At 34.2% G+C, this 72,089-nt stretch overlaps 2 protein-coding genes across 2 annotated transcripts; one reads left to right on the top strand and one right to left on the bottom strand.

Annotated features, from left to right (window-relative positions):
- Positions 1 to 29,990: 29,990 nt before the first annotated feature.
- LOC129225906 (charged multivesicular body protein 2a-like) lies at positions 29,991 to 42,572 on the top strand. The gene is made up of 5 exons (XM_054860439.1): positions 29,991 to 30,218; positions 34,470 to 34,648; positions 38,022 to 38,201; positions 41,999 to 42,129; positions 42,233 to 42,572. Exons 2-5 carry the CDS (start codon positions 34,475 to 34,477, stop codon positions 42,408 to 42,410), a joined length of 663 nt encoding a protein of 220 aa, XP_054716414.1. The 5' UTR covers positions 29,991 to 30,218; positions 34,470 to 34,474; the 3' UTR covers positions 42,411 to 42,572.
- An 8,037-nt stretch (positions 42,573 to 50,609) lies between these two features.
- On the bottom strand, positions 50,610 to 68,669 carry LOC129226822 (leucine-rich repeat and transmembrane domain-containing protein 2-like). Its single transcript, XM_054861450.1, has 4 exons — positions 68,502 to 68,669; positions 65,354 to 65,658; positions 55,350 to 55,498; positions 50,610 to 50,770 (listed from the first exon to the last, which is right to left on the bottom strand). The coding sequence occupies exons 1-4, from the start codon at positions 68,634 to 68,636 to the stop codon at positions 50,610 to 50,612; spliced, it is 750 nt and encodes a 249-aa protein (XP_054717425.1). The 5' UTR covers positions 68,637 to 68,669.
- Between the last annotated feature and the right edge of the window lie 3,420 nt (positions 68,670 to 72,089).

Genomic DNA, 72,089 nt, shown 5'->3' with positions numbered 1-72,089 from the left:
AGCCGCGCGCCCGGATCCCCTCAAACTTGCTTAAGTTATTTTGGAAACTTTGAATTATTGTGGGTTCTTGGTGCGATTTAAAATGTTACCGAATTTTCGGGAATCGTTTTGGGATACCTTGGATAATGCTTCCCCTCCTTACTTTGTAAAACGGTATGTTACTAATTTTTGTTAAAGAGATATTGTCGCCATATTCTAAGATACTTATGGTCACCATAAAATGGCGCTAAACAATTTCACCCGAAATGTTTCTAAAATAAGTAGTAAAATTTGGCGATGGTTTGAATTTGTGCACAAAGTCACATTAATGGAAGTTTTTGTGCTGTTTATGGATTTGCCTAATTTAGTTGCTGGATTATTTTACAGTAAAAAAAGTTTTTAAAGATTCTTTGATTGAAGATATTTTGTTTACATGGTGAAAGCTGACAAACATTATTACGTAGTCTTTGACTTCAAAAACCGCGACAGTTGAAAAAACTGCCAAATGCATCCGCTACTGAAATCTTTCTGCATAAATTTTGGCGAGGTTTCTGCTGTTAGATTGGATAATGATTAAAAAATCCAATCAGTAGAAATAATTAAAAAAAAACCATTAATTACACTAAAGTTCCGTTTAAATGGAAAAGAATCAACCAAATCTAGTTATTATTAGCCAATCTTGGGGAAAAAACGTTACTTTAAGATTTGACTTGAGAAAAGCCTCAAACAGTCAGACGAAACACAAAACATTCAACAATTCTAACTATGAACTGGGAGTTGAGATGATATACTAAATAATGAATTGGGTTGAGGAAAGCCTTCGAGCGTGGAAAAAAAAAGCTCATAACTCGTTTTTCATACAACTTAGAACTTTTTAACAGATGCCATCTTCAGCAGAAAAAAAAAAGCGCTTTCGATGGACACATAATTTTAATATGTGCAAGTTTTTTTCACCGTCATATTGGAGCATTTATGCGAAAATTTGGACAAATTAGAATAAAAAAGGAACTATCAATCGGATTTTTTTCGAACTGATCTACAAACCTCCCCAGTACCAAAAAGAACAAACGGTGAAAGTTTCAGCCAAATCTGCCGGGTAGTTTCTGAGATCTTAGGGAACAAATTTACCAAACTCCATTTTTATATATATAGAATATAGAAGAAAGTAAAAAGGAGGTTATGATTTCGTCTTACGGCTTTTTGTGTATGTTTTCGTATTACTCCAAGAATACTGGACCAATTTGAAAAATTCTTTTATTGTTTGGAAGGGTATACTTTCCAGATGGTCCCATGTTAATTTTGTCTCGATCTGATAAGGGTTCCTGGAGAAATCTAAGAAACTTTAAATTCATGCGCGTTTTTTGGCTACGTAGACCAGCTTCGTCAGCTGCGCGAAACGTCACCACAGGTCACGTGGTTTTGGCGTGAAAGGTGCATTTTTCCACGGTGAATTCCTGTTAATGTCATATAATCAGTGGCGCACACAAGGGAGGGGTCCAGGGGGTCCGGACCCCTCCCATAGGTCTTGCTTTTTTCCCCGATTGATTATGATTCTATGTATTTTGTGCCTAAAATAATTTCAAACAAAAGGTAACAATAATTTCAGTTCTAATAAGTGAAAAAATAAAATCCTCCTGTTAAAAGATTTAAAAAAACTATTGAGCACTTTTCCTATAACAAATTGCCTATAACAAGTAGAATGGTGATTATAAATGAATACACTATAATAACCATGTTTTCAGTTTTGTAATAACAGATCACATCAAGTGACATTTTATGAACTTCTTTAATCATATGGTGCTTCTGCAACGATGAATTTGCTTTGCTGAATCCATTTTTACTTTCTTCTATATCTAATATATAGAAAAAAGTATTGGATTCGTGCAAATTTTCGAATTTCGAATTTTGACGGATTCGAACGTTTTGAGGTGTGCTGAGTCCATTTTGACTATTTTTGGAAAATGTCTGTCTGTCTGTGTGTGTGTGTGTGTGTGTGTGTGTGTGTGTGTGTATGTGTGTGTGTGTGTGTATGTGTGTCACGTCTGTGTGTGACCAGTTTTTTGTGGCCGCTCTACAGCAAAAACTACCGCATGAAATCGAACGAAACTTGGTACACATATGTGCCCCTATGTGAACTTGTGCCCATTGGTTTTTGGCGCGAATTCCTCCAAGGGGGGTGGAGCAATAGGACGTTTTTTGAGTTTCGCGTGATTTCTATTCCTCAGGAAGTAACTGGCGGAATCAAACAAAATTTGGTCCATATGTTGCCATTAACAGGAACAGCTGCTGATTCAATTTTAGTGTCAATAACTCAAACAAGGGTTGAGCTATAGAACGTTTTTTGTCGTCAATTGTGACTGCTGTATCTCAAGAAATAAGGAACGGAATGAAAGAAAAATTTATCGGCAAGTAGCCCTTAGTGGGTATAAGATCTGATTTTATTTTGGTGTCAACAGCTAAAAAGGGGGTAGCGCAATCGCCCGTTCTTTTTTTCCATTGTGAGTGCCCTATCTCAAGAAGTAATGCTACGTTCTGGTTGAAATTTGGAATATATGTGAATCCATATGTAAACAGGCTTTGGTTCAATTTTGGCGCCAATCGCGCCAAGAGGTGCTGATTTATTTTTATTATCATTATTTTTTAGCGAATAAAAATAGTTTTATTAATGCAACAATAAGAAAGATAAATCGTAATAGATTGTCGTCTGCGTATTTCTCGTGATTTTAATTGTATGGAAATGATCGGAAATATTATCTCAATGATTTAAAATTTTTAACTGTTGCCATCTTATATTTGTTAACAAATAAAATATTTGTAATTAATTCAAGCAAGGCTTTTAAAATAACTTTCAATTTTCGCTCTTTGCTTTGCTTTTGCAATAATTCAGACATTGGGATGGTCGTCACGTTTTTGCATGTGTAATTTTGTTTTTGTTGGGAATTCGCAACTCCAACGAACTGTAGGGGGCACTGAAGTCACTGTCTAATGGCGGAATTGAAAACTAAAACAAACGCACATGGTAACGAAGAAAATGCTAAAAGTGTTGTGATTTTTGTTCGTACGTATGATTTTTTCGCTTTATTCTTTTTAAATTAATTTTCAAAGTCTTGTGGATATTCTGGCCCACGTAGAAAGAAATGAGAATTCAAGAAGCATTACTAAACGTCAAAGATTAATGCAAACTACGTAGTTCGTAGTTCTAAGCAGCTATTTCCATGATGTTGAATTCGATATTTATCAATTCTTGATAAAACTAAATAATAATTGTGGCCTGACAAGAACAACAATTAATGCTAGAAAATTCAATATGACATTACAAATTATTATCGAAAGAAGATGATACTTCTTTGCCTTGCTTGGCTAGCGCTTATTTTTTTTCCATTTGTAGCTGAGTTATTTCTCTCGAATTCCCGAATCGGTTCATTTAAAAATTTTCTGTTTCGATTTTTCTAATTTCTGAGTTACGATTTAATTGTGTCATGTTATGCAAATCATCAACAAAATTCTCACGGATATATGGTGGTAGTTTTCTTTTTAGTTGATTGACCATTATTTCTTTTCACTTATCGAATTCTGTAATCTTACAACCATTTTATTCCACTCATGATAAAAATTAAAAATGGTTTAACTATAAAAACGCGAAATCTCGCCAAGGCTACTTTGCTCGCACAATACCAAAATTATAACCCTAAACAAATTTGGCGAAACCTTTCAGCTGAGAATAAAAGGAATAAAGTAAATTCTTTCTAGGTTAAACATTTTTCATTTTGTTCTACGATAATAAATCCAAGAAAATATTTTGCATACTGTCCATTCCAACTAAATGCTGCTGTAAAATATGATTAGTTAAATTAATTTAAGATTAAAAAAAACTCATATTGTTACAAATTCATACAAAACAATAAAAAATTTTACCTGGTATAACGTTATCCAATTTTGTTAATCCAGAGTTTTCTTGTTTACGCGTCCACCATTTAATACTTTTTTGAAAGAAATAAGGAAAACTAACATTATTTTGAGAAGCTCGAGAATACTCTTAGGGGACGAATTAATTTCTGTAGCTGAAAGCAAACTAAGACACATCGATTGCGTTAATAAATACTCAGAACAAACTGCCTGTGTTTACGTCAACAGACACACATGGAACTAAAACGTGGCAATGTTTTAGTTCCATCGGCAGTTTTGTAAATCACCGCAAGGTAGCGTATTCGAGCGCTGGAGTTCCGAATATTGCTTCTCGTCAAGCATGGGGAGGGATCAGAAAAAAAAAAAAAAGAAAAATATAGAAGAAAGTTTCGTAATGGCCACAACATACTAGTTTTTTTTAATTATGAGAAAAGTTAATGCGTATATTATTTTGCTTTCTGGTAATATATTTAAGTATAGTTCATTAATTAATGCTAATTATTTGCTCAATAGTTTATTTTTTACTGTTTTTCGTTCTCGAGAAACGATAAAATCAAGTCAATATGTTTGACGGCGTATTGGGGGTATGATATGAGAATGAGAATTTCGATCTTGGACCCTCCCCTTGCAAAATTCCTGTGTGCGCCACTGCATATAATAATTCATTAGTTCATTATTCTTAATTTATTATTCGTTATTCATAATTTATTCATTACTATTTAAAAAAAAATTTTTTTGGCGCAAATTAGGTCAAGAATATGGTTGTTTCCTAAATCATGAGGACTTTCCCATGGCACAGCAAGGTATGTCCCAAGATACAATAGGATGTTGTATCTTGGGACACCTGGGAACTCTTACTTTAAATGTCTGGCAACATTTTATTTTCAAACTGTTTGAATTTTAACAAAATACTTCGCTTAGAAATGTGTTGGGGTATTTTAATAAGACTTTTAGATTTTTAATTTTATTTAAATAATTGACGTTAAAAATTAAAATATGAAAAGTGTCCCAAGGTACAACACTCACCCTTATAGATTGATTTTCAATTTATTCATTTATTTGAAAAATATCTGTTCTAAAGACATCAATTATTTCCGTGCCAAATTTCATAACGATGCCTCATGTTTCAAAAAAAGTGTTCCCACAGAATAGAAAGAAAACCTCTAGGTATTTCTTTCGTTTCACTGTTTTTCTTTTCTTTTTTTACTTCTTTTTCTCTTTTTTTTTTTTTTTTTGTTTACAAAAAATGTTTTGTACTTATTAATCTGACTTGTACCCTAGTTAAACGATAATTATCAGTTTATGATGCGTAAGTTTTAGATCATTTGTTGGTTTGTTGTCGAGTGATTCATGTTGCTTCTTACCATAACAATTACCTATAAGACATAGAGAAAAGGGGAATGAATTATCTATAAAATGTTTAAAAGTTGGTAAAATGTCAAGAAGTATCGAGAATATATTTCGATGACAAATGTATATCCACATTTTAATTCGTCTTAGCTTTAAGTTTTTAGCATAAGTCAAAGAGAAGGCTAAGTACCAGCAATTAGCTGATGTATGAGTTTAAAAATGAAAGGAAAAAAATATTTAGCATAGACATGATAGCTAATGACGAATACAGTCCGACCACGAACAAATTACCCTTAGCAATCATTTAAGAAAACGAGTCCATTCGTTAAAATAGGTAGAGGACTACTGGGTAGAGGTTCAGGCTGATTTAAAATGAGATCGCGCAAACGATAAATTTTCGACATAAAATTTCTATTCCAATAGTAGTCCAGTCATATTAGACATTTAAATCGCAAAACGCGATGTATCTGATTTTTTAATATGTTGTTTGGGTCGGTTAGGGTAGTGTAAATCTAAGTTTGCAGTTTTTAAAAACCTGTGCTCGCTGCGTAATTCGCGAAAAATTGCGAAAATTTCGGATTTTTTAAAAGTTTTTCCTTGTTAACTTCTAAAAACTATGCAACTTTAGATGCTTAATGTGACTAGCCGTTTTAAAGTACATTAAATTTTGAATAAGTTGAGCTCAAATGGTGCTCTGTGCGATGCATAGTTTGAGAGATATTGTGCTTCAAAAACTGGCCAGTTTTTGCGAAATATGAAAAAATAATGCTTTGATCACGTTTCAGGTCAAATATTGACATAAATTCCTACTCCACAAGAAACAAACTGGAAATGCTGTTTCAGTAAATTTAATTTACTTTCATTTAAGCGCAAAACAAAGTCTGTAGATTCAATAGTCTTTTACAATCGCAAAACAAATAAATAATTAGAAAATTTGATTTTTGAAAAAATGAGACAAAACACTTCTAAAGATAATATGGAAGACCCTATTCTAAGAAAGAGGGCAAAGAATGATATAAGAAGACTCTAATGTGTGTTTCTATCTGCGTTAGAAAGACACGCCGGTTATGAAAAAAATAAATAAATAAATAAAATAGGCCAATAGTTGACAGCCCTATGAAGGTAACGCTATCATTGCTTCCCCTACGTATCAATACCTTTCACATTGATCAAGTTTCGGCTGCATTTCGTTTTTCGACTGAAATGTTATCTACCGATTTTATTTTGAATATAGAATATTTTTGATATCAGACGAATGTGTAATGTAATTCAACTATCCGAAGGCGGACGAAAAGAGAAACAAAAAACATAAAATGAAAATTATAGTTCACTCATTCTTTTTGCAAAAGAAAATGAAACGGTCCTGGTTCATCATATCAAACGTAAAGCTTCAGTGGGAAACCTAGAATGAAAAGGGCCTCCCTGTACACTTTGGGTGCAGTATTATCGAATGACTGTATTTATTGAAAAAGCATTTTCAAGCAGAAATAAAGGAAAATAGGGATGCACCTGGAAACTGGAAACATTAACCAAAATGCTTCCATTTTTTAACCGACTTCAAAAAGGAGGCGGTTATCAGTTCATACCGTATGTATGTTTTTTTTTTTTTGTTTGTCCACTCATAGCGTCTCACCTAGTGAACCGATTTTGATGATTCTTTTTTTAATGGATAGGGGATGGCTCAACTTAGGTCCCATTACTTTGTTTGACCATATTTGTTCTTTAGAAAAAAAGTTATGGGCAAAAAACAGTAAATTTTATGCAATTTCCAAATGATATCGTAGCGAAGTTCGCACTTTTCATCCGTGGATAACGGCGGCTCAGTGGTAGAATTCTCGCCTCCAACACGAGCGACCCGAGTTCAAATCCCGACTAAGACGAAGTGAATTTTACTAAAATTTCCTTTCTACTGTTTCCCCTATTTTCTCGAATGTTCTATTAATTTCTGCATCTTTCCGAGTCTGGAAAGTTCCAGCACTTTCTCAAGTTGTATATAAGCAGATGTAACGTTCTTCGTGGTTCTGAATAAAGATCTCGAGTTGAGACTAACGAGTATTCGCTTCATTTGGCTTTCACATTGTCTTCGCTATCTTCATCTACGCGACAATATGAAACTCATTGTTATAAAAGTTTGGTGCCATATAACAGTAATTGTAATGATAATTTTGAATAAAGGCTTTTCTAAAGCAATACAGTGATATAGAGCCGAACTTCTTAATTTTACTGAAATATCTACATTTACACTAAAAAGAATGAAATAAAAAAATTTTGAAAAAAAAATAGAACCGACTTCAAAATTGCTCTAAAAAGTGAAAATAATTTTATTTTTTAAACACCATCGATAATACTTTTAAACATAATTTTTGAAGTTGGCGCAAAAACAAAAAGTAAAATCCATTGTAACCATGCTTCGTTCATATTTTTATCAAAAAATCATCCAAAGTTAGGAACGAAATATTTATATCGTTACTCAAATATGCTGTCATCAATGCGTAATGCATGTGGTAGTGAAGAAACTGGACCTGGTTAAATTGATACTTGTAGTTGAGTTATGGCTGTGAATGATTTTATCGATCGTTTTTGCGCCAACTTCAAAAATTATGTTTAAAAGTATTATCGATGGTGTTTAAAGAATAAAATTATTTTTCACTTTTTAGAGCAATTTTGAAGTCGGTTCTATTTTTTTTTTCAAAATTTTTTCACTTAACAGGTCTCGTTTTCAACGCAAAAAATGCTCGCCTATATTTACAAGAGATCTGAGAAAAGGAATGGATTCAAAGAATTTTTTATGTACACAGAAATAAACTTCACTGTCTTTTCAAATCAACAAATTTTTGACTAATTTGTAAGCGTACTTGTATAATGAACAGGTTCTAATGAAACTAATGGAGAGCCTGAAAGAACTTATCCTTACTTGTAACATATTAAACAATTCAACTTGTGAGCTTTTCCGGTGATTTTAATGAACAACGTTCATGTTAATCGTTATTGGAGAACCGGAATGATTCAGGAACATTTGTACTCTCTTTGGATACATGCTTTTTTTTAATTATTTGTAAAGGAATTAGTGTTATATAAAAAATAAATAAATAATAAATAATTTATAGCAATAGTAAAAACGTATTACAATTCACCTTAAAACATTAATTGCAACATACTGGCCAAATTTTCGATCAAATCGGTTAAGTATTAATAAAGATACGAGCATTTATGAGAGCGGACTGGAGATATCTTTGATGACATTAGTCTAGAAAATTTACCAGATGGCAGATGTCTACCCACAGCTCAAAATACTTTCTAGGACACCTACTAAACTTTTCTGATAAAACATCCTCCCTGCTCAAACTTTCTACAGAAGTGATTAAGGTGAAAAAACAACGTAAATAAAGCACACAATTTACGTTGTTTTTTCACCTTAATCATATTGTAGCACAAAGCTTATATGATAATTTTTCATTTTTCTACAGAAGTGTTGAGCATTTATAAGAGCTACCGGCCGCCACCTTTGATGACGCCATAGCAGGAAAATGTACGAGGTGGAGGATGTCAAACCAAGTCCAAAATACTTTCTAATTACACCAATTAAAAAAACAATCTCCCTACTCGAATTTTCCTACACGTGTGCTATCAGAGATCCTGGACTAAGGGGCGAAAACTAGAAGATTTTAGAAGTAAATAAGGACCCGTATCTGAATAGTGAACTCGTTTTCGAAAAAAAAGGAGAGAGGGATTTGAATTGCAATTTGTTTTACGGTATATCTCCGTTTAAAAAAAATAAAAAATAAAAAAAAAATCAAAGAGACATGCTTAGTATAAAGTGAATTTTTAATCAAACCCTTTCGGATTTTGCAGTTTATTAAAAATGCTAAAATACAACTTGATAGAAAAATTTAAACCAAGATGGATGTGTGCGTGTGTAGGGGGCGGCATTTTGAAGTTTTGCCCCACCGCGGAAACTTTCTAGATCCGGCACTGGTCCTCCCCTCTCCCCCCCCCCCTTTTGCGTCAGGGGTTAAAAACTAATGAGTGCGTGGTTGCAACATTTCAATAACTATTTGTCCCAGTTATTAATTAAGTTTGACACTGTAACAATCATTAGCGCAGACAAAATTTATCTCCAGGAATGAGGGGGAGGGGTCCTAACAGTTCTTGCATATATTTGAACAACATAATTAGAATTGGCACGTGTGTTAAAGCTAAAAGCTTTGTGGAATCAGGGGAGCCCCGATGGGACTTTCCAAAGATTTCCTTATTCGGCAAATTTTGTTTGACGATTCGGCAAAATTTAAATTCTATTTGGCAAAGTCATCATTCAGGAAAATTAGGAGTTCTATTCGGCAAAATTACAGTCATTCGGCACAGGGTTTGCCGATAGATATCACTTGATATATATATCATGATGTATATCACGATATATATCCGATATTTATTTTGAAAATATTATGATATTTTGATATTTTCGAAATTTATTTTTTCAACTACGGTATTTTCAGTATAAAAATTATATTAACTGTAGTAATATTATTCATTTATTATAAAAAATAACCAAAAAAATTATGTACTATATTTTTATGATGTATTGATACATCACTAATATAACGAAGTAATATAATATTCCTTTTTCTTTTTATATTCATAAAAATTTTAGTAATGCAACAATTCTAATACAGATCAAAAGTGACTAGTTAAACATTAAATGAACCAGTGAGATGCAAAGGGATGCAAGTGGCAAAATTAAAAATTTGGAGATAACCAGTACAAATGGTAGGTGAATCTCTCCTCTGTCTTTTGGGGTAAGAGATTGTACTAGTAGCCCTGGTAGGTGCTGCTGTATAGCATGATTTAGAAAAAAAGTCAACGAAATCCTACCTAGGATCTGATCTTTAAACGCGCCTTTCTCGAAATTTAAAATAGTCCACTTGCATCCCTTTGCTTCTCACTGCCTCAAATGTTGCTCAGAAGAAAAAAAAAATGTGTTATGACTGTGCACCGATTAATGCATACTTTTTATGGATGAAATATATAACTGTATAAGTAAGGAAAACTGAGTAAAACACCTAATACTAAAATATACTACTCCATTAAAATCGATAAAAATGTAAAATAAAATATTAGATATAAATATTGAAAGAAACATTACTTTCAAGCCTATATATTGCAAAAATAATATAAGAAAATAAATAATGATTAAAAATTCATTAACTATTTTAAAGACTGTAGTTTGCTGATTGAAAGCATCGGATACATATCAAAATATCGGATATTTTCCATATTTTCGAAAATATCATGTTTTCGAACCCTGATTCAGCAAGATTTAGAGTTCTTTTCCGTGAATTGAGAATTTCCCTTCTCCCAAAAATTAAAAATCGAGGCGTTGCTGCGTGGGGTTTGACCCCCAAAACCGCTTCCATCTCTGCATCACCTGGTGGAAATCATCTTTAGTGACTTCTTCAAACTTCAAATGCTCGGCAGTTAACTTAAATCCCTAAATCTCATTTTTAAGAATGTCTTCCATAAAGATGAGTCGCTCGAAAAGAGCGGGAAAAATGCGACGAGCAAATTTATGCAACTGATCAAACTGTGCGAGAGGACGATTCTTATCGAATTCTTGCTATGATGAGTTAAGTGGAATTTATTGATTCTCTACAAAGAAGAGCAATTTATGTGGGGACACGAATTTATGCGCACAATGGCACAATGTGTGTAGAATGTGCTTTGTGTGTGTGGAAGCACGAATTTATATAGGGGGGAAGCATTGCCCCCCCCCCCCTGAAGTGCGAATCTAGAAATGTTTCTTCAAGGAGGGGGTGGTTGATTTGCTTATCTTTTACTACGAATCCAATTACACATGCATGGGGCTGTCGCAGCATTTTAATCTAAAACAACTAAAAGATATAGATTTAGCCCAGGAGGCCTCCAAACCTATTTCATTCCTTTTCCGTTCAAAGAGGTATTCTAAAATTGTGCTTTAGAACTCCAATTTCGTGATAATTCCGGGGCACCGTTTCGAAATTCCCTCCCCCTAACTTCATCAAAGGTCGTCTAAAATTGCACTTTTTGAAACTTCAGTTTCGAAAAATTACCGGAGGAATTCAGAGCCGATCTTTTCTATGATCGCGTCTTTATGACTTAAATTTTGCGAAATACCCTCGAGGAGAGCTCCAAATGCCTTCTCCTAAACATCGCCAAAGATCGTCTAAAATTGCTTTTTTGAGACTGTTACTCCAAAAAGTTCTCAGGAGCGAGATTTGAATCGCATTCCTTTCATTAACATTATCAAAAATAATCTACACTTGCGTGTTAGAAAAATTCCAACTCCCGAATTCAGATGAGCTAGGAACTCTTTTAGAACCCAAATTTATGATAATTTGACTTTTAAGCAAGATACGATTTTTATCACAAAGCTATTTTTTTTAAACTTTGTAAAAAATAAATTGCTCTTGGTCACATTTATAGCGGAAAGTATTAATGAAATGCTGTTTGACTATTGTTGGTACTTGTGAAAGTTAAATCATTTATTATTTGTTGACATAAAAGAGATGGACGAGATATAATCACCTTATGCGCAAAATAGCGATGGCAAATCCAGAAAATTTTAAAGGAGGGGCGATTGATTTCAGATACTTACTCTTCAATAAATTACCAAACTTCCATCTTCTAACATCATGGAAGATCGACTCAAATTAATTTTTTTTCTATCAATGTATACTGAACGCCGTCCTTTACCTTAATTTTATTAAAGGTGCCCTATAATTGCCTTTTATTGAACTTCATTTCAAAAAACTTCCCAGGGGAGAGCCCCCGAAGCCCATCTAATATGATCTAAGATCACCTAAAATTGAATTTTTGGAATTTCTAAAAACTTCCTGAAGAAAGTTCCACTCCCAATCACTCAAGTGTTAAGAGATGTGTTACAATAATTGTGTTTTCAAGACAACAACTCAAAAAATTCTGGGGGGAAACATTAATCCTCGTTCTTGTAACATTATTGAAGACCATCTAAAAAATTACGTTTTTGGAACTTCAGTATCGAACATATACCGAGGGAAAATTTCCGCTTCTCGGCTCAAGGAGGGATCGAGATCATCCCTCCCTTGTATCCGTCCTTGCAAAGTAGTCATTTCTTTCCGCGCAATAGAACAAAGTTACCGAAGATACTTGCCCTTAAGCCTTTTTTTTTCTTTTTTTTTTCTGGAAAATCGTTGCAGTAGTTGCCCCCACATTGACTTTAGGAGCACAAAGTCATAATATAGTCCCAGTGCATTGGCGAATATCTTTAAAATGTCAAATATTAATGTGCAAAACTGCTGTTGAGATTACCAATTACCTAAAAAGAGTTTTTTGCTGGGAGGCATTAAAAATCTAGTAAAAATCTATTTGAGGAAGCTTCTTTCAAATGTGATCCAAGCTTTTGCCCCTAATGCCCCAGAAATGACAATGAGACCAAAAGCCCTACTGATTGATCAAAAGCCCTACCGACTGGTCGAATTCTCGCAAAGTCGCTCTAGCCTTCAAGGGTGCCCATATGGGGGGGGGGCAAGTGGGGGCTCAAGCCCAACCCCTCTTTGAAATTAGAACTTCCTTGCTTTTAGTACTTTTTTTTTTTTTTTTTTGAAAAAATGTAAAAACATTTCTTCTCTAGCAACTAATGAATAAATTATTAAAAATGTCAAATTTTAATCACTCTAACCTGTACTGAAATCGGTTTCTATCGGGAAAATATCCTGCTAAGCCATGGGGAAAATATATCTGAGCCTCCCCCCCCCCTTAAAATTTTGCATATGTGAGCGCCTTTGCTAGTCTTCATCTCTAAAGACGTTAAGAGGCCTTCCCCAAACACCTATGGTTGCGATTACGATCAGGATTGTATTATGTGATACGCCAAGCTTCTGCGCTCTAATGAGAAAAATTAAGATTTAAAATCTACCTGAAAATTGATTTTTCTCACAAAAGTTATATCTGAAAAAGACAAAAAAAGTTTAAATGGATTTTTTTTCCTTGCATCGTGGGGCCATAGCAATTAATACTGCTGCTCTATGGCTAATCCGGCCTTGATTTAAGAATGTTTGTAATTAAAGATTTCTAATACATATAGAACTAGACAGCGGTTTTCGGCTAATTTTGCAAAGCAATTTGCTATTTTCCTACAATTTCACCTGATTCAAACAACTAAGACATTTAGTGCTGTCATCTATCGACGCAATAACAAGTTAATTTCTATACGCGCAAGTTTATACAAAATCATCAGAAATTATAAAACTGAAAATGGAAAGAAAAATAACGATTTTAAATTTAATCCAAAAACTTTCTCTCTTAATTTTTAAAACACAATTATTGATACTTGCTGCAGAATTTATTTCGAAAATAAAACATTTTAAATTAAACCATATTAGGTAAACACACCGGTAGTGGCCAGTGCTTCAGTAGTGACCACTTCAAGGTTTATATTTGAAAAAAATAGGACTCCAGGTCTCCTAATGGATTCAAAAGTGTATCAAACGTGCGTTTGAATCCATTGGCAATCCTGGAATCCTATATTTTAAAATATAAACCTTGAAGTGGGTACAACTGAAGCACCTGAAGCATTGGCCACTACCGGTATGTTTACCTCATAGCATAATCAAATTGTTCAAAAACTATCATACAGACTCTTCATCAGAAAAATATTTGATACATAGTAGTTGAATTGCCCGGCGTTGCACGGTCTACCTCAAAAAAAAGTCATGTCCAGTGCCTCATGTTCAGTAATTAGGTTTTTCTAAAAATGTTCCATCAATTTTTAGACAAGATAATTTTATGATCCAAAATTTAAATTAAGACCTCTTTGGATTTCTTTAAAATCCCAAAATTTCGTCTTTACATCAACCAGCATTAGGCGCAATCTTTCCCCGTTGACAGCCTTATGTATTAATGAATTAAACTTTGAAAATTTTATAAAAATCTTTCAAAACTTAGACTAAAAGTAATTCTAAAACAAACGTAAATCAACTTTAAACATAATTTAGCCTATCTACCATGTTCCACAAAGGCATTTCGCACTTCCCGTGCTCGAATACGCTACTTTGCGCCCTTGCGGTGATTTACAAAATTAAAGAAAAAGGTAAAACATTGCGTTCCACGTGTGTCTGTTGGTAAACATAGGCAGTTTGTTATGAGTATTAACGCATTCGATGTATCTTAGATTGCCTTCAGCAACAGAAATAGTTTCGTCCCTCAATGGCATTCTCGAGCTTCTCAAAATAATAATAGTTTTCATTATTTTCCTCTAAAACGTGAGTTGACTGTCGTAAATGGCGAAAGCGTAAACAAAAGAAAACTCTGGATTAACAAACTTCGCATTTGCATGAAATGGGGTCGTTTCCTTCAGTCAAAAGTAGTACTTTTAGTCACTGAAATTGATAGAATAAGCAAAAAAAAAAAAAAAAACATGGACCTAGAAAATTCTTTCATTTTCCCAACAGTTATTTTTTAATTAATTTTTTTAAATGTCCGATTTTGCAAACAAGGCGTGGTGTAGATGACGTCACAAATTATGCTTTTTGGCGCATCTTTGTACTGCGTTTCCCCGCTATGATAATCAAGAAGCGAATTAAAATTGCGCTCTACCCTTGCTATCAACCATATCGTTGCCAATACACGTGAGTAAAGATGCGAATTAAATATTTTGCAATGTGAATGGCATTTTATCATTTGTGATGTCATCGGCAAGAAATGTAAACAATGAAAGTGTAACGATTTAAGTATTTGTTTTTTAATATTAAACTTAAACAAATTATTTAGAAAATGGTTAGATCCTATGTTTTTAAGCATGTTCTTTCAGAAAAAATACTTTTAAAATTTTGGAAACGATCCCACATTATCAACGAATATGCTCGTCTGCTCGATTAACTTTTTTTTTTCGAAAGAGGATAACGCTATTCGCAACTCCAGCGCTCGAATACGCTACCTTGCGGTGATTTACAAAACTGCCGATAAAACTAAAACATTGCCACGTTGCGTTCCACGTATATCTGTTGACATAAACACAGGCAGTTTGTTCTGAGTATTTATTAACGCAATCGATGTCTCTTAGTTTGCTTTCAGCTACAGAAATTAATTCGTCCTTTAGTAGTATTCTCGAGCTTCTCAAAATAATGTTAGTTTTCCTTATTTCATTCTAAAATATGAGTTGATTGAGAAATAGTGAAAGCGAAAACTCTGGATTAACAAACTTGGATAACGTTATACAAGGTAAAAATTTTTATTGTTTTGTAGGAATTTGTAAGAATGTGGGTTTTTTTTAATCTTAAATTAATTTAACTAACCATATTTTACAGCAGCATTTAGTTGGAATGGACAGTATGCAAAATATTTTCTTGAATATATTATCGTAGAACAAAATGAAAAATGTTTAACCGAGAAAGAATTTACTTTATTCCTTTTATTCTCAACTGAAAGGTTACGTCAAATTTGTTTAAGGTTATAGTTTTAGTATTGTGCGAGCAAAGTAGCTTTGGCGAGATTTAACGTTTTTATTTAAACCATTTTTAGTTTTTATCATGAGTGGAATAAAATGGTAGTAAGATTACAGAATTCGATAAGTAAAAAGAAATAATGGTCAATCAACTGAAAAGAAAACTACCACCAAATATCCGTGAGAATTTTGTTGATGATTTGCATAACATGACATAATTAAATCGTAACTCAGAAATTAGAAACATCGAAACAGAAAAATTTTAAATTAACCAATTCGGGAATTCGAGAGAAATAACTCAGCTACAAATGCAAAACCATAAGCGCTAGCCAAGCAAGGCAAAGAAGTATCATATTTTTTTGATAATAATTTGTAATGTCATATGAAATTTTCTAGCATTAATTGTTATTCTTGTCAGGCCACAATTATTATTTAGTTTTATCAAGAATTGATAAACATCGTGGAAATGGCTGCTTAGAACTACGAACTACGTAGTTTGCATTAATGTTTGACGTTTAGTAATGCTTCCTGAATTCTAATCTCTTTCTACGTGGGCCAAAATATCCTCAGGACTTAAAATATTGATTTAAAAAGGATAAAACAAAATAATCATACATACGAACAAAAATCACAACACTTTTAGCATTTTCTTCGTTACCACGTGCGTTTGTTTTAGTTTTTTCGTCCGCCATTAGACAGTGACTGCAGTGCCCCCTATAGTTCGTTGGAGTTGCGAATACCAGGTACATTTTTTTATTGTTTTATGTGAATTGCTTACATTATCAGCTGAAAAGTTTCACCAAAAATTTGTTTAGGGTTATAGTTTTAGTAGTGTGCGAGCAAAGAACCATTGGCGAGATTTCGCATGTCAGTTATACAATTTTAATTTTTTATCATGAGTGTATTAAAATGGTAGAAAGATTATAGAATTCGAAAGGTTTAAAGAACAATGGAAGATCATTTAAAAAGAAAACTACCACCATATATCCGTGAGAATTTTATTGATGATTTGCATAGAATGAAAGAATTAAATCATAATTCAGAAATTAGAAGCATACGAAACAGAAAAAATTAAAATTAACCGATTCGGCTACTTGAGAAATAACTCAGCTACAAATGTAAAACAATTAGCGCTAGCCAAACATGACAAAGAAACATCATCTTCTTTTGATAATCAATCGTAATGTCATATAATTAAATTATCTAGCATTGAATTTTATTCTTGTCAGTCCTATGGCCACAATGAAAATGTAATTCCATCAAGAATTGATAAACATCGAATTCAACATCGTGGAAATGGCTGCTTAGTACTACGAACTTCGTAATTTGCATTAATTTCTGACGTTTAGTAATGCTTCTTGAATTCTCATTTCTTCCTACGTGGGCCAGAGTATCCAAAAGGCTTAAAAATTAATTTTGAAAGAATAAAACAAGAAAAACATACATTCAAACAAAAATTCCTAGGCTTATTAGCACTTTATACACTACGACATGCGTTTGTTTTACCTTTTTCATCCGCCATTAGACGATGGCCGCAGTGCCCCCTATAGTTTGTTGGAATTGCGAATTCAACCTCTGGAACTGCGAATAGCACCTGGATAAAGTGCACGATGTAATTGTACACATGAATGCATATACTGATTACATATTGTTATATACTACTTTCATAAGCATGTTCATAATATGTATATGAACGGTTTTTGTTTTTTAAACGTGATTAGTATGTTTCGATTAGTAAATAAGTAAACTATAACAATTTTCTGAAAAAAAAATCATTCTCTATTGTTTTTATTTAACCATGAACCGTAAAAATGGTTTGTGCAGGGGACTTCGGGGTGTCATGTCATGTCTCTATTTAACCTGAACTGTTCGAGATCATGATGAAGAGATTCCAAAATGTCCCCTTAGAAAAACACTTGAATTTTAACTTTTGAAAAACTTACCTTAAATCTGGGCACAGAGGGAAAGCAAAGCTTGAAATTATTTCTCAATGTTTGTACACCTTTAGAATATGTATAGTTTGAGTAAATTGAATAATTTTTTAACGAATGATTATCATTCAGGATGACAATGGAAATGTGTTTATACAACCGCAAGATAAAATTCGTAATTGAAAATGGTTGTTTCTTCTGCGATTGTTCCTGGTTCATAGATGTCATTTTGTTGACCTTACTTAATTGCTCAAAGGATTTTAATGTGCTTTCGTCATATTACGTAATTTTGAAAGCTTTTTGTTTTAAAAATTGAGTCAATAGATTAAATACGTAATATCTAACTTTTACTAAATGAAAGTTAAGGATCTCTAATCGATAGTCTCATCAGACCCATCATTTCGAAGGATCAGGAGGGGTATTCCTCTGGACTGACTTTGAGAAAGCATTCCTATATCCTGTTTCCATATGAACTGGGTGAGGGTTTTGTTGTTTTTTTTTGATATGATACAAATTGGAGATACACCTCCCCCCTCTCCCACCGGAAGAGTTTAAAGTGACGGGCGTAATTATTATAGAGTATTTTTGTGAATTAAATCTATAAAATATTCACTGAATCTCGTTTAAAGTTACCTGAAGCATGTTTCATAACATTTTTTGATGGCTATGTCCTGTAGTACAATGTATTGTCGTGGGGAGGTAAAGCGCAGTATCAGCGGAAATGAGTTTTTGAGATGTTTGAGGAATTGCGTTTTGGGTTCCATGTTAACAATAGGAAAATGTTGAGATTTGACGATTTTTTCGTGTTTAATTTTCAGTGCAAACCAAATACGCGAGCTTGTACAATAAAATTAAAATACAGTAAATGTTTAAAATGGAAAAAAAAAAAAAAAAAAAAAAAAATGAAAATGAAAATTTTGCAGATAATGCACTTTATCTTCCCACGGGACTATAGTAAATCAAACTAGATTCACGAGACGTATGAGTTTTTTTTTTTTTTTTAAAGTTAATAACTTGTATTTAGTAACAGTTAATGATTAGTCAATAACTACTAATGTGAGTTTTTCGCTTTTTTCAAACCTTATGATATCTTATGATTATACAATCAGTTTTGGGAACGAAGGGGCTTCTTCACAAAATTCGCTATCAAAAGATGAAGTTTTTTCAAAAATATTGACTACCAAACAAGAACTTATACATATTGTTATTCTCAAAGCAGATCCTTTATAAGTTTATCACATATTTTCTATCGTAAACATCTCCTTCAATGATTAAATTACATTAGTATAACGTTTTGTCACTATTCTTTTTTTTACTGAGCTCAACAATTCTTGTATATTTTCAATTTTGTGTTTATCGATTTATGAAATTTTTTACCAAAAAAAAAAAAAAGAATTAAAAGTTTTTGTTATCAGGAATTGCAGACATACAGGGTGGTTGTAAAATAACGCGAGGTGTTCAGAGCCCTGTAGCGAATGAAGTATTGGACGAAGCATTGCCAAATTTCATGGCCATACACAGTAGACAATGGGATTTCGATTTCTGAAATAAAAAAATTGGTACCAAAAATCAACACCAGGGGAAATTTTGGCGTTAAAAAGTTGTATTACTGTGACTATTGAAGGATTAAATGCTAACTGATAAAATATGCATCAATTTTATTCACAAAATATGATTTTTACCAGCAAATGAGGTTCAATATGACCAACATCGAGATTTTCCAAGTACTGCATGCAATGCACAATATTTTCCACACATCGGGGGGGGGGGGGGGGATTAATTTCGCCTGTCTGTAATATTTTTCTAGTTTTGAAAGTTGAGATATCGGGAACATGTCGCAGATACACAACACCGTTATAAAATCCACATGGTTAAAAATGACAATGATACTACGGTCTCCATACCGTAGGAAGTGCATAACTAATAAAACTGCTATCAAAGAAATGTTGCCAACGTACACTCAGTACCTAAAACCAACATGGGGTAGTGCATCATCTTACATGAATATTATTCAGAAAGAAATCCTTGCTGCCTCGTCGAAATTTCTTCCTGACGTTACTTGTTCGTATGACGCTCTGTTTTTTTGGACGAGTCATATTGAGTACTAGAGAGACGTGTACCATCGGCAGATAAGCATAAAATGATTTCGAAAATCCTTTCCAGCCCTTTATATACAGAGTCTACTCTCTTTATATTCAGAGGGCGTTTCTCGGTCCACGCATGCGCGATGTCTCTGTAATTCTAATCATTTGCATATCTCATCCTGCTGCACATTTCCTGTGAATTTTGGCTCATTTGAATAATTCCTTCTTGGTGTTGCAATTTTAACAAAGAAATTTGTTGCCTTTTCTCAAAAATGATTGAGCCTTGTAATATTTCGAACCTTGTAAATGATTTCTGTAAAGAAAGTACCATAAAGAAAACCGTTTTTTATTTTTTTTAAATTTTTCTTATACAAATATAGATGCTTGGTTGTAGAAAACGGCAAAATTCGTTGATACACAAGTTGCAGCCCTCGACCAAAATTTTATTTCTTTCTGGAATAGAAATCTACAACGAGTTGATTTCGTAGTTTGACGCCGTTATTTATCTGAAAAGCTGACTACTGCCATTTGAACAGACAGAGAAGATACTTCATATTATTCTGCCCCATGCTTCTTTTCACTTGGGGCTCAACCAGAATTCTTGTCAACATTCTATTTGCTGCCTGCTAAGAGCATCAAACGTTCTACAAAGCATCTACAAATAAGGTGCCTGAAAAACTTAATAATTTTCCTGCACTGTTAAAACTACAGGTTGCATTCGGCACCTTTCAGGGGTGAAACGCTTGTTCACCAGCGGCACCCATTACGGAGCCGAAATTGCACCTCTAACTAGGGTGAAAAACAGGCACCTTTCAAAAAGTAGGCAGCCGGGGTGAAAAGAATGAACCTACGGAGAGAGAAATGGCACCCTTACTGTAGATCCTCCTCCCCCCTCCCCCGTATTGTGTGCTTTTTTGAATACAATTGTGTTTTTTTTTCTTTTTAATAGTTTTGTTTTGATTCATGACAGTCTACGTTTTGCACACTTTTCACATTGCATGAATTCAGTACTGGAAATGATTAAAACTTGTAATTACAGCATTTGATCATATTTCAGAGTTTTCAACATAGTTAAGGAGTGCTCATTGCTTTAATTCATCTGATCATTCTCTACATCAGTGTTTCTCAACCTCTTTGGACCCACGGGTCGGTAAAAGCAAATGAAAAACATTGCGGATCTGTGAAATTTTTATCCTTTTCTTAAAAATAAATAATAATAATTATAATAACTCTCGGGGCGGTAAAAAAAACTTGTAAAAAAACTCTGCGTACTGATAAGTTTTTTTTTTTTTACAAAGTAATATTAAAAATGAATAAAACAATAAATATCTACAGACTTTATTTGGTATCAAAGAGTTGTCACAAATATATTTAAAGTTAAAGACGAGTAATTATTTCAATAATCATAGTTAAGTTAATGATTATTTGTGAGAAATAACCGCACCGAAAGTAAAATGTAGATGTACTTATGAATTATTTACATGAAGAGCCAAAAATATTCTGGGATATTAAAGTTACGGAAAAACAAAATCCTTTCTCGAACGTTAAAAATTTCAATCAAGAGTAACAATAAAATAAAATGCATATGAAATTTTTCGACAGTTGAAAAACCTAAAGAAATAAGAAATTCCTAACGCTAACGAAACATTAAACGCTAACAGGAAATGATTCAAACACTTGAACGAAAAAGAAAAAAAAAAAGCTAGACGGAGAGAGATTTCCTTTTTATTTTTTTGCGCTCGCTGTTGTGTAGTAATCTACAAAGCACAAGAATCATTTTTATTTAGGTTCTCACTTGTTGATTAGTGATAAATTGCGGTTATTATTTTGGTGATTAAATGTTGCTTATCGAGTACTCAAGAAAATAATGATAGATATATTTAGTAGCGTTCTGAATGATGGAAATTTCACGACAGTAACGGTCAACTGAAAATAAACAACTAACGGTACTACGGTATCGTAACGAACTACCGGTAACTGAAAAGCATTAAACGTACTTTTAACTATGTTTGAAAGCCCTAAAACCTACAAAGTGATCAAAAGCTGTACTTACTTGTTATTTTAAAGAATTATCCTAGAAAAGTTGAGATTTAATCCAATAGTGTACTTCATTCAATGTGAAAGACATTGAAGCCACGCTTAGATGCAACCTATCATTCGTCCGCCATATTGAAGTGGTTGAATGGTGAATGTATGCCGGAAGCGCATGCGCTAGCAAGTCATTTTGCGATTGCTTGCTGTTTTGGCACCCCTGTCTACGATTGTCTGCTGTTTTCGCACCCCTGCTCTACTTCCTGGCTAGTATTGCACCCTTGGGCTCCTTGCTTTCACCTTAGGGGGAATATATTCACTCGTCTGGAACCTCTGGTTGTAACAGTGTGGAGATCGTACCTTTATCCGGGACTGAACTACTATGTAGCAGATCGCATCGGAAAAAGAGAGCTATCGCTGTACTGTAGTGACGGCAAGCTGTTTTCCTGTTTTAGTATGCGCCAGCAGAGAAACAACTTTTACAGAATTTCTTTATTCTTATTGAGAACTAGAAAATCGCCCGTCAAGTTATGAAGGGTGAAAATTGCTTCTACCTTTTGAACGAAGCCATTGCCTGTTTGGTGATATTTTGATAGTTGAAATTATAACCCTAGCTACAGTGGATGAACCCTAAACTCCAGTAGGTAGCGTTCATTGTTGACCATTTTTTCGTTTCTTCATTCCCCCAAAATGACATTCTTACCAGCAAAACTGTTAAGTTACTGGATCAAGTACAGCCTTGTCACAATAAGGCCTTTCCCTGCATGTTAAACATTACCAAAACATAGTATCATGTTATCATGACGTGGAGCGGGTTTCATTGTTGAAGCACGCGGGTTACTCGATCATCAGCTATTATTTATATGAGGATTACTACACATGGAGATTGGCAACATCATTGAGCTCCAAGTGAAGAAACCTTTATGTCTTCAGATGCAATGGAAGACCTGGAAGACCTCCTTTCTAAGAGACGTGTAACATTTTCTGAAATTTTCCAAGCTCGTTGATGCTCAGAAAAGCGAAATGCGTGGACTCTGGCAGATTCAGATGGGATCAGATAAGATTGAGGAAGCGTTGATATGATTAAAATTCTCGAGTAGTTTGCGTTTGAGGGTGATGTTTGCCATATGACAAAAATGCTATACTGGAATTCGGTATTTTACAACATCTGATTTTTTTGTGTTGGTTTGGTACGCAAGGATCTACTGAAGAGGCATGCTTCTGTCTTGAAGTTGATTCAGGCGAACAACCTCATGGATCTGATCTGATTCAGAACAGAGAGATGAGTAAGAAGAAGAAGAAGAAGATTTTTTAAACGTGATACCGGAATACCGGTATTAATACAGCTATTAGAAATTTTTCAAAAAAGGATAATAAATGTACTTGCTCCGTTGCCATGTTTCATAATTTTATGTGAAAAATGCATTAATTACGAAAATTTATTGTGAATAAATATAAAATTGAGGGAGGGGGGACACACTGCTGAAAGCGGTACACAATAACCCACCACGAGCAGACAGCACGAGTCGCAGTAGGCGGCTAATCTAACAGCCCTGGATACTAGCATTCCATTATTTTGAGTTCTAGAAGACAAATATTTACATCACTAGCTTGACTTCAGTAACATAACATTGAAAAAGGAATGTACATTTAAAAAATACTACATGTCTAACAAATTAAATGTAAACCACTTTAACTAAAAACTATTTATTACTTGCAGCTAATACCGATAGCTCCGGTGTTTTGCCTTGTCGGTTTTACGAAATAACAAATGCGATCACTGCATGTCACAGTGTTCTGAACGATTTTACTGTGTCCTATTTTTTTTAATCTAGAGCAGTGCTGTATTATGACCCTTGGTATATATTTCATAAATGGTTAAGTTATTCATTTTTGCAACTAGTTTCATTTCAGGAAAGTGATTTAACCATCCAACTTTGAGCTGTACTGTGCATTGTTGAAATCACGTAGCAGTCTTGAAATTATAATTTCAAGTAGCGAGGAACGTTAGTTTGAAAACACATTATGGAAAAAACTTATAGTTTAAACTAAAAGTACTACATAACACTTAACAAATTTCTTTGTGCTGATCGTGAAAGTAAGTTCCAACATGTGCTGAAAACAGAATAATTTTAAAGATTATCTCACCTGCTGATGTGTTAAAACAGACGTCTCGTTTGAAAAAGGAATATTATTTTCCATTTCACTATGCCTGCTCAGCATATTTCAACTGACCTGAAAGAATGGAAGAAAAAAATCTTCAGTTTTAACCGACATCAAAAAGAAATCGGCTATTAGTTCATACATACCGTTCTTTTTTTTCTTTTTTTTTTCGTTCATATTTTAAGTTTAAACTTCTTGAAAGCTTATCTGTAAACACTTTTGGGAGCTTTTTTACATTACTTAACTAAATTTTTAATAAAAATAAAAGTAAATTTTATTCATTTACTTGTAAAGGAGCTTAATAAAAAGCTGAAATTAAAAATATTCGAGTATTTCAACGGATGCAGAAATATTGCAAACCGTATACATAGAGCGGCAATCGATGATATATTTCTTAATCGCCACTTTTACAACTTTAGCCTCCACGTAGGGTGACCGCTAATTTTTTACCTATAGGTTAGGCCCTCCACCCCTCTTGAAAAATTTTCAAGATTGACGCTGAAAATTGCAATTTTTAAATAAAACTATAGGGCTGTGAGAAAATAATAATCAAAATCTATTATTGATGATATATATATATATATATATATATATATATATATATATATATATATATATATATATATATATATATATATATATATATATATATATATATATATATATATATATATATATATATATATATATATATATATATATGTAAGTACATGTTGTAATTATTACTTAAATTGGTCTTGTCTGAATCTTTTAATCATTTACCCTAGAGAAGTAATTGAGCCTTTATGAGCGCATTGAGAAACGTACAAATTCAAAACGATAATATTTCTTCATAAGTTTGATCTATTTAATTTGAGGGGGGCACAATTTTTAATAGCTTTAGTTGTGTTTTTTAAGTCAATGAGATTTTGCTTCGTCTTTTAGGGAAAGGAGGAGGGTGGCAAATTTTAAATCTGCCTAGGGGCGACAAGAAACTACATTCGGCTCTGTCTGCCCAGGGTCGTATCCAGAGGGGGGGGCCCGACTCCCCCCCCCCCACCGAATCCCGAAATGTTTAAAAAATGTTAACTTAAAACAAAAGAAAGTTTTTTTTAAAACTTTTTAATGTCAGAAAGGAAAATAACAAAGTATTTTAATCTTAATTTTGTAACTATTGAACGAGTGAAAAATTGAAGAAACACAGAAAAAAAAATTCTAGTTCTCATTAGCTGCAAAGCATACTCGAAATTAAGACAATTATTACGACTTCCTGATTCAATTCAGGGCCGTCCAGGACCAAGGCAGGCCCATTGTCACTTTAGTAGACGCCCTCCTCTCCCTGAAACTCTTATAAAAATTACGCTACACCGATTTCGAGCCGGGGAGTCCCCAAGGGCCGGGAAACTAGTTTCCGATTAGGCTAGTATCTGGTTACCAAGATGTGCCAAATTCAGCTCGTTCAAAAATCACGATTCTCGCGTTTTTGCAGCATATTTTTTAAGATAAATTTTTGTGACTCGTACGTTTCATGTCTTGCCATTTGTTTAAGACCTTATTCAGTATTTTGGAAGTTCTTTTATCATTTCTTATTTTTATCTTACTTCCACTGTTAATATCTTAAGCATGAGAAAAAATGTAACACTTACTCTACTCTATTTCATTTTCTAAATATTTCATTACATTTATTTGTAACTTAAAACAAATGTGTCTTGCAACGTTATAATCATTTTGCAAGACTGTGCAATCAACTTCTGGAAAGTGAAAATGAAGTGCTTTAAATAATTTTAACTGTTGTACAGTCTTTGGAAATTATTTTTAAGTTTTTGAAATTCCTTGAAAAGTACTTCTATTTTGTCTCTTATCAAGAAAATAAAGTATGAATTGTCCGAATGACCTGAATATTACCTTTTCGTTACTTTTTTTTGAACTTCTACACCATTTCTTTTAAACAATTTTGTGCAATTTTTACTCTAGGGCATTTGATGAAATGTTTGGGGAGAGAGGGGGAATATTGGGGAAATTATCGAAAACAAACTACACCGAAAGTCGATATGAGCAAGTGACGATACGCTACCCTTTTATCCTCCCTCGCTTTTCCTCTCTGTCGATTCAGATCAACGATTTATCGAACACGAAATTTTTATTTTGATTGATCTAGATTTTCAAAAAAAAAAAAAGAATAACTTTTAAAAGGTTTTGTTTACCTATTTTTCTTCATATTTTTATAGTCTCAATTACCCTCATATAAGGCCTCAAAATACAGGTTTTTGTATCCATTTTTCAAAAATTTTGCCGGGGGAGAAACCCTCGGACCCCCTAAAATTATGGACATTCTACCTCCCACTTAAAGGGCCACTCTCCTGTTATCCTTCTTACTACAAGGTAAACAAAAAAATAATGAGAAAATAAAATAAAATAAAAATGACAGAATTTAAAAAAAAAATACTAATCATTTTCATAATGCACGCAAAATGACATAACAACTTTCCTGGGTCAGCAAGAACTATTCAAGTATTCCTGCAGTTTTCAATGATTCCAAGAAACTGACACAACAAACGAAGAAAAGTGCGGCGCGGCTCAAGTCATGTAGAGAAATTCCTTATCATTATCAAGCTTTCAATCATAAATTTGAGTGTTGAAACATGCATATTTTTCTTAATGGGAAAGTTTGGTTTGAAATGACTTGAACCGCACTATTTTTCGTTTGTAGTGTCAGTTTCTTGGAATCATTGAAAACTACAGGCATACTTGAACTGTTCTTGAGGAAAGTTATTTTGGCCTTTTGAGTGCATTATGAAAAGTACTTAGTATTTTTTAGAAAATTCATTTATTTTATTCTTTTTGGTGTAAATGTACTTCAGAAATAAAATAATGTTACCATCACGAAACTTCACATTATTTTTTCATTTAAATGCTCCATACTAAAAGAAAGAAAAACCTATATGCATGCCTGAAACTTTAAGCAATTGGCACTAAAAACTAATCTATGTTCCTCTCTGGGATTTATTTGTGTGCTAATTCGTTTAAATATTAAAGGTTTCCCAAACTAATTTATGTTCCACAACATACAGATTAGCCCCGTGATCGATCATTGGCGTAGGTGAGGATAAAAATAATATGAGAGCATTGACAGTGTACATTTCATGCTTGTTTATTCAGAGAAGCCTTGATTCAAAATTTTCATTATGATTACTATTAACATTACTGTTGCAAGGCAACAAAATTTGTAACAATGGGTTTTATTTTCAAACGTTTAATGGGAAATTACATAAATTTATTGTTTTTCATCCTAACTGAAATAATAATTTTATTTTAGAATATCAATTTTTCAGCGTTAAGTTGTACCTTAAGATTAAGCAAATCTTTTAGTGAAATCTCGAAGTCTCTAAGTCGTCTTTTTTCTGAGATATAAGCAAAAGCAGGCATCAGATTACTCCGTGAGAATTAGGATAAGTGTAATAAAAGTGCTTAATAAAAGAGCAGGAGCATTAAAAAACTTGTGGGGGGGGGTGCGTGCGTGTTAGGGCAATGTGCAAAACAAGGCCCCCCTCCCGAAAAAAAATTTTGGATACAGCCTTGGTCTGCACCAATAAGGGGACTAATAAGCTGTCAAGGGGGGGGGGGCTTAATACCCTCAAGCACCTCTACTCTTCTGACTCCATCCATGATCAATAGAGCACGCATTGATTTAATTTTTACAAAATTCTCCAGTCTTGTGTTTTACAAAGAAAAAAGTTTAGCAAAACAACACAAACTGTGACACATAAGTTAAAAAGTATTTAACAGAGACCTTTAAAAAAAATCGGATTCGATTCTTTTTATTTATTTATTTATTTTTTTAAATGCAAACCATTATTTTTGCTGCGAGAAAAATGACATGCTACAGATCCACTCTAGAATAAACTATTCGTAGAATATTAATGAAACTTACCTTCAAAATCACCCGAAATTCTCGTAAATCCCTAAAAAAGCATTTAAACTAGTATTGAAAGGCGGCGCCACTTTCTGGTTGTTTTTAAAAGGCTTTATTATGATTCGTAATGGAAAACTTGACGAAATCGTTTGCTGGAACAGGAAGTGAGTAAAGGATGCTTCTCCGGAAATCTGCTCCTAAACGTGAATTTGATTAAGAAAACGTATTTCCATGTAAAAATCATTTTTTTTTTCTCTTTCTCTTTCTCCTTAGTTTTTTTTCCCCCTTCCTTTTTGATATTATTAAAACGCCGACTGAGCAACAAAATTTTATACGTGGGTTCTTCGGTTCGTGGCTCATGACTATCCTATTATGAAGACTGGTGTAAGAAATTAAGAGAATTTTTAGATTTAGTCAATTATTTCCAAAACTACTGGAGCGATTTTAACGAAATTCGATATGTATATACATTGAAACAATACAAAACAAATAACCATTCAAAATTTAAAATAAACACCCGTGATCATAAACAACACTCGTTAGAATCGGATGGTATGAAACAGCGGTTCCAAAATTCAACAAAAAGAAAAAAAAGGGGGTTAGTAGGGGGTATGCTCCCCTCTAACAGACATATAGGCCTTCCCTCATAAACAGAGTAATAAATGGAACATTATTTCGATTTCTTAATAATGCTAAAATGTTTGAGTTCTAGTGTTAAATAAAAAGAAAAAGCTTTTCCCTTTCACGAATAAAATAATAAACATCAAAATAAAAGCATCAACCTTTTTTTCCCCAAATATTATTATAAATAAATAGAAAATACTTAAACTCCTTTTAACCACGTGACACTCATCAATGGGGTTGTTTCCGAAATTTTAAAAGTTTTTTTTTTTTGAAAGAGTACGCTTAAAGACCTTGAATACAACCATTTTTTAAATAATTTGACAAAGTTTAATATTTTTTAACAATTATCTTTAGTGGTGAAATTTAATTTTTTATGCTTCTGCACATGACATCGCAAGTGATGAAATGTCATTCACTGATGCCATTAGCACAGAGCGCAATATTTAACTCGCATCTTTACTCACGTGTACTGGCAACGATATGGTTGATAGCAAGGGTAGAACGCAATATTTCATTCGCTACTGAATTATCATAAGCTGGAAACGCGGAAGACAGCAAGCGTAAGCATTCAGTGCGGCAGTGGAGATGCGCCAAAGTAAATCACTTGTGTCGTCATAAAGACCACGCCTTATTTTCAAAATCGGACATTTAAAAAATTGATTAAAAATTAAGCGTTGTGAAAATGAAAGTTTTTTTCCCGCTCCATGTTTACTTGTATTTATTTATTCATTTATTTTATTTTTATTTATTTATTTATTTATTTATTTTTTAAATATTTTTTTTATTTTTTATTTATTTATTTATTTATTTTTTTGCTTATTCTATCAATTTTACTTTTGACTGAAGGAAACAACCCTATTTTCAAAAAATATGTGACACTTTTAAAATGAACACGTCTTTTAGCTTACGTTCGACGAGCTCGACCGGTTAGGACCTGGAAGCGGCAGCCTGGATTCAGAGGATGCCGAATACATAACTGAATGAAGTGATTAGTTACATTTTGAAAAGTTTCTTTTTCAACTGTCTCTGAGCATTTCACCTTTAATAAATTTTCAAAATTATGCTTTTGTTACGAATCTTTAAACTAGCGTTTTCATACGAACGTCGAGGAAACGTTTCAGCGCAACTTGAATTACCCACTTCAATTTTGTCCTTCTTGTAATCTCTTTTCTCTTTTGGAAAATAGAAATATCTTTTAAAAAGTTTTTCTCATAAATATATTGAGAAGGAAAGGTCCCCAATTCATTTGTTTTTTTAATTTTCCAGATTTTCACGCTTTTGGTTCCGCATCAGAAAATCGGGGAAAATTTCTCTTTTCATTTATCGCTTTTCGCAGCAATTTTTCCTCTATCAGAAACATGTTTTAATTTAAAAAAAAAATATTTTTAACTAATACAAATTTTATTGCAATCAATAACGTTATCTTTAAAACGCCTGCAGAAAAGAGTCCCTATATGAAAATAGGGACTCTATTGCAGAGGAAAATTGAACAAGGTAACCGTTGCCACACCGAAAAAAACTAACAAGGAGCCCGAAGTAAAAATTTCTTGAAATAGGGTGGCGGTGGCGCAGCAAATGACATGTTTTTATTCCAGTATGTGTATTCGTTTCGTTTACGAATCACTGAAATACAAGTTACATTATCACACTAAAAATTTCATCTGTATGTTGACATCAAGACGTTCTGCACTTGATGGGTTGGGAATCCTATAAATGAATTATTAATGTGTGAGAGTGACACATTTCTTTATCTTTTCAAAAGTAATAGTAATATAAAATTTTTGCAGAATTTTTCGCACTTATAGGTACGTGTTTAAGAATCTTGTCTCTTGATGCTTGTGTGATTCGTGCAGTCTATCCTCATTTTTTTAACCAGTAAATAATTTTCTCATTTTATATCTGTTTGTGTATGATTCTCGATCAAGTTTCCAAAATAATCGAGTTCAAACAATTTCTTTTGTAACTTGTGTAATTTTGTTCATAAAATTTATCATTGTGTCAGTCAAGATATGTCTAGCTTCGCTGTCATGTATTGATTTTTTAAAAAACATTTTAAAAAATCCACTAGGTTGATTGCATTTAAGAATTGATTGATACGCTAATATTCTTTGAAAAACTAGGACGATCATTTTTGATTTAATGAGCTCGTTGAAAAACGTTGAATGATCATTCAATTTATAATCAATTAAAAATTTCCCCCAGAAAATCGCATCTTTACTTATTTATCATGATTAACAATCAGCTGCTAAAATTTGTACTCTTGTATTATTCTTTTACGATTTTTGTGCTCTCTGCATGATATTTAAAAGAAAGGTAAAAGAAAAAATTACATAATTGGTCTCTTGATTGATTAACCCGTGAGAAAGCGCAATCCCTGGGTTCTCTGGGCGAAGGTTAAGACACGCAGGGATCATTAAATGACCTCAGACCAAAACCCAATCATTCGCTAATTAAAACATCATTTATCGATTTGTTTACTATTAAAACCATAACGTCTTATAATTTTTGACATTAAAATTGAATTTATAGACATATGTGCGATTTATGAGCTTTACATTGCACGTAGAGTGAAAGTATTTCTATGTTTGTTCTTTAAATCAAGTTTAGACACACAGCGTATAATAACGCTTTATGTGAGCTGCTGTTGCTGGTATTTTTGATGCAGAAACTTGTAGAATTAATGCTAAAAATGTTTCATTTTTTATTGAAACTAAAAAAAGAAAAATATCGCTACATTTAAGGCAAATTCATCTCACTTTACTTCATTTTATATCATATTTTGCTGTAAAAAATCAGAATTATTCACATTATTTAAATAATTTCCATCCTTTCTGCAATTCTGTATCATATTAGCTGAAATTTTCATGATCTAAGAATTTCTATACTAAAAAATCTTAAGTTCCATATTCTTCATTGATGAAACAACTATTTGATTCAATTTCAGCAAAAAGTGTTCGAAAACAACCTATTTCTTTCTAGTATGCTATTGGCATTCCTATTTACATGAAATGACTTCAATACTGATGGCATATAAATAAAATAACCGTATTGGTCATTCAAAATAGTTGGTCTGTAATGTAAAACAAACGGCAGGATGCACGGGGTCATTTTATGACCCCAGTAACTGACTAAACTTGCTTTAGCAAAGCACAAATGCCCGAAATCCGTTCAAGTTGCTACCAAAAAGTAGATGGGGTGCCAAACTCAGCTACTGATAAGAAAAAAAATGAACCGGTGGCTAATTTTTTGGCAATTACTATTTGCAGAAGGCTTGGGGTCATAAAATGACCCCCGTGCGTCCTCCCGTGTTAAAAAATATGTAGAGAGTAGCAAGTGTCCCAAAGATTTATGTGTTGCTTGTTTGGAAGAAGAGTGCCACAATACGAAATTTTTAATTTTCTTTGTTTTTTTCTTAAAGGCCTTCAAAGGATGTTATCTTCTTTGGAAAATAATGACAGATTTTTTGTTCAAATATTGACCACTGGAGAGCATAGCAAACTTACTTTTCTGAAAACAAATTGCCTGAAGAGTTCAACTTCAAACGTTTCCAGCAAGATTTCATTTTTATGGCACTCTTCTTCCAAATGAGCGATATATCTATAGACACTATTTATTTATATTAGATGAATATAATTGTTTCTAAGAATAATGTAAAGATTAATTTTTAAATAGTTGTGTACAACTTATCTAGTAAAATAACTTGCCTTAAACTAGTCAAATACATTACAGGCAAAAACACTTTGCATGAAAAATTGGTTAACACAAAATGATATAGGAATCAGAACAGTAAAGTGCAATTGAATAGTACAAATCTTTTAGCATGAAATTCCTTATTATTTTTCCTAAGTTTAGGACGGCAATAAGCAACTTTTATTTTGCTATTAGAAGTTGCTTATCAAAAATTTTCTTTTTTGAGTCCACCTTACTGTCCATGCTGTTGATTTTTTTTTTAATTATTTTTATTATTTTAAAACTTCAAACTATTTCAAACTTCGGTAGCAGAAACAGCGCGACGTGCAACGTGCACTGCTATTCTTCAGAAATTCAATAGAAAAAAATGTTTTGAGGCAAATGCGACCACTTAAGCCTGAAACAAAGATGCCCATATAGAGGGCAGTTGGGGGCTCAAGCTCCCCCCCCCCCCAGTAGAATTTAGAACTTCCTTGCTTTTAGTAGTTTTTTCTTTGTAAAAACATTCCTTCTCCAGTCATTAATGAATATTTTATTAAAAATGACAAACTTGAATAATTCTAATCTGTACTGAAATCCGTTTCTATGGGGAAAATATCCTGCTAAACCATGAGGAAAATATCTGAGCCCCCCCCCCCCCCTCCCCTTAAAATTTTACATATGGGTGTCCATAGCCTGAAATATTTGAAGCTAAGCAATAAAAATGCGTTGTCAAAGGGGCATTCCACGGTATTTTTGACATTTATGTAGAGTATGACATTTATGTATGTATGTGTTATCAGGGGTCGATCCAGGTTTTATTTTTTGGGTCCCCATTTTGTGAAAATGCAAAATATTTTTGTGAAATTTCGTTATTTTTGTGAAAAAGCAAAATATTTTTGTGAATTTTCTTTATTTTTGTAAAAAAAGACCTTCTCGTGATTTTTTTCTTGGAAAAGATTATATTAAAGCATTTTTAGCTGTCGTATCGTTATAGAAAAGCCTTAGACAGGTTTCAGGGGTGATTGCAAGTTCTTGAAGAATACCTGAAAGCTGTCAAGAGGAAATGCGCTGGGGGAGGGGGGAAGTAAGACCCCTAACATTTTATTCGTAATTTGACACATACATTACATTTATTGCTTTTTACAAATATACATGTGCAAGGCACACTTTCATAAGGTGAAAGTCTCACAACAGATTTCCTGTTTGCTCCTCTCAAATACTTTTAAAGCAATGAAAATTGCACATGCTGCTGAACGTAATGATAACTCCTAATAAATACAATATGAACAGACTCAAAGATATCACATATTTCTTAACACAGAAGTGAAATACTCATTAAAGATTCCATGTATGTGTTTAAAAAACTTAAAAGTAATAAAAACCCAAAATAATACTGCACCAGCATTCAGCGTTTATTTTTTTGACTTTTGACGTTCTTACAGAGTAGGTATTTCGTTTAAAACTTTGCAATTTAATGATGTTAATAAATATTTAAGAAATTTTATTTGTTTGCCTCTTAACAAGGTACAGTAAACATCAAAAATGCGAAAAATTCGTTTACCATGGCCGATGTAAGGAAATCAAGATCTTCAAAACAAATAAAAATATAAAAATAGCATGTAAAATAATTTTATTAAAGTTATTTTAGAATTGGATTTTGAAACTCAGCACAAATTAATACTAAATATATATTGCGTAATCAAAGTAAAATTTAAGATTTTCCTGAAAACAAGCTACCAATCACAAGTGTCCCTCTCCCGTCCCCCCTCTGACGCTCTCAAGCAAAAACACCTCACGCAGCAAGCAAAAAGATAAGATGGGGGAAGGTGGAAGGTACACATTTGCGGTTAAAAAATATTGTGAAAAGGCTGCCTTTTTATAAATTTTTGTGAAGGGGCTGCTTTTACGACGCGGAATTTTGTGAATGGGGCCGCTTTTGCCATGCGGAATTTTGTGAAGGGGCCGCAAAGCGGCCCCAATTTGGCGCTGGATCGACCCCTGGTTATTGACATTTATGAGACCTTTTTTGCCATAACTTTTTAATTTACTGTTTGATTAGCATATCATTTTATTTTGATCTTTTCCTACCAACACAACAGCTCAAATTAAAATAATTTGCAAATCAAACGGTAAATTAAAAAGTTATGGCAAAAAAAGGTCACGTTACGGACTCTACATAATGTCAAAAATACCGTGGAATGCCCCCAAAACATTAAATTCATCTTTGCAGCTAAAACGTATTTTTTATATTCTCATTTATGTTGTAAATTTACAAGCTTTGCATTTTGTAATGATTTATCTGCTGAAAATGAGGAACTTGTTTCTTTAAAAGTTTTCATTAAACTAGACTCTTTAAACATTCTAAATACTCATTTTTCTCATAGCTAAGATGGCCTTAGAGTTTTTATTTGGGCGTCGCAAGACTCCCGAAGAAATGCTGAGGCAGAATCAGCGAGCCTTAAATAAAGCAATGAGAGATCTCGACAGGGAGCGTGCTAAAATGGAGCAACAAGAAAAGAAAATTATAAATGACATCAAAAAGATGGCAAAGGAAAACCAAATGGTAAATATTTTTTAGCATTTACTTTGATTTGAAAGTTTGATGCAAAACCTAATGTTCAATGTTTGGAAGAGTAAGTAATTTCAAATTGCTGCCACATTTCTGTGTTATGTTATATAATTGACGACTTTCCAAGTTTGATAGCTTGTGCTCACTAACACAATGATTGCTTTAACTTTCTTTTGCTGCAGAATACCAACTCATGAAAAGCAGTTACTTAATGACGACTTAGTACTATTTAAAAAAAAAAAAATTAGGCCTACATCAAGGAATGAATTGCCTCTTAAACAGAGTTGGCAAGTTTCTGGCGAGATGGTTTAAAACCACTGGTAGAAACCGGTTAAAACTGGCATGGCAAAAAGCAAGAAAATAACATAAAAGTAATCATTAATACGCAATAGAAATTTTGCATGGGAAAATAATGAAATGTTAATTGAAGCTCAATTTAATTACAATAGAAGTTTGCCACCTGTTGTCGAAACCACATTTCAACTTCATCTTTCATCTCATCATTGTCATGGAATGATTTTCACCAAGATGTGACTTCAGGTAAAGAAAGAAATGGAAGTTGCTGGGCGCACTGACGGATGGTCCAATACTTCCCATTTGAATTGTTTGAGTAGTGCTTTGGAGCTATGGAGGCCGAGCATTGTCATGAAGCAAGCAGACTCCATTTGTCAGCATTGCCCTGGGTTTGTTTTGAATTGCCCTTTGAAGACGTGTCAAAAGCTGGCAATATGCAGCAGCATTAATTTTTGTTCTGGAAATTGGACCAGAAAAATGCCTTGTGTGTCCAAATGCCATGATTTTTTTCGCTGAAATCGAAGTTTTGAATTTCTTGGCTATTGGTGAATTTGAATAGCACCATTGCATTGATTGTTAATTGGATTCAGGTGTATGGTGATAAAATTACGTCTCGTCACCTGTCACAATGTGATCAAGGAACTCAACACTTGCTTCTGCATAGCGTCAGGGCCTGATTACTGAATAGGCCAACTAGACCTTGGCCTAGGCCCCCCCCCCGCTCTTTAGGGGCCCCCAAATGGCTAAGACTGCTTTATCTAACGAAAAAAACGGTAATGTTTGATTACAAGGGCCCCTGAAAAAGGGTTTGGCCTAGGGCCCCTCGACGTCTTAATCGGGCCCTGCATAGCGTGTGAAGAAGTCGAGTGCAAAGCCCATCTTTTTATTTTTGTGTTCTTCCATTAACATTTTTGGAACCCATCGTGCACACAATTTCTTGTACCCTAACTTGACAGCCACAACTTCATAAAGAGTTGTCATTGACACTTCCGGTATGATCTGATGCAATTCTTTCAATTTGAGATGCCTATTCGCACGAATTTACTTCCTCCATTCTCTGAAGAAGGACATCAGAGATCACAGATGACCGACCTGTTCTTTGTTCCTCATGAACATCAGTCCTACCTTCAGAGAAATGACAACACCATTTTTGTCGCCATCTGGTCGCTGACCTTTTGCATGAAGAAAACGTATAACGGAGCGCACTTCTCATTTGGCCGAATTCTGAATCGGCGCAGCCATTTTAAACACGACCTGCTCTAACCAGAATCAACATTGCAATGCCAAACAAGCGTGAGGAGAAAGTTAAAGGTTCAAAGTTAACACCTGTGTTGCCAACTTGCTCTCCAAAACTTTTCTTTTCCTTTGGCGTACGGTGTATCTTTACTTTTCGAAATGCCCTTGTATTAAAGACGCTTTTTTGTTTTTGCCAATTTCTGCTGGTTTTTACCAGTTACAACCAGTTTCTACCACTGGCTGGGCAAAAGCCAGTTTCTGTTTGCAGAAAGCCAACCCTTAAGGGATCAGTGCTCGCCAGAAAGAACACCAATCTTGTAAAAATGGAAGGAAAAACTTGTGACACACGTTTCCAACTTGTATTTTACAAACATTTGACTTTTGACCATGAGTGTTAGTTTTCCAAAATTTCTGAAAATTTTGTCTTCCCTGTATCAAAAAATTATTCATTTATTCTCCAAAAGATGGAAGGGGGAAAGAACTTTAAAAAAGTGCAGATCTCAGAACCACTTCTCTCTCTCTCTCCTTTTTCTTGGTCACTTTTAGAACCAAGTTTTTTGATTTTTTCTCTTTTCTCCCTGTTTCCAGTAATCAATTATCAATTTGTGAAATCTTCTTTTGTCTATTTCATTTACAGCACTTACAAATTGTGCATGTGCAATCATTTTGCATCCTTAACGGGTGTTGAAAATTTTGCCTTCAAAACAGTTGGGATCTCCAAAATGCTTGTCAAAATGTTTTGATATTATTTACGTTTGAATTTTAAAATATGATTGCTTAAAGCAATTATTGCTATTTTGCGCACATTGTAATATTTTCACTAGGATAATACCTTTTGCTTTGTGTCTAAATTACTTAAAACTTCTATTGAATAAAAGTTTGATTTTTTTTCCAATGTTTTTTTTTTTTTTTTTTTTGTCGCTTTCCTTGCTGAGGTGTGATATGTTATCCTCCTATACCTTGATAAGGTGAATGCTAGATAATACAGATGCACTAAAAATAGCAAAATAAAACAACACGATGCCAGCACGGATACAGTCACTGCTGTGCAGACACATTTGTTGGAGACAAGCGAAGATCCAGAGGAGAGTTGTGACCCCTTTTAAGGGACAAAGTCCTAAAGCCCCATTTTCAGGAAGAAAATTTCAAAAACTCTCACAGATGCACTGTTTATTCCTGAATATTGCACTATGACCAACCCCTTTCCGATATTGTCTCCTTCTGTAGCCAAAAGTTGTATCTACCCTTTGCTGTAGGTACAGATATGTGCATTACCTGATAATTGTTAATTAATATTAATATTAAACATTGGTTATTTTCAAAATTTGCAGAATCATTAATGAAAAAATTCTCATCTTGCATTCATAAATATATGACACAAAGCAAAATGTATTATCTTAGTAAATATTTCATCTACTCAACTGTATACTATATTGTTTTTCATACTTGCAGAAAGCTTTGAGTTATGTGGGCAGATATTTTATATTTTCATTTTACCACTTTGAGGAAGCTAAGAAACTGGCAGTAAAAATTTTTGTGATGATTTAGAAATTACTCTTAGAGTTAAGAAGGAAAATTTTATGAATATCATAACATAAATTTGGCTTATCTGATAATTTCGCTCGGTAGAGCAATTATCTGAAAATTTGGCTTTTTTTGGAGTAAAATTTGGTTCTTATCAAGGATCAATAAAATTTCCATTCATCTCATCTTTTTAGTTTATCAAAGCTGATTCAAGTTTTTTCTTTATTTTACATTTTTGTCTGATTACTTATAATTGTTTTGTAATCCTTATTCATTTGCTTTTTTTTTTCATGTAAACATGTAATTTTTTTAGGATGCTGTAAAAATTATGGCTAAGGACTTGGTTCGAACAAGACGCTACGTCAAGAAGTTTATCCTGATGCGAGCAAATATTCAAGCAGTTTCTTTGAAGATTCAGACGTTGAGATCACAAAATGCAATGGCTAATGCTATGAAAGGTGTCACTAAAGCAATGCAGAGCATGAACAAACAGGTAATAGAACCTCAAAATATTAAATTCAGTTTCTGTGAAAATCCTAAACTGCTTTTATTTTTGACTTTCAATACACAAATCATGATCTCCCATATCTCACAGTTCAGGGAATTGTTGCTAAATAACACAAAACCTTCCTTGTCCACATTGTTGGTCTTGGCTGTATTTTCTAGAACAGTGGTGCCCACCGTATAGCCCATGGGCTACACATGGTCTGCTAAACTGACCTGTGACACCTTTTATTTTATTCAATGTTAAACATGGAGAACTATGTTTTGTCACAATGTCCTGAAATCAGAGCCGAATATTCAAAAATGGTTTCTTTCTGAGTTTTGAAAAGATTTTTACTCATAATTCTCATTTATGATAGCCAAACCCAGTTTGATGTTTCATCCTTTGTAGCTGTTTTATAAATCTTTTTAAAGCCATATTGAGATATTTTATTCAATAATATTTCTTCCCTTCCATTTTACTAGTTAATTCTTTTTCTCAAGTGAAAATACTGTATTTAAGAACCATGGTTGATTGCTTTAAACCAAGGATGGTCAACCTGCAACTCGCATGCTATATTGTGGCATGGCAAAATATTTAAAGTGTCTTGCAGAAACATTGCAATTTTTTTCAAAATTAAGCGCTGCACTTATTTGTCTGCTCAATTTATTTGCACTAATGTATACAATCAGATGTTGATATAAGGTCACCCCTCGGAAATTTGCGAAACTGACCTTATATGTGCAGTGAACTTATAACCAATTATGTGTATTTTTAAAAAAATAAATATTTTAACTATAAATCTTTTCAAAATTTATTACTTTCAAAACTAATACAGTTAGGCACCATTTAAACATTTCTCTTTTATACATTTTTTAAATTGATCCCTACAGAGTCTAATTTACATTTACGTATAACTATTATAAATTTTTTTCACCTATATGCTTTTTTTTATTCAGTTTCAGTCCCTTCAAAAATGTATAAACAGTGCTTCACTGTAGTTGGTTCTGTTAAAAATTGTATTCAAGCTTAACTGATTAAAATTGTAGTACTCTGTTTTCTTTTAAATTTGAATTAGTAATTAAATTGTATACGAAACAGTGCTTAGGCAACCCCCCCCCCCTCCCCCCCAAATACTCAAGCCAAGTATTGATGTAAAACTGATGTTATGTTCAAAAATCTATAATACAAGACTGTCACAATTTTTTTTTTCCTTTTTACTTCCTTTTACATAGTCAAGAAGGTCTTGTATTCGCGAAAACATTTTCACTCAAAAATCAGCCTTTATTTCCATTTTACTCTCCTCCGATTGAATATTGAGTTCTTTTTTCAACCCAACCACACACAAATCTATGCCTAAGAACGTATCAACACCCAAAATATCCATTTTGACAGTCCCCGAGTTAATTACAACGAGTTTTTTTTTGTGACCTCCATATGTATGTATGCGCAGATGTGCGTATGTATCTCGCATAACTCATGAAGGGTATGTCCTAGAAAGTTGAAATTTGGTACCTAGACTCCTAGTGGGGTCTAGTTGTGAACCTCCCGTTTTAGTTGCATTCGGATGTTCCAAAGGGGTTCTTTTACACTTTTTTTGGGGGGTAATCATTGTTAATTTCAGTGCAAACTCAATTGTTGTTATAATTTGGCAAACACTTAGAGATATATCACTAAGCTTTTGGTAGCCAACTTGGCGACAAATTTAGCGGGTTTTTTAAAATCTGGCTTCAATTTGACCACTATTGGCAATATTTAGAGGGTTATCATTAAATTGCATTAAAAATGCCAAAATTGGGAAAATTAATCTCTATAAAACATTTTTCTTTGCTTCGCTTTGCAACAACTTGGGGGTGAAAATATTTAAAGTTTTTCTTTGCTTACTCCAAGTCCAAGCCACTATTGTCATTAAAATAACATAACATCGGATGCACTCATCAGCTCGTTCATAAGATGTTCTTTAAGTTTCCTCAGCTCCCTCATTTTTCCTCAGTTCTCACATTGTTCTTTAAAAAATGCCTCATGACATTTATGCTCTAAACATTTCTGTTTGTGTCACTGCTTCACTTTTTGGCACCACTGTCATTGTTCTATCTACCACATTCTCTGTTTCATGTTATACTTTAGCATTAGAAATGACATTTTACCAATACTAGTACTATGGAAAATTCCCTGAATTGAATCTACCCAGCTCTAAAATCACTCAAAGAATGTCAGACAAAAGTAACCTTGTAATAGATTACGGTACTTAAGACCTGACTATATATCTGATACTCCTTACTGTAGGGTTCCTGCGTTCCTGTTCAACCAAAACTCAAGTGACCTTATATGCGAGTGATCATTTATTGAGGTCTGATTATATATATTGTCACCTCAGAACAACAGTTCCTTACAATTGTTTCTGGGTTTAGATATCCTACTGTTGCTCTGTGGCAATGATATGCACTTTATTCCAGGAATTATAGTTTTGGTTTTAATTTTAATGTATTTTAAATATGAAGAACAATTATGTATCAATAGTTTGAGCCAGGAGTCGAGTTTTATGGTAGGAGTCAGAGTCGGATATTTTCCCGCAGTCTGCAATTCTGTCAGTAGTGTTGGGGTCGAGGGCTCTAAATTTCTTGGAGTCGGATTTGGTCATTTTCCTTCCGCCTCCTCAGCCCTTCCCAGAACACGTACAAATCATCACTTTTTAATTACAAATAAAAATATTTTTAAAAAATAGTTACTATATTATATGGTACACTAGCTACGTTGAACGGCTTTGCACGATCTACTTTGAAAATAACAATTGTCTCAAGTGATGTATATTCAGCAATCAGGCTTAAATAAAAAAAAAACCATCATGCAAAATCCCCCCCCCCCCAAAACAATGATAACAGATATCAAAATACTTTTAAGATATGAGAAATTTTAATGTGAAACTTTAAAATGAGAAAGATACATTTAAAAAGCGTAACCATGGAAACACAAAATAAAAAAATTATTACGAAATTAAAATGATAAAGAAGGAATATAACTATAAATTCAAAATGCGTAATCATGGAAACAAAAAACAAAATGGTTAACAACTTGAATGGAGATGAGATTTTTGGAACTTGATTTTAAACGACTTGTAACTTTTTTTTCCTTTGAAGATGGAAGCTTAGAGTTTCCACCATAGGTCGAGAAAGATCTGGAGTAAAAAATGTCGCTTTTTTCAATGGTGTCAAAAAGGAAACTGTGGGACAACTCCTTCACTTTTTATTGATAGATTAAATGAAGAAAGTAATGCCTAAATTTCATCCTAAAAGAATTCGAGCTAAAAACGCAAATAACTCCCACCGTAATTAAGTTAGAGCAACGGAACAAATTTTGTAGATCGCCAAAAATTCTACCCTTTCCAACGATATATAATATTAATATGTGCAAGCAATTTTTCACCCCTATATTCACACATTAATGTGAAAATTGGGCCGAAATTGGAATAAAAAAAGAACTATTTATCGGATTTTTTCAAACTGGTCTCTTTTTCTTTCCGGTGCTGAAAGAAAAATACAGTGAACATTTCTTCAAAATCGACTTGGTAGTTGTCGAGTTTAGCGTGTTCACACAAATAGAAGCTGTTTGGAGATTCATTTTATACTATGTAGAAATAATAGTTCCTTACACACAAAAGTACAGAAATTAAAAGCCAAACTTAAAAACCCCACTATAAAAGGCAAATATAGACATACAACTGACACACCTGTACAAGTGGCATGTTAGGAATTTCTAGTTTCGAGGAAATACATTGAATTTAAATTAATTTCTTCTCTTATTTGCAGTTGAATTTACCTCAAATTCAGAAAATAATGCAGGAATTCGAAAAGCAAAGTGAAATCATGGACATGAAAGAGGAAATGATAAATGATACCATCGATGATGCCATGGGAGATGATGAGGATGAAGAAGAAAGGTCTGTAGCTCCCCAATTATTTATTTATTTATTAATTTTAGTCCTTATTTCGAAATTAGATTTCTGCTATCTATTTTAACACACATCACAACGTGTCTTACAGTGATGCCATTGTTGCCCAAGTCTTGGATGAATTGGGATTGGATGTGAGTGATAAGTTGAAGGATCTTCCGAGCACAGGAGGAACTCTGAGTGCTGGTGTCTCCACAAATAAAGAGACTCCTCTTGCAGATGTTGATGCAGATTTGCAAGCTAGGCTCGAAAACTTAAGGAGAGAGTGAATATTTTTTCACATTTCTGTGTTTTGTATTGACGATTTTGTTTTAATTGTTTTGTTTACATTTTGTAAAATTCCATTAATTGCTCCTATATTTTTAATAAGAGCTTCTTGTAAAAACTGTTACTGTAGTGATGTTAAAATAATAAAGAGAATTTTTATTTGATTGGATCTTAAATTTACGTTTAATAATATTTGGAACATATGTACAAAAGTGGATGATTAAGTCATAGTTTTCTTCATTCTATTCTCGATAATTCCATGCCATTCCACCAGATTTAAGACCATCTGATAGTCAATGTCAAATGTTCTGAGTCTTTAAATTCTTATCATTGGGTTATCAAAAGTAGTAGGACAGTCAAGCAACTAATATATTCACGTGAAACTACTTTTAATGTAAAATTAAATACTTTTAATGTGTGAATATTTTTAATGTGTGAAAATACTTTTATTAGTTCATTTTTTTAAACCTCTAATGTGTCTAATACAGTACAATTCCAGTTAAACCGCTTGGAATAACAATTTTTGTGCCTTGCATAGAAAATAGAGAAATCTTATTTTATGCTCATGCGTTCCTTTTCTTAAAAGAAATATCATACTTAGATCCAGATTATGAAGCACATCAGTTAATTTTTATTGTTTTTTGTTTTAAAAGCGTGCTCCATGCCCTGGCAAAGATGGTTATTCTGCAATGTTTTGAGGTCAAATGGATACAGAACTCTCATTTTAGGCTTAATGTTTGTGCATTTCAGTGAAAGTTCCTTTTTTCCACATCAAAGAAAGTTCAATGTCAATAGTATTATATACTTAGTTTACAGCACAAATAAATTACTTTCTTTGTTTTCCAAAAGACCTTTCTAAGTGTTGGGCAGATTTTTATTAGATATCAATAGTGCTATTGTATCAGTATCTTACACAAATCTATTGCATCAGTTTGGCACTTCAGTGTTGACATCTAGAGACTGATGCAGGTTTCACGAGGAAAGTGGCTAAAGAAAAGGGCTGCTTTTTTACTGTGCTGCTTTTTTTATACGGGGTGTTCCATTTTAACCTGTAACACCTTTATTTTCACAACCGTTAGTCCTAGATGTATACTTCCAATTGCAAAAATGTTCACAATCTGATGCAAGGTTAAGATATTGAAAGTTTGAAGCAAAAATAAAAATGAGCCAAAAAATACAAAATTTAACTTTTTATATGGGCCCCAGTTCTTGTAACTAATATGTAGAGAAAAACTATTCCTGACACAAAAAACTTGACATTTGTGCGACCAAAACTCATGGAGATGTTCTAGTTTAAAGTGTTAAGGGACCATACAAAAGATGAGATTGGAACTTATAGCCCTTTCAGAAGAATGTCAGGTTGTCGAAGTAAATAAAATAAGTATTTATACTTTTCATTGCTACTCCAAAATAAAAGCAAATGTTATGCCATGATACGCAAAAGCACACTACAAAACCTCAAACAATTTGAAAAATCACTAGTTGCACATTAACCGCTATATTTCCCTCAAAAGGTGTTATTGATGGCGAGTGTAAAATTGTGTAAGTCACAAACCGCTGCATTGCATAGCTCGATGAATATTGGTGGTACTAATGTCAAAATTTTTCTGTTGGAATGATTTTTCAATAGAGAAAATTTCTTTAAATATAAGTAATGGGACCTGGAGCCAGTATAAAAAGTTAAATTTTGTCTTTTTTGCTGCTACTTCAAACTTTTAATACCTTAACTCTGCATCTGATTTTGAACATTTTGGAAATTGGAAGTATACATTTAGGACTAACAGTTGTGAAAATAAAGGTCTTGCAGGTTAAAACGGAATACCCTGTATATCTGCTGGTGACTCAATGGCTGTAGAATCAACATAAGATCGAGTATTCCCCTCAGCTCATCACTTTTTCCATAATGTGATTATCGTAATTTCTGCAAGAGCTATTTTGGGTTACCAGAATTCAATTAACCAGCATCTTATTATAATAAGTTGAATTTTACATCACTATTTTTATTATTTTTTGTTCAACTTCGACTTTTTTTCAAAACATAGGAATACACAATATTACCTTCAATTTAAACTGAATGCTTTGTAATGGTTCGTTAAATTATAGCATACTTATCTGGTCTATTCAGTTAGAATAGTTCATTAAAATAGGAACTTTATCGAAATAACTAAAGTAGGAGAATTTGAAGGAAAGTGAAATACTTAAGATAACTTATCGTAGTGGCATCACAAGGGGGAGGGCAGTGTTGGGCATTAATCAATTATTTTTTCAATTGCCTTGTTAATCAATTAAAAAGTAATAGCAATTAAACTATTATTTGCACTTTGCAATTAATTTAATTGGATTAATGTACGTTAATTGTTTCTCACAATTAAAATAATTGCAATTAATTTTTTTAATTGTTTTAGGAAACAATTAAATCTAACACTTACCTTTATGTATCAATAGGTGCAGCGCAGGGTACATAGTCAAAAGTATTATTCAATTTCGTACTTTCGTTCAGTGCTGATTGCTTGCTCGCCGTGTGAACCAAGTTTCATCTAGGCAAGCTTTTTCCACACGTAAATGTTTCTGTTTTCATTAAGTGTTTTAAGTTTGTGTAAATCATTGTTTTAGTTTAACATATAACAGGGGAGGTGAGAAAGAAGGACATAACAGGGGACTTGAGGTCTCAGAGACCGCTCTGTTTTAACTTTTTTTTTTAAATCATGTACATAATTAAGATACATTTCTGAAATTTCTCTCTGATGTTATTTAGACTTTTATTAGTAAAAAAAAAATTTGGAAAAAAAATGTTTTTGAATTTTTAATTGAAATATACCTTTTCTGAGGAAATTTCGCTGGGGTCATAAGGTTTTTTGAGAAAAGTCATATGCTGCAGTAAATAATTTAGTGCTCGTTATAAAGTTACTTTTGAGCATTGATCTTTTACTAGTTGCTAACCTGTGTATTTAAATAGACAATATGGTACCCATCCAGCATCCATGTCCCAGGTAGACCTGTCGCCTGTACAGTATATTATAAAAAAACAGTAATTTAATTAGTTAATTTTAATTAAAATTCACAAAACAATTGACAATTGTTAATTGTAGCAAACTACAATTAACAATTAATTAATTGTAATTTTCCACAATTACAATTGATAAATTGTTAGTTGTTGTGGTTACATTTACCAATTAATCAATTGCTAATCTTTAATTGTTCATGCAATTAAAATTTGCCCAACTCTGGGGGAGGGGCAGTCCGCCCCGGGTGTCATCCATCTGGGGGTGATGCCCAAAATGAAATTGCAAGTTTTTAAAAAATATAAAACTAAAATGAATTTTTAAGACTACAAATTAAAAAAATTTCCAGGGGGGGTAAACCCCTGGACCCCCACTTTTACTTTATTTTTTTTACGTTAACCAGCTTAAAATTTCATTATAACACAAATATAGCTTCTGAATTGCATGAATTTCATGTTTGCATATTTTTTTTCTTTTGCATTTGTAGGGGGTGGGGTGACTCCCCAAATTACCAGCCTGGGTGTGGTTTGGGGTCAAAATGTCGCCACCGAAATGTCGCGGCCAAAATGTCGCCGTTCCAAAATGTCGCCGGACCAAAATGTCGCCTGTCCAAAATGTCGCCGGTCCAAAATGTCGCCGGTCCAAAATGTCGCCGGTCCAAAATGTCGTCGGGCCAAAATGTCGCCGGGCCAAAATGTCGCCGGACCAAAATGTCGCCTGTCCAAAATGTCGCCGGTCCAAAATGTCGCCGGGACAAAATGTCGCCTGTCCAAAATGTCGTCGGTCCAAAATGTCGCCGGCCCAAAATGTCGCCGGTCCGAAATGTCGCCGGGACAAAATATTGCCGATCCAAAATGTCAACGGGCTAAAACGTCGCCTGTCCAAAATGTCGTTGGGCCAAAATGTCGCCGGGCCAAAATGTCGCCTGTCCGAAATGTCGTAGATCCAAAATTCGTTTATTCAGTTGGTAAGAAAAATTTAAATGTACAAAAATGATGTTTAACACCAAATTTGCAGAATAAATGGTTACTGCCTTTAATTAATGTCTCCGTTAAAAATGGGACTAGACTAACTGAGTTTCATGATAAATTCTAAAAAGATTATTCCGTTTTGATTCGCAACTCTTGGCTGTTTTTCAGCAAACAAATAGAATACAAGCGTTACGCTATCTTATTTCTTGTGACTCGCTATCTACCAACTGTAAAACGTTCTGACGGCGTTCAGTTCTGACGTTCGCTAAATTATTTTAAACTTTACTTCAAGAATAGTGTTCGTTTGTATGTGACCGATTTTTTGGGGACATTCTACGTCAAAACCTGTAGCAAGAATTCGAACGATACCCGCAAGTACCCATATATGATTTAGGGCTGCGTGGTTTTTTGCGTCAATTCGTTCAAGATAGTGAAGTAACTGAACGTTTTCATTGATATGCGCGACTGTCATTGCTCAAAAAATGATGAACGGAATCAAATAAAATGTTAGGAAGCAGCAGGGGGACAGATTTTGGGCTCAATAACACCAGAGGGTGGAGCAATCGAATGTTTTTTCCTTTCTTTTTTATTATCTGTGATTGATATATCTCAAAAAGTAATACAGTAGACCCTCGTTTTCAGCGGGTTTATTTTACGCGGTTTCGATTATACGCGGTTGAAGATTTGACACCTTTATTTTATTTACGCAGATGAGTTTCGGTTTTACGCAGATGCGGCAATGCAAACAGGTAACATTTTCCTCTCTTTCAAAACCCAAGCTCCTAAAGATTGCAGATTACACGTAACTAACTGCATTTTGGCGTGCTAATAATCGAACTTGGGTCCTTGGAGACATTTTATGCGATTGGTTCCAGAGCTTTTTCCATCAGAAGTAAAGTGATTAAACTCACACAGTTCAGAACTCACTGGAAGAAGAGCTTTTAGGAGTGACAAAGGAGGTCAAAACCAACGCGGATACCGACTCCGGTGACACACAACCAAAAACGCTCACATTGAAAATTTTCGAACCATCCGTAGACAATAGGAATGATCTTTCTGATTTGTTAGTGAAAGAAGATTCCATCATGGAAATGACGCAAGTGATCATGGATGAGTTAATGCTAAGCAAAGAATTGGAGGAAAAATTCTTAATGACTACCAAACAACTATCATAGTCAGCTCTTCTTCATAAACAGAACACGAAATTAGTTTGTTTTCTTTATGCATATTGTGCATAAAAATTGATATAAGTACACATTAAACTTATTATACAATTAGTCATCTCTAGAATGAAGTATTTTTTTTAATCTACGGAACCTAATTCCTATTTTGAGACTAATATTAGGTCTCAATTTACGCGGTTTCGATTTACGCAGCATTTCCGTGGAACATAACCCCCGCGTAAAGCGAGGGTCTACTGTACAAGGGTTAAGACAAAATTTGGTCTACAAGTATATCTTAAAGGGCGAGTTGCTCATTTATTTTTGGCTTCAGTCATCCCAAAAGGATGGATCACAGAATAATTTTTATCGTTTTATGTGACTGCTATATCTCAAGAAGTAATGCGAGGATTCATACAAAAATGTAGTATACAAGTGAAATTAAACGAAAACAAGCCTTATTTTCGTTCTAAGTTGAGTTTCGTAATCGTTTACGTGAGTCAGTGTAATTAAATAAATAATGAAAAATATACTGAATTTATGTATGAGAGGTTGAGCATGATATCAATAAAATCTAAATTAGCCGTGTATTCCTCTCATTTTTGTAGCACTTTAACTAGCGTGAGTGTTAAATAAAAACTGAGTTTGCATTCTTATATAATTTGCGTAGTAAAAATTCACTAATTAAAACAGCAATTTTTTCTGAGAGAGAAAAAGTTATTTGTTTATTATTATTATTATCAATATTCTTTTCTTTCTGAATTACCAAGCTATATTGAGCTGGAACTATTACTTTTTGAAACTCATTTTAAAAATAAGTCTAGGTCAAAATTGATCTAAGTAATCTCATTGATATCAGTTATTTCACCCTACATTATGAAATTTTTTCTTTTCTATTTAAAATTGGAAAATGTGATTAGCTGACAAGCACTACTTCGCATGCATGAAAGTATCCTCTTGAAAACCTTCAATAAAACAGCTGTTCTGAAATTGTCCCTTGATGTTCTATCGAATATATAAATTTCATGAATGTTGAGAATTGAAAATATTTGTCATCGCGTAGAGTCGTTTTTCAAATATCTGAGTGAAAGACACCTGTTTTAGCAGTTACGGGTTTCATTGATTTCAAAAGATTTGACGTTGAACATTTCGACGTAATTTCAGAATTTTACTCATAAGAGATGGGAGTTCCCACGGCAGTTTTGATCTTACTTTAACCAACGTATATCTCACTGAAAACGTAGTTTTTTTTCTTTTTTTTTTTTTTTTTTTTTACAGTTCTTAGGGTAATCTTAATAAATCTATGAGAAAATTAAATTTCATTAAGATACTTTTCTACTTTATTTCCACCCTGGCCCGTGATTTCGAATTTTTCCAGTGAAAGGGGAGAGGGAGGATAACGGGCGTATGTATAACCAATGCAATTTTCATAGGATTGCTATAAAAACCACTCCCACTTGTATATAAAAAAAAAAATTCAAAGTCGAGGGCCATTCCGCCTGATCCCCTAAATGACTGACCTGTCGCTACCGTAATAATATGCTAGAGTGAAGGAGTTATTTGTTTTTACTTCATTACGCCAAAAAGTACAAACCGCCTATTCTCTTGCCATATTCAAATTGCGCCTCACTATTCTTTCATTCGCGTTTAGAACAGTTTAGTTTTACTTCCATACCAATTTTTTGTCTGAATCCTTGCGTTACATCTTGATCCTTTGTGTTACATCTTGAGTATTATTATTAATCAGATTAATTGAGAAAGAGAATTCCGTTGCAGCAGCCTTTCACATGTTTACGTTTGTAATAGTATACAGAAAAACGTATGTTTTTCTGAAAACTATTAATTTTCTGGAATTAATCTGATGTTTACGAATTAAGACAAGAGAAAACGTTTGGAATTTTTGAAGGAACTTACTTTGAAAGGCAATTAATATTCTTTCGCAACTTTTATGCTGGAAAGCATCGACGTACATTTAAATTTTTCGTACAAATTGAACTAGCGAATTTTAGGCCGGCGACATTTTGGAAGGGCGACATTTTGGACCGGCGACATTTTGGGCCGGCGACATTTTTGACCAGCGACATTTTGGGACGGCGACATTGTGGGCCGGCGACATTGTGGACCGGCGACATTTTGGACCGGCGACATTTTGGGACGGCGACATTTTGGGCCGGCGACATTTTGGACTGGCGACATTTCGGGCCGGCGACATTTTGGGCCGGCGACATTTTGGCCGCGACATTTTGGGCGTATACCCTGGGTGTCACTCATGCTAGGTACGCCACTGCTTATCGTATAAATTTATGAATGAGAAAAATTAAATGTGTGAACGAAAGAACAAAAAAGTAGATTTGTGAATGAAGGAATGTAAATGAATTCGAGAATAAATATAAAAGTGATTATAAAAAATGAAAGAGCAAGCAAAATGAACTATTTCACTTAGTCCTGAGTTGTATTATGCCTTTAAAATCAAAACATGCCAAAGATTGACAACATAAGTACTCCTACAGACATCAGTTGATCTCAGTTAATACTTAAAATGTTAATAACAAAACCTTTATAATTTCATAATTACAATAAAATATTTTTGATCAACCTGAACGTATTAGAATGTGCTTATGAAAGACTTGTATTATTATTATAGCTTAAACTTTAGAGCTATATTTACTTCTGATTGAAATCAACTATATGTTTCAGATAATTGGCTGAAATATTGTTAGGTGGCGCTACAAGCTAAAAATATTTTACTATTGTTATTTGCTCCTTTATTTCACTTTACCCCACATTCCCTTATATATTTATCACCCCCCCCCCCCCCCGCCCCCAATCCTATGTAGTTACTCTCTCAGCTCATATTGTGAATGTCTTGCTGAAATTGCAAGGCTAAAACGTTTTAAAGTAGTCGTAGGAAATACAATGGGAATTAGGTTTTTAAAGGTTTTTTTTTTTTTTTTTTTTTTTAATAGCTTATTAAAAGCTGTGTTCCATATTGCTATATAAACACACAGTGTAGCTTTCAAAATCACGCACATGTAAAAGATTTATTTTAACCTGTACTGTATCTTTTATTACATTTGTGTCTTCTTATTTTCTCTTGCTTTCTCATCAATAAGTTTATTCAGATCTTTTCCTCTGCATTGTTTTGGAAGGAAGCATTTGCCTGTTAGGTGATCGGGTCTTGGAACATAAAACATCCATTCAATGCCATCATCACACTTCAGAGGGTTTCCTGCCGCAGAAAAAAAGACAAAAATAAAATTACTGGAGTGTTCAATGACTTGTTACAATTTATCACGGACTAAATTCTACTTTTTCCATAGCAGCAGTGAATGGTCACTGGTCTACCATTGAGGAAGGTTTCAGGTTCTGGTTTTGGAGGGAGTGAAATAAACGCCTTTTATTTTTGGCATAAATGGGGGTTCTGGGGGCGATTTCTAGTGGTCTACAAAGCGCAGTTTTAGGATATCTTTGGTCCGTATACAGGGCCGGATTTGGAAGTGTGGAGGCCCCTAATCAGGGTTCGAAAAGATCATCATATTTTTGAAAATAACCGATACTTTGATAGATATCCGAATATTTTGATAATATATATTTTTTCCAATATTTTCGACCAGTAAAAGTTAGGATATTTTGTAAAATTTTTATTGTGGGGGCCCCTTTGTTGTGGAGGCTCCGGGGCAGTAGCCCTTCCTGCCCTCCCCTAAATCCGACCCTGTCCGTATAGGGGAAAGGGGTTCGTGACCCCCGCCCCCTCTCTCTCTCTCTCTCTGGATCCGTGCCAAGGGTTGTTGTGATCGACATTCCCGATTTTGTGTTGCCGTACTTTTAAAATGTTTTTTTTCAATGATTTTGTGCTCATATTTGAAGAGCTTTTACGGGGGGGGGGGAGGTCGAGCTTCCGAAGATTTCATATTGTCTTCAGAAAATTTTTCTTGAGTCCACTTGCACCTTTGATCCTCGCCTATCTACCATTAGTTTCTCTTTCATTGATAGTATAAGTTTAATGCCTGTACTCAGTTGTGAACACTCTCAATGTACTATACTGAAATCCTGTTACAACTCTAGAGACCGATAAAAAAAATTCCTTGTAACGGAATATGCGCTGTAACCACGGAATCGCCTTAAAACTTTCTCTATTTTTATAAAAGTGTTAATTTTTCAAATCTACACTCCAATTTAATTTTAAATATGCAACATTTACCGTCACTGACGATCTAAAATATAATTAAACACATTATTTATTGTGAAAAAAAAACTAAAGAGAAAAATATTCAACACTGACGTTTTATTCATTGGTAGTCTTCACAAAAATAGTTATTCCCTTTTATACGAGATTTATTTCGGATTTTCATTTATAGCATAATAAGTTAGATGCCTAGAATCAGTTGTGAAGATTAGAGATATTTCTGTACTAATGCTAAGAAAGCACGAAATTGCTCTTTTATAAGCAAGTTTTGCGCTTTCCCCCAATTTCTTATTTTTGGGTCTTGAAAAATAACCTTACAAGTAAAATGAAAATTTGGTTAGGGATAGATTTTTACTGTGGGGAAAGTCGATTAATTAATTCTTAATCAAACTCTAAATTTTCTTCACACCCAATCTCCAAATGCTAAGATTTGTGTGAAGAAATCGCCATTTAAAAAATGTATATCAAATTATTTTTAAGTGAAATTGAGCGATGCAAAAGCTAAAAAAAGGAACGCATTCATTATATGTTCATTTTATTACATATTCTTATTTTACTAATTTTCTACTAATGTTAGTTGATTCAACACTTTCTCTAGGGTGGTTTTTGTTGCTACGCCATGACTTCCATATTTCTTGATCAAACTTCATGAGTAAGTTATTTTTTTTTTCCCACCGCTATCTTTGAAAATAAGCAAACTATACACATTTTGGCTGCTTGTCGACACTTTAAAAAAATGGATATTTAAACTTCTGCTGTCGACCTATCGATCACGCATCAAGAAATATCGAATTCGAACCAATATCGATTGATATGTTTGAAGAAGTGCTGTAAACACGTTCTTCAAGTAACCAAAAGCTCGTCGTACTTTTTCGTATACGTTTTTCATGTTTCAAAAATTAAAACTACCTCTGATTTAAACAAACATTCATTTTGGGATCATTAAGGGCACAGGGATTGCTCGGCTTTTAGTCTGGATCAAAAAATCAGAGCTGTCATCAAGGTCCCATAGTAGATTTTGCAAATCTACACTCAAATTTAATTAAATACAGTAGACCCTCGTTTTACGCGGGGGTTACGTTCCAGGGAAATGTCGCGTAAATTGAAACCGCGTAAATTGAGACCTAATAGTAGTGTTAAAATAGGGGTTAGATTCCGTAGATAAAAAAAATACTTAATTCTAGTGATGACTAATTGTGTACTTATATCGATTTTTATGCACACACAGCATGCATAAAGAAAACATAAACTAATTTCGTGTTCTGTTTATAAAGAAGAGCTGGCTATGATAGTCTTGTCAGTCATTAAAACAGGGTGGCGACAGATCAGGGAGATCAGGGAAAAGTCAGGGAACTTTATTAATCAGGGAAAAGTCAGGGAAATATCAGGGAATTTTGAAAAAATAACAAAAAATCAGGGAAAATTGATTTTATGAAGAAAAAAATTTTTTTTTTGCTTTACGAAATTAAGTACTCTAATTCCCTACGCATTTTCCGCCAATTAACTGTTCAAAAAAAAGTAAAATTAATGAGGTGAGATTATACACTGCCGCATATTTGTGCATCTGTTTTCCTCAACGTCAAAGTATTGAATCTTACTTATTAACCACAGGATGAACGTCCTAAGATTGCTTTTATGTCTGTTAGGTTGTTTATTTTACCTAGGGACTTGAAATTTCCTTTTACGCTTTCAATGCTACGTAAAATAAACAACCATACAGGCAAAGAGAAAGCCTTCATTAATGCCTTAGCTCCTTTGCCTTTATTCCATTGTCTCGAAGTAATTAGCGTACTGTAATCACGATTTCAAGAAGAAATCTTTGGTTTTTGAATTAATACTATGAAAGCTTAAAAGTTATTACTTCCTCGCGATTTTAATTTAATTGCTAAAATTGAACTTTCAATTAAAAAAAAAACTTTGTTTTTTGCCGTTATACTATTTGATGTCACCGCAGATTATAAAGGTTTTCTTTTCTTCAGACTGAAGTGATTCTTTAATTTTACAACCAAGTTGTATTCTTCTTTTATATATTTTGAAATTAACTAATTGTTTTTTTTTTTTCTTTTTTTCTTGCATTTCAAAGTTGTTTGTTACAAAAGCAATCCAAGATTTTTTTTGTTACATACTGAAATCATTTGAAATAGAGTTAACATGTGTACTTAAATAAATATCTTAATTTTTTTTACTGTTAAAATGCTGTATTCATTCATTAAAACCTATGTTCTTGATTAGAGAAAAACTCCCTATGAATAGATGTCGAATGGTTTCATCTGTTTTGCATAAATATGTCAGTTAGTTATATAAGAATAACTACATTACTTCTATTCTTTCACTATTACTTGTTATTTTTGCAACAATTATTATACTCTTTGAAAACTTAGTTCAAAATAATTTCAATTACTTTTTAGTTCTATCATAAATACACATGTTTTTAAGAGTAATTTTAATAGTTTCTTAAAATTCTTATGCTAAGTGATTTTTGAAAGTAAAGTAGTTTTTTTTCTATAATCTTTCCATTGTAGAAAAATTTAATATACTGTTTTGTAGGTCCCCCCCCCCCCCCCCAAAAAAAAATTGACTTGATATGTTTTTTAACCATTTTATTAAAAAAAGTAGCATTTTTTTAAAATATATCTTTAGTTCAACAATTTTACACAACTTAAAACGTTTAAAATACTGCATTTTATGCAAACATACAATGGATTTCAAGTAGAGCAAAGAAAGAAAACCATTATCATTGGTAACGTAAATCAGGGAAATTTGGTGAACTTAATCAGGGAAATCAGGGAAAAGTCAGGGAACTTTTTTTCACAGTTCCTGTCGCCACCCTGTAAAAAATTTTCTCTGTAATTCTTTGCGGAGTATTAAGGCATCCAGGATCACTTGCGTCATTTCTATGGTAGAATCTTCCTTCCCTAACAAATCAGAAATATCATTTCTATTATCTAGGAATGGCTCAAAACTTTCAGTGTGTACGTTTTTGGTTGTGTGTCACCGAAGTCGGTATCCTCGTTGGTTTTGGCCTCCTTTTTCATTCCTAAAAGCTCTTCTTCCAGACAGTTCTGAACTGTGTGAGTTTAATAACTTTACTTCTGGAAAGATCTCTGAAACCAATCGCATAAAATGTCTCCAGGCGCCAAAGTTCGGTTATTAGCAGGCTACAATGCAGTTTATTACGTGTAATCTGCAGTTTTTAGGAGTTTGGATTTTGAAAGAGAAGAAAATGATGTTTGTTTGCATTGCCGCATCCGCGTAAAACCGAAAATAAAGTAAAGGTGTAAAATCTAAAACCGCGTATAATCGAAACCGCGTAAAACGAGGGTCTACTGTATGCAACATTTACCGTAACTAACAATCTAAAATATAATTAACACATTATTTATTCTGAAAAAACAAAGAGAAAAATATTGAACCAACTGGTTTAAAGCCACAAGCAGTGGTAGGTATAGGGGACTATAATGAAAAGAGTGGAAAACACCCTGCTATAGCACACCGATCCAGAATTACTCGAATAACACTAAGCTTCCTCTGGGTCCTCAACAGTTTAATATTGTGTATTGACAACGGCATGTGCTTCTTCTAATCCTTTTTCACAAAAACTTAAGGTACGAGTGTGTCTTACCGTTAAGGTGAAGGAAATTCAATGTCATCCAGATGGATTCCCATGTTCTTCTAGGGAGAACTTCTATTCTGTTATATCGCAATTGCAGGTTCTTCAACGAGTCCATGTCCGTGAAAAAATCTCTCGGTATCGTTTTGATTGCGTTATAACTGGAAAAGAGAAAAAAAATTATTTATTTATGATTTGCAGTTCAGTTTTAAAATGTTTCTTTTTGACTATGATCGACTAGCAACATTCCGAGCATTTACTACAGAAAACCGAACTAATTAGTGAGACTGAGCCTCTTCGGATTCCGAAAAGAGGGGTTTTGAGATGAGGTATGTCTATAGGTATACTAGTACAGTGAAACCTGTGTATAACGATACACGATACTGTCTATAATGACAACCTGTCTATAACATTTTTTTTTTTTGGTCCCCGCAAAATGTCAGCATGAATAATCAAACTATCTATAACGATAACCTGTATATATATATATATATATATATATATATATATATATATATATATATATATATATATATATATATATATATATATATATATATATATATATATATATATATATATTTATTTATTTATTTAGGTCTCAACAGTATCGTTGTAGACAGGTTTTATTTGAAAAAGCATTTTAAAGTCCGCTAATTCAATCAAAAAAGAGATACGGCTGTTGTTAGAAAATCAATTTGACACTTGGCAAAGCAGGTTCATCTAGATCTGCACGAATTGGTTGTTTTCTCGGAATTCTTTGCATAAAGTGAAAAGAAAATTTTAAATTTTACTGCGCGAGCAGAATTCTTTTTGGGTATTGGACCGCGTTTCGCATTGAAGAAAAAACTCCGGTCATTTACACTTCCAAAGAACTCGCTTTTCTTCCTACATAAGACGAAATGGAGATAGAAGTTAGGGGTATTTTCGGATCTTGTTCGCAAAAGAAATGCAAAAAGCCGACTTTCAGCTAGGAGTAGGAATTTCTGATAACACTCATTTACATAGCAACCTCAAAGGGTAGATAAGCCGACATGAAACATGCCGAAGCACCATCTTCATTAAATACTCGGATGGCGACATTATCACCGTCAAGAAACTTCGGTAGGCAGAGAGCATTCAGGCGCTTGTTAACAACTACGTCGGCTTATCTACCCTATGAGGATGAGATTCCTTTAGCGACCTCAGCCAGGAATTTTGTAAAATTCTGTGTGCATGCAAGGCTGAAGTTCATTATTGGCTGCGACGCTAACGCACCACATTGTGTGGGGAAGCAGTGATTGCAACAAGAGAGGTGAGGAACTTTTAGAGTACCTGTTAGGTAACAACCTAAATATCCTCAACAGAGGTGATGAACCTACTTTTATTACCCGAAAACAGATGTGAAGTCATTGATCTAACGATATATGTAATGACAGAGCACTGAACTGCGTAAGTGATTGGCTGGCGTCAGACCGGATTACCCTATCTGACCATAGGCTAATCCTTATGACTTTTTCAGGTCCTGCACTAAGCGTACTGCAGGAGGAACGGAATCCCAAACGAACATCTTGGGATTCCTATCGGGAAGATCTAAGGGTCTCCCTATCAGGTAAGAATTTCAAACTTACTTCGTTGTTAGACTTGGAACTAACAGTTGATTCACTTCAACATTCTATACTCCAATCTTATCAACATAATTGCAATGCAATCTCCACTAGTTTACCAAGACGAGTTTCTTGGTGGTGTAAAAATCTTAGTGGATTATGAAAGAATTGCAGAAGACTTTTTAATAAAGCCAAGAAGACGGGCGATTGTTCTTTGTACCATGAAGCTCGCAATAAATACAATAAGGCTATAAGAACCAGTAAACAGGATAACAGGAGACGGTTCTGTAGCCATTTGGACAGCATCACTCGCGTTGCTAAACTCACGAAAATACTCTCTAGAGACTATTTTTGTCAGCTGGGTTCCATTGAAAAGGAAGATGATTCCTTTACTGATGACAGGGAAAGTACTCTAACAGAGATGTTTAGGGTACACTCTCCTGGCTCTGTAATTAAAGATGACGAAAGTCATCCTGATATTCCGCTACACCCCTTACGTGGTAGTAAGGAAAGGTGGAAACTAGCGGGTGAAATTGTGACCCCTGGTAAAATTGAGTGGGACATTAATTCATTCAAGCCTTTTAAATCTGCTGGACCGGATGATATTATACCTGCTCTTCTGCAGAAAGGTGTGGATATTATCACACCACATCTTTGTAGGATCTACAGGTCCTGTCTTGTTTTTGGCTATGTGCCTTATGCTTGGAGAACTTGCAAAGTAATTTTTATACCCAAGCCTGGTAAGCCAAACTACAATGTGGCGAAAGCCTTTAGACCCATTAGTCTTACTTCTTTTCTCCTAAAAACTCTGGAGAAACTGATTGATAGGCACATCAGGGATTGTGTTTTGAAAACCAACCCTCTTTCTAAGTGCCAGCATGCTTATCAGCCTGGAAGGTCCACTGAGACTGCACTTTATGAGCTGACAACAGCTCTGGATAATGCAGTGAATGGACAAGAAGTAGCTCTCGCTGCTTTCCTTGACATTGAGGGAGCTTTTGATAAGGTCCCTACTGAGACTATTAACGATTCTCTCGCACACAAGGGAATTGATCCCATGATATGTACGGGTTAATAGTCTGCTAACAACCCGTATGGCAAAAGCTTGCATGCTGAGCAGAACTATGATGGTGGGTAACTGCCGTGGCTGCCCACAAGGGGGCGTTCTCTCCCCTTTGCTTTGGTGCCTGGTGGTTGATGAACTTCTGGAAAGAATTCGTCGCAAAGGTCTGCACTGCATTGGCTATGCGGACGACATAACCCTTGTTATTAGGGGTAGGTTCCATGAAACTGTTACAAATCTCATGGGGTCTGCTCTTAAGGAAATTGAAAAGTGGTGTTTGGAGGCAGGTCTTACGGTCAATCCGAATAAGACTTATTTGGTTCCCTTCACTCGTAAACGTCTCAAAGACTTGAAGATAATTAAGTTCTTTGGTTCGCCTCTTGCCTACTCTAGTGAGGTCAAGTACCTGGGTGTATCTTTGACATGGAATTCTCACCTTAAGCAAATTACCGATAAGGCCAAGAGAATCTTTTGGTCTTGTGGACGAGCAATTGGTATTAATTGGGGCTTTTCTCCAAAAATCGCTCACTGGGTTTATACTAGAGTAATTGTATCTACGGTTACGTATGGGGCAATTGCCTGGTGGGGTAAAACTTGTACCATTACGGCTGAGGGTTGCCTCGCCAAAGTACAAAGGATGGCTACTATTACTATCACTAGTGCCATGAGAACTACTCCTTCCCATAGCCTTAATCTACTTCTAGGCATAAGCAAGTGGAAATGGAGGCGATTCTGTGTGCATACCGCCTCAAGCTCATGGGTCTCTGGAAGTCCCCTCGTTACCTGTCTCTGTACAATAAACTGAGTGCAAAGACTAGTAAGCATCCTTACTTTATGATGCCTTCTGACTGGATGTTTAAACAATTCAGCTTTAATGCCAATTATAACATTGTGTTTCCATCCAGAGAGCAATGGAAGGATGTACAGGATATCATTGGTAATCTGGTTTACAGATGGTTTCAAGACTTCGTCTGGAACTGGTTCTGGTGCATATTGCCGCAGCAATAACACTAATCTGTGTTTCTCTTTAGGGAAGCTAGCTACTGTCTACCAGGCAGAAACTTTAGCCATATTGGCTTGTGTAAACAACTGCCTAGATCGAGGCCTAAGCGGGAAGGTTATCAGAATATTCTCTGATAGCCAAGTTGTGTTGAAAGCTCTCAATCGTAACTGTTTTACTACCAAAACAGTTTGGGAGTGCCATAATGCACTGGTAAGACTAGCTGGCAGTAATAGGGTCTCCCTTTACTGGGTTCCTGGTCACCGTGACATTTTAGGTAACGAATTGGCAGATCAGTTGGCTAAACAGAGCTCCAATGTACCGTTTATGGGATCCGAGCCTGTCCTCTGCCTGTCCTACAATGCAGTAAGGACTACTGCAAAGAACCTTCTTATGGATGAATCTTATGGCCTGTGGCTTCAGTCCGAGTCTCAAAGACAGACCAAGACTCTGAACCAGCAGCCTCCCTGGCTCAGGTCCAAGGAACTGCTTAACTTGAGCAGGAATGAGATCAAGAAGTCTGTTGGGTTACTAACTGGACACTGCTCTCTTAATAGGCACCTTAATCTGATGGGTGTTATCGACAACCCTTCGTGTAGAGGATGTCATATGGCTGATGAAAGCTCAATTCATGTGCTATGTGAATGTGACTTCTACTCTGTACAAAGATTTGAGCACTTGGGATACCACTATGTAGATCCCTGGGAACTGCCTAGAATTTCGATTAGTCAACTGCTGAGATTTATTTCAGTCTCGGTGCTCGCGCTGTTTTCAAGCGCCCCCGCTTTTCACTTCATACTTCATACATAGCAACCTGCAGCTCACTAATACCACTTGAAACTAACTTGCTTCCCTGGTAAGGAGTCTGTTGTTCTATCTGCAGTGATCCGCTTTTTAGCTTACTTTCCCAGTAAAAGTCAGAAAAAGAAGAAAAAAGCATGAAAGAAGGCTTAATGCATCTTAAAAATATCGCGAAAAACAAAAAAAATTAAAAAATAAGTAAAATAATTAAATAAATATTGAAAAATTAAAAATTGGAAAGTAGGGTATTGAGATGGGGGAAAATGTCTGTCGGTCTGTCTGTCTGTTGGTCTGTCCGCCCCCCCCCTAATATCTTTTGAATGAATAGTCTGATTCGAAAAAACTTTTCAGAAGATCTCGGCGAATACACCTCATTCCCATATTTCACTTTTTGATTTGAACTATTTTTTGTTCAATTTTGAATAGTTCAAAAAAACTTAACATTAGCGCCTACTGGGAAATTCAAGGCAATTCCGAACTGTGAGGCGAGTTTGCTTCAAACAAACTTTGTAGGAAAAAGCTTTTAATGAAAAACTTGTATATAAATTATCTTTTTGATTTGAACAATTTTCCGTTCAATTTTGAACAGTTCAAATCCCTTAACATTATCGCCTACGGGGAAACTGAAAGTCAATGTAGATTCTGTACTTGAAGGTGGATTTACTTCAAACAAATTTTGTTGGAAATAGCTCTTGACGCCAAACTCCAGACTCCGACTCCGAGAATTTAGGGGCACCTGACTCTGACTCTGACTCCTGTGCCCGATAATTAATCGGACTCCGAATCCCCGACTTCGTAGCTTTGGCAAACATTCATACACGGAGGACAAATGACTGATTCCGATTCTTGGATATTCGACTCCGACTCTTTTATCCCAAAATGAGATTGACTCCGACTCCGACTCCGCTGCTGTGGTTTTAACTGTGAAATAATTATTGTTGATGACTTGTTTTTATTTTCACGCTAAAGTTTTAATTTACAGTGGCTCCCAAAAGTGTTCGTACACTTTGAAATGTTTTAGTAAAACCAAAATAACTCGAAACTGAATTCGAATATGAAGTCCAATATTTTTTTCACATCATTCCTATGTCATTCTAAATAAAACCCATTTGTTTTTTCAAAATATTGACGGACCTTCTTTTTGAAATGGCTCAGAAAACGAAGAGACAAAGAAATAACACGCCACAAAAGTCATCGTACACTCAAATATTTTCGAATAAATTCATGATTAAAATTATCATATGCCGTTTTATTAATATTTTTGCATTGTGTTGAACCTTATAAGTCATTTGGCTTTAATTTTTTATTTATTTATTCCTTAATATTGTGCTTATTACTGTAAAATGGCTGGTATTCGTAAAAAACCGCAAATACCATTCAAAATTTGAATTTTTTTCCCACAGTAGTGGTAAATTGGTCTGAAATGTCTCTAAATTAGTTAATTTATTTGTTTGTATAGTAAAGTGCTTGATGAAATGCTTTAAAAAAAGGAATCGGACCGAAAAGAAGGTAAGAAAATGTCAACCGGCAAAGTTGACAAAACGTTACCGGAGTTAAAAATTTTGTGAAAAATACACATTTGAGTGCTGTAAAAGTTTCTGCAGAGTTAAATGAAACATTTTACATTTAATTTTTACCTAAAATTGTTCGCCAAGTTCTCTGATTAGCTGTATTAAATGGGATCTCTTCCCGCAGAAATTTTCTTGGTCGTGCGAAAAACAGAAAGTTTACGCTTTTCGTCGCAAAATCAATGATAAATAAGCTAAAGACGTTTTAGAACCACGTCTTACTTACAGATAAAAATTAATTCAACATTTTTGGTTAAATTGTTGCATAACTGTAAGTAGAAGAAAAAATTAGGAACTTAATCTTAAGAACTTATTTGGATCAGTTAATCAGGACGGTAGAGGTATTCTAGTGTGAGGGTGCATATCAGCATCAGGACTTGGTAGTTTGTAATTTTTTGATGAAATAATGAATCATGCTGTTCCTTTAAATATTTTAAAAACCAAAAAACCAATTTTGAACTCTTAGCCAAAAATTTGGTATTGGAAACAACTTTGTTTTTTTTTATCAAGATAACGATAAGAAGCACACGGTTTTCAACGTTTGCGTCTAGTGCCTCGAAAATTGTTCTAAAGTTTAGAAAATACCCCCTCAATCTCCAGTCTTTAACTTAATATAACGTATTTAGAGATATCTGGAGGCGAAATTACGAAAATAGGGGTTTAAAATGAAAATGGAGCTAGAAACAGTAAGACTCGAAGCATGGTTGAACACTTACTCAGAAATTACGCAAAGAAAAAGAATGAAATCTATTCCCATACGTTTAAAAGGTGTTATGAATACTGTATGGTATTCTACTAATTAATAACTTAATCAAAAGTTAGATTATTCAATGATATATAGACATCTTATAAAGTATACGAAGACTTTTGTGAGATAAAATTTCTGGCATTTTTTGGTTTTTGATTTTTAAAAAATTAAGTTTTAATATTTTTTAAAAACTTTTCATGTAGTCTTGTTAAAAGTTGATCAAAGATCTTATAATTAAATACCTATTCCGAACTTTTAATTCTAACCAATGGATTGGGGCCTATTTCGTTGAAAGTAGTAGGTGTACGAAGACTTTTGGGATCCACTGTAGGTATTCAGTTTTCGGCGAATAAACTCGAAGTCATTTATGTTAAAGACTAGCTGCGTTGCCCGGCTTTGCCCGGTCTATTTTGAAAACAAAAATTGTGTCAAGTGACGTATATTCAACAATCAGGCATAAATAAAAGAAAAAAAAAATCATCATGCAAAATTTCAACTCCAAACAATGACGACTGATATCAAAATACTTTTAAGAAAGTAAAATAAAATGAGAAAGATGGATTTAAAAATCGTAACTATGGAAACACAAAATAAAATAAGTTTCAGAGTTGAAAATGAGAAAGATAGAAACAATGGATTTAAAAAGCGTTACCGTGGAAACGCAAAATAAAATGGTTAAAAACTTGAATCGAGAACAGATTTTTGAACTTCATTTAATTCGTTTGTAACTTTTTTTCTAATGGAGATAGAGAATTAAACTTCCGACCATAGGTCGAGTTAGATCTGAAGTAAAAAAGGTAGCTCTTTTCAATGGTGTCAAAACGAAAACTGTAGGACAATTCCTTCACTTTTTATTGATGGATTTAATGAAGAAAGTATTGCCTAAATTTCAGCTAAGTCTAAACAAATTCGAGCTAAAAACGTAAATAACTCCCGCCGCAATTAAGTTAGAGCGTTGGAACAAATTGCGTAGAACGCAGAAAATTCTACCCTTTCCAACGATATGTAATATTACTAATTCACTAAAAACGATTCAGAAACGTTCCTGGAAAATAATGGGCAGCTGATGTGCCCAATATCTGCAAGTAACATATCTTGCAAATTCCAGGAACTTTTTCCGCTAAAATTCAGTAACCTTCCTGATATTATCCTGGAAGCCTCCTGAAAAATTTAGAAATCTTCCCGTTTAATACCAGTCGTGTCCGTGGAAGTAATATCTTGGCATCATTCTCATTTATCAAGAAAGTTAAAAGAGCATCATTACAAACATGGCCAAAGCTATGCCAGAATTGCGAGTAAGTAAAGAGAATTTTACTTGCCTGCAAATCTTGCAAAGCAATGCAGTCCACACTTTTCTCCCTTTGGGAGTTTAATTAGCGTGGACGGGCCGTACTTGAAGTAAAGCCGATACACTTTATAAGTACGCTCAATTAATCTTTAAACTGGGAGCTAAAAATATTTTTCACAACAGTGAAAAGTCTACATTCTTGCGACTTGTAGCAATTCAGGAAACTTTTGTTAAGAATACTTAATTTTTCCAGGAAGTGGATAAAAACCATTAAAATCCCGAAACGTGACACGGAAATACCCAGTAATGTTTCGGAATTTTTTTACAGTGTTGCGAGTAATTTTTTACCCCCATATTCGGGAATTTATGTGAAAATTGGGCCTAAATTGGAATAAAAAAAGAACTATTCATCGAATTTTTTTCGAACTGGTCTGCAAACCTTCTCAGGACTTAAAGGAACAAATTGTGAAAATTTCAGCGAAATCGGCCGGGTAGTTCTCGACTTTTGCGAGTTCAAACAAACAGACGCTTTTTGGACACTTCATTTTATACTATGTAGAGATATGCGCAGACGATTTTTTTTTTTTTTTTTGACAATGAAAATTATTTCTTTAAGTTGACATTTTATTGTTTTTATTTATTTTGGTAAGTGCATTAATTCATTTAAAAAATTATTTTTGGCAAACTGGGGAAGATTTTTTTTTTTTTTTTTTTTGATACAATGTATTTATTTTAATGAACTTATTTTTTTTTTTTTTTCGTTTTGAAAGCTGTTAACGATTTTTTTTTTAATGGAAAGAAGTGTATTAGCTGCTTTGTTTAAAAGGTGCTGCTATTTTATTTGCTCGTTTTTTTTTTTTAGAAAAGTAAGGAATATTTTATTCCTAGAAATCAGCTTAAAATATTTAAAAAATATGTTTGAAAAAATTTGCGATTTTAGCTATTTTTGAGAATATTGATCAGGTACTAGAAAGTAATATGGGTATACGGGAAAGTAGGCTCGTTTAGTTCTAGGCGGAACTTCTTGTTCCTTGTACATAGGGAATTTTTGTGTCGTGATTTGAAAGTCTCTCCAATGAGTGGAATCGTTGATCATTGTAAGCAAGTTCAGTGACCCCGTTTCTCTGAACCGGGAGCCATGCAAATGGTGTAATAAGCATATTAATTTTTTTTTTTTTTTTTTCTTTGAAGCCAAAATTATTTTTTCTCGTGACCCTATTAACGAGACATAACGTCTTAAAGTCTATCGAAATTTTAAGAAAACAGCCAAATTTAAAGACTTGGCGAAAAGTTGGAGATAATCCGCGATTTCACCGTCTGCATTTGGTAGGACATCCATCTGCAAAGCGTGGGAAAAATGTCGTCCATTACTCACCGAAATCGCTACAGTTGGAGTCTTTTCTTAAAATTTAAAAAATAAAACCTACAAAAACCGAATATATCCCATAGACGTAATTAGGGTTTCCAATCCCGAACTCTGCTGGATCCCGCATGATATTTAGCGGGATTAATCCTGCGGGATTGAAAGTCAAATCTCGCGGGATCAACCAAAAACATCAGTGGAAGAGTATTAATAAATTAAAAATTTTCTTTTGTAAAATTTCCAAGGCAAAACTTTCCACAGTACAAGATGCGCGGGAAAAAAATGTCTTGGAGTAAAATGATTCAACGTAATTTGTGTTATATATGAAAAAGTAATTTAAATAAGTTGTGCAACAAAATACTCTTGTAGCAAGGGAAGATAAAAAATATTTTTGTAAATGTTGTTACTTTTTTGGGCAATAATTAGAGTTAATGAAAACCTCGTTACTTAATGCACTTGTTTGTATTATGTAACTACAAGGGGTTCGCGAATTTTTTAAAGACATTGGAAGGGGTTCGTAACAGAAAATTGGTTGGGAGCCGCTGTTATACAACAAGCTGAAAACTAATAGAAATAAAATCATTGCCTACTGAACTTACGCTAAATGTAGAGAACGCAATTTGTTACCAGGGCCCGGAAACATGTTCCTTTTGATTTCTGAAATACGATTCGTAGTTAGCTCTAATCTCTCCAGTTGACTCATTTCAAAGAAGGCTCCCTCCTCTAGCTTTTGGATATTGTTCTTATAGAGCGTCAGGCTTTTAAGGCTAGAGGGAGTGTCTTCGAACCATTCCTTTTTCACCGTTTTGAAATCGTTGTAGGATATGTCTAGAATTTCCAAGTTCTTGAAAGACGACACATTCAGTCTGAAATCATCCTCAATGGTATGTGTAATTGCGATTGTCTATAAAATAACAAATTAGATTGTTAGAAGAAGAAAAAAAGCTGAAATGCATACACACATATATACACAGGTTATTATAAATTAAAGGAAAATCACAAAAATGATGATTTCTCAAAAAGTTACATATAAAATTTTATGAAAGTTACCCACAATATGCAGCACACAGTAAGGTATAAAATAAAATAAAAAGAAATTATCAGACAATTATGGCAGTACAAAAATTAACCCATCCCTAAAATGATCAAATCGAAAGTGTCAGTTTGCTATAGGAAAAGTACCTTAAATATGGAATATGTTCGCCTCTAGAAGCAATACAACAGATATAGCGATGTGTAATGCTGCCAATAATGCGTTCTATCAGTTCCACAGGAAGCGGGAGTCATTGCTCTTGCAAAGCAGTATCAAGCGCGGCAAGGGTCTGAGAGGCCGGGTTGAGAGCAGCTAGCCGTCTTAAAGAACCCCAAACGTGCTCGATAGAATTTTTTTTCAAGTCCGGGGATCAAGTTGGCCGCTCCATGCGAAGAATTGTAGCCTGTTGAAAACAATCATCTACGATGCGAACTCTGTGTGGTCTTGCGATATCGTCCTGTAGCAGAAAAGTATCACCTATTGCCCCAGCATAAGGGTGCACATAAGCATCAAGGATGTCATTTCTACAAACCTGGGCATTTACGGTTCCCCTTGAAAGACATGAAGGTCTGTGCGTCCACCTAAAGAGATGTCACCTGAAACACAGACACTGCCTCTTTCGTACCCATCTTTTTCGCGGATGTTTGACGGATGATACGGGTCGCCTCTGTTATCGCCTTATCAAATAACACCTACTATCGCTTCCTAGATTAAATCTAGACACATCCGTAAAGAGAAAAGCCCTCCATTAATCAGGCGTCCAGTGGATATGTTGTCGCACCCACTGTAAACGGTCCCTTCTACGGCGAGGTGTGAGTGGGACACAAGGTCGCCTCACATACAGTAGACGTTGACATCAACCTTCCGGTGGCTGCAGGAAGGGAGGATCTGAGATGAGCTAGACTAGCAGTTTTATTTCTGCGTGCACATAACCTGAAAAATTGGTCATCGGCGCTCGTCGTAGCCGTTGGCAGGGCCGGATTACTAAATAGGCAAAGTAGGCAATTGCCTAGGGGACCCGAGGTTCTGAGGGGCCCCAAAGAAATCGTAAAGTTGAAAATATGTAAGAGTAAAGTTTTTTTTTCTACAAAAAAAAAAGAAAAAAAAAGAAAGAAAGAAAGAAAAAGGAAAAAAAATGGGGGGCTCCCTTCCTTTTTTCTCATCTTTTATTCCTGTCGAATAGGAACTTTTTCAGACATGTGGGATCTACATATGTTGTGAAGAAGTATTTTAAAATCTAGTTAATGATACAGTTAAGTTATTTTCATCTCTTCGGGAGGGAAACTTCCCCCCTTTAAATCCGCTACAAATAACAATAACGGTATAAATGCTTCAGCAATATTTTACTGAGTAGTGATCTATAAATCTTTTTTTTTTTCTACCTCTAAAATAAAAAGTAAACATAAACACATTTTAGTCACCGTACTAATTGTTATTAAACATTATTGGTAATACTTAAAATTGTAGTCAGAACCTAAAACTAAGAGCTTTAAAATGAGGGGCAAATTATGAAATTTGATAAAGGAATTGGGAAGATTTTGCGTGGTAACAGAAATACAGGCTAGAGAAATAATATATGAGATTATGTATAAAATACATGTTGGCCGGGGCCCCAACACTTCTAATGCTTATGGGCCCCGAAACCCTTGATCCGACCCTGGCCGTTGGCCGTCCTTGGCTGAACCTCCTGGATGCCGAATCTGTCGTTTGAAATTGGCTCCGAAGTCTATGAACCACAAAAGGATTCACATTTAGCCATCTGACTACTTCTGCTTGACTTTGCCCTGCCTCTAGTCTCCCAATGGCTCTCCATCGTAGTTCTGCTGGCAAATGATGCGCGAAAGTCATTGTTACAAAATGGCTATCTCGGATTTATTATGGCAGTATCACAGCGCAGTTTATAGGCTTGCTCTTAACCATGGACATTTTATGCTCCTCCCAGATGACGCACTCCGATTTCAGCGCCATTAATTTGCATATTGCACTCTTATTGAGCAATTCTTACTCAGCAACATATTCAAATTTTACACGGTTTGGCTTATTTTTGAGAGAGTTATCGTCATTTTTGTGATTTTTCCTCAATTTATTATAACCAATGTATATAAGGTATTAACAGCTTTTGTTCCTTTGACTCTTTACTGGGATGAGAAAGTTTAAAAAGATATAGGGTTGGTAGCAAAATTGTTCATCAACTAATGACCAAGTCTTAATATTTGTTTTTCTATGCAATTTCAGTAACCACGTGGCTGCGTAAAGAAGCGTGTATGCTTGTGGACAAAAAGATGAACAAAGCTGTACTCTGGATGGCTAGGTTAGGTTATGAAAAAAAAATATATTATTTGGAAAATACTATTAACCTAATTCCTTAACAATATTAATTGAGTTCTTTTTTTAAATTAAGCAGTATTTTGGATGACATCCAATATTACCTCTCGTAATTAAGTCAGTCTTTTAATTATTACTGTAGCTTTGCGAAAGAAAAAAATGTACTTGGCACGCACTAAAGGACAAATATTTCTTCAATCAATTTTAAACTAGTAACTGTTTAACCATATTAATTCAGAAAACGAGCATGGCTCTCATAATCTGCTCCCCTTTACCTCACCTCAACAATCAGTATCAGCACACCAAAAGTCAAGTAATCTTTAAAGGTAAAACTAAATGAAAGCAAAGCGCAGTAGTAGAGCAAAGTTGCTATATAAAAGTAGACTTACTTCCAGATGTTGTCTCAAGCCTTCCAGTTCCGTTTCTCCTGTATCTGTGAAGTTCCTCAATGTGCTGTAAGATATTTCAAGCATTTTGAACTGTAGTCCCTGGAAGAAGCTGAAGGGCAATTCGCTCATATTCATTTCTGATATGTGCAGTGCCAGGAATGTCTGTCCCCTCAGACTGCTGAGGGCTGTTGTTAATTGCTTTACTGTCGCTCCATTTTGCTCACAGTAGATGGTGTAATGATGGCAAGAACAGGGCATGAGGTCTTCCTTAAGAGGACACTTGAAAGCCGAAGCGATGTAAGTGGACACCACAAGCAAACACCAGAAGAGAACAGTTTTTCTCTCCATCGTTGAATTTGGAAACCCTAGAATACATTTTTAAAGTACAAATTCTTTTAATCAAGGACAGAAAACTGTTTCATGTTCGATTTAATTACTTGAGGATTCCTTCTGATCTTCTAGCTACCGTGATTGGTAAAGGTGAGTTTCCTATACCTTATATTACTTTATCGCTTTTGTCTATGTGATTTGTTGCAGTTATTGACAGAGAACTGTCTATGATATTTAGGCACGATCAGCAGATAATGGGAAAGTTAATGCATTTTCTTTTTAAGGTTCTGTCTCACATAGGCGGATTTATGGGGGGGGGCAGAGGGGGGCAATGCTCCCCCCCCAGTTTTGGTAGGACTTTATGTAGTAACAACACATCTTCCAAAAAATTTATTTAAAAAAATTATTTTTTCTTTTTGAATAGTTCAGAAGGGCATGGGTGGATTTATAGGGGGGGGGCGTAGAGGCAATGTCCCCCAGTTTTGGGAGGACTTTATATAGTAACAACACACCTTCCAAAATCTTAAAACAAAAAAATCAAGACTTTTTCTGTTTTGAATAGTTTAATGAAAATGAAGAGAAAAGCGAATGTTCTTTTCTGATGGGAGAAAAGAAAAGAGGGGCGGGGGGGGGGACGAACATTCCTGGCACCTCGAAATTCTTCAGGCAAAAGTTTTTCAGCAATAAAAGAGTTTTAGCTAATCACTGAGGGGCCTCGAATTATTTTGCCTTCCTTTTCAAAACTTGTTTCTTTCTTTTCAATCATTGTGCTGGGCGACTTTAAAAGTTATTTGACGGTCAAAATCCCTAGTCCCCCACTGCCTTGGACTAAGGTGTCTTGACGAGTAACATAAATTCCCGGAACCAGGAACCGCTGATAGCTTTCTCAATACCCAGAATCACCTGGGAAATTCTGGCAGGGAAATTTTACATTGGTAATTTGGATGGAGGGAGGAGAGCGGGTAGACGTAGATGAAAGAAAGTTCAGTTTTTATCTTGGGTGATTCCTTAAGCAATTATCAGTTGCATATATTTCGTTATCATTTTTAATAGTAATATAAATTTTGCTTCCTTTTTTTCCTAAATAAAAATTGTACAGGTCGTTTTGTTTCTGTAAGAGTGTATTAGAACCGTAATATTTTCCATTGCAATTTTAATCATCAGTTTTCTTGCTATCGTACCTCCTATTGCATTCACACAGTTATCAAGCATCTAGAGGTGGCTCATCTTTATTTGGCAGAAAGCAACATCTTGTTGCGCCCTTTTGCCTTCTAAAAAGCCCTGTAGAATTTTTTCCCTTTTGCAGACAAACACCTCGTACCTGTAATCGAAAAATTTTAAACGCCCAATTGCGCCCTTCTGTCATTTTAAAGCGACCTGCAGCCATATTGTGACTCCCCCCCCCCCCCCCCACACTCTTTCCTTCTTTTTTCAGGTCTTTAAAAGAATAGTTTTTGAGGGGCCCCTTTGTTGCGATCGTTATTTTTAAAATTACTTCAACTTAAACAGATATTTTGAGACATTAAAAAAACATTTGCAGATAAGAGAGCTCATTCAATCTAGAATTAAGACAAACATCCCGTTCTTGTAATTGTTAGTCAGTTTCTAAGCGCTCTGTTGCATTTTTTAACCGACTTCAAAAAGGAGGCGGTTATCAATTCATACCGTATGTATGTTTTTTTTTTTGTTTGTCCACTCATAGCGTCTCACCTAGTGAACCGATTTTGATGATTCTTTTTTTAATGGATAGGGGATGGCTCAACTTAGGTCCCATTACTTCGTTTGACCATATTTGTTCTTTAGAAAAAAAAGTTATGGGCAAAAAACAGTAAATTTTATGCAATTTCCCTATTAAATGATTTTGTAGCGAAGTTCGCACTTTTCATCCGTGGATAACGGTGGCTCAGTGGTAGAATTCTCGCCTCCCACAGGAGCAACCCAGGTTCAAATCCCGACTAGGACAAAGTGAATTTTACTGAAATTTCGTTTCTACTGTTTCCCGTATTTTCTCGAATCTTCTATTAATTTCTGTATCTTTCCAAGTCTGGAAAGTTCCAGCACTTTCTCCAGTTGTATATAAGGAGATATAACGTTCATTCGTGGTTCTGAATAAAGATTTCGAGTTGAGACTAACGAGTATTCGCTTCATTTGGCTTTCACATTGTCTTCGCTTTCTTCATCTACGCGACAATAGGAAACTCATTGTTATAAAACTTTGGTGCCCTATAACAGTAACATTAATAGTAATTTTAATGATAATTTTGAATGAAGGCTTCTCTGAAGCAAGCATCAAATTTCTTCAAGGGATATTTCGATAATGGGGAATCTGGCGCTGTCGTCTCATTTTTGGCGTAAATAATTTTATTTTAGTAACCCTGCTGATTTATAGTAACCCTATGTGAACTATCAAAATCTTCCTTTCTTCAGTGCTATTGCTCCATAGTAGGGGTAAACCTAACCTGGAAGCGAGGGGATGCAGTGATTAGGATCTGCTTAGCCTTCACAATGCTACCATTAGGTTTGACTCAACTACTCTGTAGTATTTTTATCGTTATCATCTAGGCTGATAACAGATGATCGGGGCTAAGTAAGAAAATACAGGATTGCATCATGAGCAACTTAGATGCTGTGGAATGTAAATTAGTTAGGAAAAACGTAATACTTAAATGGTTATAATTAAATTAACTACGCATGATTTCCAGAGAGGAACAAAGATAAGTTTTTAGTGCCAATCGCTTAAAGTTTAACGCGTGTCAATATTTTTTTTTAGTATGGAGCATTTTTAAGAAAAAAATGTAAAGTTTCGTGATGGTAACTTCTTATTATTTCTGAAATACCTACATTTACACTAAAAAGAATGAAATAAAAAAATTTTGAAAAAAAAAATAGAACCGACTTCAAAATTGCTCTAAAAAGTGAAAAATAATTTTATTCTTTAAACACCATCGATAATGCTTTTAAACATAATTTTTGAAGTTGGCGCAAAAACGATAGATAAAATCATTCACAGCCATAACTCAAATACAACTATAAATTTAACCAGGACCAGTTTCTTCACTATCACATACATTATGCATTGATGACAGCATATTTGAATAGCGATATAAATTATTCGTTCGTAACTTTGGATGCTTTTCTGAAAAAAAATATGAACGAAGCATGGTTACACTGGATTTTACGTTTTGTTTTTGCGCCAACTTCAAAAATTATGTTTAAAAGCATTATCGATGGTGTTTAAAGAATAAAATTATTTTTCAC

The sequence above is a fragment of the Uloborus diversus genome, chromosome 7 (genome assembly GCF_026930045.1).
Source record: "Uloborus diversus isolate 005 chromosome 7, Udiv.v.3.1, whole genome shotgun sequence".
Lineage (NCBI taxonomy): Eukaryota > Metazoa > Arthropoda > Arachnida > Araneae > Uloboridae > Uloborus > Uloborus diversus.
This window is presented reverse-complemented; position numbering and strand designations above follow the sequence as displayed.

What these genes read in the sequence shown, in the direction of transcription:
- LOC129225906 (XM_054860439.1), top strand. Translation starts at nt 34,475, where the DNA reads ATGGCCTTAGAGTTTTTATTTGGGCGTCGCAAGACTCCCGAAGAAATG. An exon ending in TGCAGAGCATGAACAAACAG is followed by an intron (nt 38,202 to 41,998) that starts GTAATAGAACCT and finishes TCTTATTTGCAG; the next exon opens with TTGAATTTACCTCAAATTCA. An exon ending in GATGAGGATGAAGAAGAAAG is followed by an intron (nt 42,130 to 42,232) that starts GTCTGTAGCTCC and finishes CGTGTCTTACAG; the next exon opens with TGATGCCATTGTTGCCCAAG.
- LOC129226822 (XM_054861450.1), bottom strand. Translation starts at nt 68,636, where the DNA reads ATGAATATGAGCGAATTGCCCTTCAGCTTCTTCCAGGGACTACAGTTC. An exon ending in TTGCGTTCTCTACATTTAGC is followed by an intron (nt 55,499 to 65,353) that starts GTAAGTTCAGTA and finishes TCTCTTTTCCAG; the next exon opens with TTATAACGCAATCAAAACGA. An exon ending in GAATTTCCTTCACCTTAACG is followed by an intron (nt 50,771 to 55,349) that starts GTAAGACACACT and finishes TTTCTGCGGCAG; the next exon opens with GAAACCCTCTGAAGTGTGAT.